This window comes from Suncus etruscus, chromosome 8, assembly GCF_024139225.1.
Source record: "Suncus etruscus isolate mSunEtr1 chromosome 8, mSunEtr1.pri.cur, whole genome shotgun sequence".
NCBI classification, from domain to species: Eukaryota; Metazoa; Chordata; class Mammalia; order Eulipotyphla; family Soricidae; genus Suncus; species Suncus etruscus.
The window spans coordinates 39,680,306-39,752,394 of NC_064855.1; the positions used below are offsets into that span (position 1 = coordinate 39,680,306).

Genomic DNA, 72,089 nt, shown 5'->3' on the forward strand with positions numbered 1-72,089 from the left:
AGACCCTCTATATTTAAAATATTAATTATACAAAAAGAGCCAATACATTAGTCTTCTTAGACTGCCTATAAATAAAATACCACCGACAAGAGGCTTAAACCAGGCTGAGAAGTCCAAGGTCAAGGAGGTCTTGAAGGCACTTGGGATTCAGTGTCCACTGGATCTCTTCCTGATCTTGATGACACTTGGGATCCAGTGTCCACAGGATCTCTTCCAGACTGCTGAAAGCTCTTTGTGCTATGATTGTAATTAGGGGGAGCCAGTTCAGTTGCCTGGGTAACGATTCCCAGCAAGAAGGCCTGATTTGGTAAGTCAATCCATTTATTATCTGGGTTAGAATATCATCACATAGGAGTTGGGTTCGGAGGCGAGTTTCCAATGACTGAACTGGGAAGAGGGCCAGTGGGTTTCTAAATCCAGGCTAAATGGACTGTGCCTAAGATACTGCATTCCAGAGAACTGCTGTTCGAGCTCAATCTAGTCAGAAGACACAGGGAACCCCAGGTCAGAACCATTGTACCTTTGATCAAGGTGCTGAGAACTGAGTTCTGGAAGAACAGATCTGAACCATGCTAACAAAGCAGCTTACTGAAAAACAAATAAGCAAGCAAAGAAAAACAACACAAGACATCCAATCAGAAAAATGCAAGAAAGAAGCCAGTATTCAGGAATAATGTACTAATGCAGGATGTGAAAACCAGGAGCTTTTTTGGACTGGCTCGAATGCACCTTCACCGGAAAGTTGCTCGGAGCCTTCCCCCGTTGCTTCCTCGAAGCCCGATTTTTTCGTTTACTTGAGGGCTGCTCTGGTGGGCCCCTAACACTATTTTCACTGGTATCTGCAACGTTTCTTCTCTCTTCCATTGCAAATCCTCCACGGAAAGCACAAGGGCATTGTTTACTACACGGATGGAGCAAACTCTTAGGCTCTACGCTCAGAAATCGCTCCTGGCAGGCTCGGGAGCTCATATGGGATGCCGGGATTCGAACCACAGGCCCTTGCATGCAAGGCAAAAGCGTGTGTGCGAGTCTGTGAGTGCTTGAGTGTGTGTGTTCCGCTTTTCAAGCTCCACCCCTCGGAGAGCCCCACCCACTTCCCGTCCCAGACTCCCTTGCGCGGCGCACGGGCTCTCGCAGGGTTATGACGTCCGCAGACGACGGGATCCCGAGCGAGCTCTCGCGAGATCGGCCCGCCCCCTGCGGCCGGGTTGCCGCCGCCGCCCCGACGCTTGAAGTTCCCGCTCTCGTCGGGATTTGAGCCCAAAACACCGCCATGCCGCCTGCGTGGCCTCGGCTGTGAGGCGCGAGGAGCGCGCGCGCGGGGCCCGGTTTCTCGCGCTGAACGAGCTGCACCGAGGCAGCCATGTCCACGGGGTTCTCCTTCGGCACCGGCACTCTGGGCTCCGGCACGGTGGCCGCCGGCGGGAGCGCCGCTGGCGGCGGCTTCTCGTTCGGAACCGGGGCGTCGAGGTAACAACTCCCGAAGCCCACTCGCCGGCCCGGGCCTCCGCGCCCCTGGCTTCTTCCCGCGGCGCTTGCTTCGGGGCATTTCGGCTCCGGGCGCCCGACGGCCCGGCCTGGCCCAGCCGTGCCCTCGAGGTGGCCTGGATGGTTCGGGACTCCGCGCCGCAGCTCGCCGCTCGCCGGTGTTTGGGGACGAAATGGAGCCGCCGCGTTGGTCGATCGTGGCCCGTCAGAGCGGAGGGAAGCTCGTTTTCGCGTGGGGAGCCGCCTCTGTGTGCTCACCCCCATGTGGGCCCCGCGTGTCAACCAGGATCTGCTGCCTGCAGCTTGGCAGCCGTATTTCTCCTCGCCCCCCCCCTTAGATCTTCAAAAGGGCCGTTGAAATATCTTCTCAGAAAGTCCAGATTCTGTTGTACAGTTGTGACAGTTTTTAGGGCGTTACGAGTGCTTTCAGGCTGCCACGGTGATTCCAGGCATGAAGTGCTGATTCTTGCTTGCGAGGCTTCAGGCCCCACGCAACCCTTTTCGTTCTTCCATCTTCAGACAGCTTTCCCTTCTTTTAGCGTTGTTGGGCATGTGGACGCACGGGAAGGTTTTGCTGGTCCCTCTCTGAAAGCAGGTCACCAGGGTCTTTTTTCGTGCTTCTTGCTGGACACCGCCATTCCAGCGGGTGGCAGGTCGTGTGCCAGTGGTGTGCCCACGAAAGGCGATCAGAATCAAAGACCCTGTTAAGAGGACAGATGGGGATCTTAGAATGCCATGTTGGGAAGGTAATGGGGTTTTTGAGATAGGGAAAACCTGCGTGCTCGGAATCACACTTTGAGCACTTGAACTGTGCGTCATTTCTTAGAAAAACAAATGCTAGAAGTGTCCTTTGCATTAGCAATAGCTGGGAAACCATGTCACCATGTCGGTGGAGGCAGAAGTATCATTCATTTTTCACTCCTACTTCAGGGGGGCTACTCCTTCATTCATAGCTTCTAAGTTCTAAGATATTGTTACTAAGCCCAGTCTAAGACATTGTTACTGTATGTACATTTTATGTGACTTTGCTGATTTTTTTTTTGGGAGAAACAGAAGCATAGTTACTTTTCTTCCTTTATTGACTTCAAAATGTGCCAGTGGTGTTTTTTAAAATACGTCCTTGGATTCAGTTCACTAATGTGCTTTAATGTGAGACGTGATAGCTACATTCCTGTACTTGATAATGCCCAGGGGCACTCATATGTTTTATTTTTCATTTTGGACCCACGCCTGGTTCTGTTTGTTTTTGTCCCTATGGAGTGTTTGAACCTAGGTCAGCTCTAAGTGCCTTACTCAAGTACTATTGTTCCAGTCTCAAGCACAACTGTTGCCGGGGATCGAACCGCGGTCCGTCTAGGCTAGCGCAGGCAAGGCAGGCACCTTACCTCTAGCGCCACCGCCCGGCCCCCCCCTTTTTTTTTTAAACAGAATCCTTCATTTTGAATTTCAGATAGACAATGAATTTAAAGGGAATTCTAAGAATCAGTTGTAAATTTGGGCCAGGGATACAACCCAGTTGTTGGAATATACGCCTTCTATGAATGAAATTCCTGGTTTGATGCCCAGTACTTCATGCCCCTGAGCACTGCCTCAGTAACATCTCTTTCTAACATTTTGAATAACACCTTTCATTTACTATCATCTGTTGATTTCAAAGCGTTCCTGTTAAGAGTGGTATTGTGTGAAATTGATTTACCCTGTGCAGTCTCTTAATCTTTATCTAAGATCTTTTTTTGTTTTTGTTTTTGTTTTTGGTCCACACCCAGCATTGCTCAGGGGTTACTCCTGGCTGTCTGCTCAGAAATAGCTCCTGGCAGGCACGGGGGGGGGGGGGGGGGGGGGCATATGGGACACCGGAATTCGAACCAACCACCTTTGGTCCTGGATCGGCTGCTACAAGGCGAATGCCACTGTTCTAAGATCTTGTTCATTAGTACTGTTACTCCATTTTGCAAGTGAAGCAAAAGAGGCTCAAAATTCTTTGGTAGTAGCAAATTGAGGAAGATACTGGCATCCAGCAGCAATATATGGTATCTTTCCTTTAAATTTAAGTGCTAAGCTGCAAACTTTTCCAAACATAATGAAAGGTCATGGACAAAAGTAAAGTAATAAAGATAAAATGAGGTGAAAAAGTTTTCTATTGTTAACATCTCTACAAGCATAGTTTCTGAAGTCACATATTGTCAATATTTTTATTTTTATTTTCATCATGCACCAATGTGTAGATAAGTTTCTTGAAGCTTGACAATTTGAAATGTTGCTTATATGTGGATGGATATGGAGAGTATTATACTGAGTTAGGAAGAGACTCTGACATAGAATGACTGCATTTATTTGTGGGATATAGAAAAAAAGATAGTATAGTAATAAAATTCATAGACAATAGAGACAAGAGCTAGGAGGACCAGTCCTTGGTATGAAGCTTGCTATTCAAATAGCGGGAGAGGCAGTTAGGGCAGAGAAGGGACCACTATGACAATGATGGCCGGAAATGATCACTCTGGACAAGAACTGGGGAGATAAAATGATATGCAAGATTCCCCTTCAGTAACTATTGCAAACCACAGTGACTAAGAGAAAGGAAGAGGGAGATAGAGAGTGAAAGAGCATGGGCGCTAGAAGAAAAATGTCTGCTACATTGGTAGGCAGGGGGAAGGGCGGGAAGAAAACTGGGGACATTGGTGGCAGAGTATGTGTGCTGGTGAATATGGGTGCTGTGCATTGTATGACTGAAACTCGATCATGAACAGCTTTGCAGCTACCTCATGGTGATTTGATTAAAGAATTAATTAAAAATAATTTGAAATGTCCTGAATTTAGTTATGCTTTAATTTTGTTTGTTTTGGTCCATACCCCATGGTGCTTAGGGGTTACTCCTAGCTCTGCACTCAGTAATTACTCCCGATGAGCAAGGGCACCATCTGGGATGTTGGGTATTGAATCCAGGTCAGTGGTGTGCAAGGCAAGTGCCATTCCCACTGTGCTCTCTCTCTAAGCCAACGACTTACTGTCTTCTTTTTTTAAAAGCTAAGTCCACCAGAGTAATTACTAAGCCCAGACCAGGAGTAAACCCTGAGTACCTGGGGGTGTGATTTCCCCAAACCAAAAATAAACAACATACTTAGAAGAACATTTCTGGGGCCGGAGAGATAGCATGGAGGTAAGGCATTTGCCTTTCATGCAGGAGGTCATTGGTTCGAATCCCGGTCTCTCATGAGGTCCCCCATGCCTGCCAGGAGCGATTTCTGAGTCTGGAGCGAGAAATAACCTCTGAGCACTGCTGGGTGTGACCCAAAAACCACAAAAAAGAAAAAAAAAAAAAAAGAACATTTCTGCTGATAAACACCCATTCATTAAAAAAAATTACATTTCTTATTTGGGTATCACACCTGGCAGTGCTTGGAGAAACATGGTGTATCCATGTGGTGCTAGGATTGATCCTAGGAGTTCTAACACTTGTCCTTGAGCTTTCTCCACAGCTTTGAACACATAATCTTTTGCTTTGTTCTGTTTATGGCCACACTTGACAGTGCTCTGGAGCTACTATTGGCTCATGACCTAGATAGAGTTATGAGTCTCTCAGAGTCAAAACTTGAGCTCAGCCAGTCGAACTATCTTTATGGTCCCTGCACACATATTCTTGGCAGAGAGTAATTTTGGTTTGCATTTTACTTGTGCAAAAATTTTGTTCCAGTTTTTCTCCCCCTCTTCATTCTGATTATTTTGATGGCAAGTTATCTAATATCCTTTTATCTTCATTAACTTGACAATACAGCAATAGAGAGTTGGTGAAGACAACGTAGAGTATCTTTTCTATTTTTAGGTTGTCTTTCTATTTAGGTTGTCTATTCTATTGTAGTTGAGGAACAAATAAATCCAGAAATATTAATTATACATAAATAGTTCAAAGGGAAAGTGATCTACATACCAAGGATTTCCTTGTTTCCATTTTAAAATGAGCTTAGTTTTCAAATAAAGGGAAAAAGCAGAATATGTGGGACATTTTTCTGAGGATGTGTTTGATTACCTGGGATCTGAAATCCTAATTTCTGTATATTACACCTTGAAGATAGGGACTTTGTTTTTAATGTTTTTATATGTTGGATAATTTTTAGAGAAAACAAATACTTGAATTTAGTAAAAGGTATCCAATGGCAAATTTGACATGTTAAATAAAAAAAATTACAGTAGTTTTTATTGTTCGTAAGTGAATGTAAGCTTGAATATACTGAAATTTTCTTTATGTGTGTTTTATTTTCATAAACAAGCACCCCTTCCTTGGGACTCAACTTTGGAAATCTTGGGAACTCTGCAACTCCAGCAACTACATCTGCAGCCTCAGGGTTTGGAAATGTGCTCTTTGGATCTAAACCTACCACTGGGTTCACTCTTGGAACAAATACAGGTAAGGAGAATAGCCACAATTACAGGGAAGAGGTCTGGAGTAGTTATTCTTTGGCAGATTTTGTTCTATATTTCTACTTCTTATGTAAAGATTTTTTTGGTAGTTGACCTAAATGTTATTAATGCTACAGTAAGGAGTGAAAATATACATAATTTATTTTGAGCATCTGTTTTTAACTATAATGGTTTGATAGAATCAAAAATTTAATATTTGACTATAATTTATTGTTGTACCTTAGTGCAGATTTAGTCAAGTCTACCAATTTGGACATTGATATGGAGATAGCAGCTTGGTTACACTGTTACATAATTTAGAAGATTTAGGTTAATTTCCTTTTTTGTTATTGGAAATCAGAAAAGGGTGATCTATTTATTTAATTATTTATTTATTTATTATTTTATATTTTGAACCAAACTAGGCAATGCTTGGGGCTTTTACTCCAGGCTCTGCACTCAGGGATCACTCCTTGTAGGGCTCTGAGGACCATATTTGGTGCCAGGATGTAACTAATTTGGTTGAGTTCAAGGCAAGTGCTTTACCTGCTGTATCATCTCTCTGTCCCCTATAGTGTATATTTTATTTTTATTTATTTCTTAGCTTTTGGGGTGTGACACTGAGGTAACTCAGGGGTTACTCCTGGCTCTATACTCAAGAATCACTCCTACTGGGCTTGGGTGCTTGGCACTGGAGCTAGGTTGGCCAAATGCAAGGCAAGCGCCCTACCTGCTGTATCTCGTCATGGTGTATATTAAAAAACTTCCTTTTACTTGGTATTTTGTTCTAAGCTAAATAAGTTACGCTGGAGTATGTTTTCTTATTTATCCTGTATTCTTAGAGCCTTTTGTTTTCTGTTCTCGCCTTTTACCTTACCTTGTCAACTTTTTTTTTTTTTTTTTTTTTTTTGGTTTTTGGGCCACATCCAGCGGCACTCAGGGGTTACTACTGGCTCTCTGCTCAGAAATCGCATCGCTCCTGGTAGGCACGGGGGACCATATGGGACGCCAGGATTTGAACCACCATTGGTCCTGGTTGGCCTCTTGCAAGGCAAATGCCCTACTGCTGTGCTCTCTCTCCAGCCCCAACTTTGGGAAATTCATTTGACAGCTGAACATGGAAAGTGAAAGGACTATGAGAATATGGGAGCCTGATACTAGCCAGAATGTATCTTGAATCAGTTCTGAGTTTTGCTTTTTTTCTCTTTATCAGAATTCATTATCAATAATAGTTCTTAGAATTTTACAAATATTTCCCCTATTTATCAAGTTTTAAACCTCCTATATTATGAAAACCTGTGCTAATTAAAAAGTGTATTCTTAGTTATGGTGAAAGATACTGTGGCACACGTCTTAATTATATTACCACTTTTCCCTTAGGGTGAGTCCAATCTTGCCCTTATGAAAAGTAATCCAAAGATGATGATTACATATTTTTCTTTTTTTTCTCCAGGAATAGCAACAACTATATCTTCAGGATTAACACTGGGTAAGAATTTTTAGGAAAGATCCCAGATCTATGATTTTTTTACTCTTCTTTTTTCCAGTGATAGCTGAGAAATAGAAGAAAGCATCTAAAGAAACTGAATTTAGAGCATATGCAGACAAAGAGGTTCCAGTGTTTTTTAAAAATCAGTGACATATTTATATACTTTACTATAAGCCAGCCCTCTAATTTTACTCTAAAAAACTGGGAAAATTTAGTGACTTGAGTATAAGCTGAGTAAAAAATATAGCAGCTACTGGTAAATTTCAAAATAAAAATACATACCTAAAACAATCACAGCAATTGAGGAATCAGAATGTTAAATGTGTTTCAATATTTATTGGTGAAGAAAAACTGTAAACTAGCAACAATAACTTTAAAACTTTAAATAAAGGGCAGAAAATTGTAGCTTAACAGTCAAGCTAAATCACAAAGGTTAGTCCTTCAAAACTGGATTCCTCCTCATTTGTATGTCCAAACAGAGCTTCAGCTGTAACTGATGTGAGAGGGTATCAGCATAGACATTGTCATCATCACTGTGTTCGCAGATATCATCACTGCTGTTGGTCTCATACAAAGAGTAGAATACTGTAGGTTAAATAGTTCAGTGGCATATACTTCAGTTCAGCCACCTCCTTCTCCAGCTCCTCTCGACTTGTGGACTGAGCTGAAGCACCGCCCCCTCCAGCATATGGCAGGAGATGACTGGAGACTATGTGAATTTGATTAAGTGTGCATGCCGCACTGAATGACCCAAGTCATTCATGACCTATTCATGAATTAGTCATTCATGACCTATATGACGTAGTATAAGCCGAGTTCTGCACAAAATATTTGCCGGAAAAACTCGGCTTATACTCGAGTATATACGGTATACTACTTTTTGATTCAGAAAAAAATTTAATATAGAATTAATTTCTTAGTCATTTTAATCATTTTATTGGGGAAAAAAATCCACCAAACTGGACGCTGGATTTGGGATTCAACTCTGATTGTGCCTCTAAAGAGTAATCTCTGTATCTATAAAACGAAGATCTTGACTAAAAATTGTTGGTTTTATGGTTTGGGGAATTTTTGTTTTGGGCCACAGAATAGTGTTGACATCTGAGTAGGGTTGGGGTTCATTCCTGGTGTTGCTTGATGCATTGTGTGATGTAGAAATAAAATCTGGTGCTTTTTTATGCATGCACTCCAACCATTTAAGTCATCTCCCTGGTATGACCAAAAAGTTTTTTTTTTCAGATTCCCTCATAAGCATCATGCAAATAATTCAGATTATAACTTAACTTTAATTTTAAAGATAGTAAATAATGTGAAAGGAAATAAACAATTGAAAGGACTTGAAATTAATTTAAATTTAAATTTGAAAGTTTAGATAAATTGAAATTAATATAGACTTAAAAATAAAGGTTGACTGACCTGACCTTCAGTTGAAAGTTACTTGCCGGTTATCAATAGACAGCATATCTATTTTGGATAGGCTTGCTTATAAGGACATTTAAATTTAATTTTTTACATGTTGATTTCTAAGTGCTCTATACTCTGGTACAACTTCCAGTTTAATAAGGATAATCCAGGCATAATTTTTGACTTCTTTTATGTGCTATTTTCAGGAGAAACCAAAGTTAAGTCCTCCATACTATATTTCCTTGTTAATGATTTTTCAGTAGTTGCTCTTAGCTCTGTAGAATGTTGGTCATTCCAAGTGCTTTGACCTTTACTGTCAGTCATTGTTGTGACTGTTGTACTTACTAGTGGTAGGTAGTTCTGATGTGCTGCTGGGTGCTTGAGCAAGGCTTCTACCTGTTGTGAGGAATGGGGGCTGGTAAGCATAGTGATATATTAGCTCTCATATAATCTGATAGATGCTCTGATAGGTTTCAAAAGATGTCAGAAGATACCAAGGAAGGCAGGGAAAGTAGGGACTAAGAATTTCATTTGGGGGATGGAAACATTCTAGACAGAATAGTGGGTATGTCTTATATTATTTGGGGACTAATCCAATGATGCTTGGGGGACTCCTAGTATCAAACCCCAGACTTCAACATTCAAAGCTTGCACTCTAGCCCTTTGTGTTCTCTTCTTGGCCCAAATGATGTTTTAAATGTAGTGGTAGAACAGAAATTGGGATTCAGTGTTGACAGAACTTTCTTTTGTTTTCTTTCTTTTTTTTTAATGTGTTTGTTTATACTTCTCTTTTGGGGGTTATTGGGCCACACCTGGTGTCACTCAGGGGTTACTTCTGACTCTGCACTCAGAAATCATTCCTGCCAGCCATATCCATATGGAGACTGGGATCGAACCTGGGTCGTTTCTGGGTTGGCTGCATGGAAGGCATGCACTACGCTTACCACTGTGCATCACTCCAGCTCTCTTTTGTTTTTCTTACCTCACTGAGTTATCATTTTAGCAGTTACCATGAATTACTCCCTTTCCATATTTTCCATATTTTTCTTTGTCTATATACAAAAGTAAGATCAAAGACTTATAGGGATCTGACTGAAAATTGTACAAAAGATGTATAGTATTAGAATTAATGGAATTTTTTTTTTTTAATACAGGAACTCCAGCCACTACATCTGCCAATCTTACTGGTTTCAGTTTAGGTTTCAACAAGCCTGCAGCATCTGCAACACCATTTCCTCTACCTATTACTTCTACCTCAGCTGGCGGTCTTAGTCTTTCATCTTCTCTGACATCTACTCCAGCAGGTAAGGGTGGGGAAAGTCACATTTAAAATGTTAATTTTATTTGGTTAATGAACATAATGCTTTATTTAGTATAATTTAATATATTTCTATTATGTAAGTTGTCAATATATTACTTTTAATATAATTTTAGTTAGTATATGTGAAAAGTTCTATTTCAGTATTCAGATTTTAGGACTAACATTTTGACTAGTAAAGATAACATTGCACATCAATGAATAGTTGAAAACTTTTATTACTATCTGTAATAAGATACCTGTTACTATTTCAGTATTATACAAAGTGTTTCTGCTACTGAATTTTGCTTTGAATGTATTACTTTTATTCTTACATATATATAATATCTTTAGTAGGTTTTTCCAAAACCAGTATTTTTACATACATGTTTTGTTTGCTTTATCTTTTATTGAGGATTTATAATTTACGTTAGCATTAATAATGTTTTGGACCTCACCACCAATGTGCCATAGGCTTTCCACCACTGCCACAGGATATCTTTTGTTTTTGTTTTTGTGTCACACCCATTGAAGCTCAGGGGTTACCCGTGGCTATGCTCTCAGAAATTGCTTCTGGCTTGGGGGGACCATATGGGACACCAGGGGATTGAACCTTGGTCCATCCTAGGCTAGCACTTGCAAGGCAGACACCTGACCTCTAGTGCCACTGCTCCCGGCCCCAGGACATCTTTTCTGAAGTATTTTCTATAGAGTTTGAAATAATGATTCCTGTTGAAGACTTACAATGTCACTTTGTAGCATCCACAGGATTTACTCTAAATAACTTGGGTGGACCAGTGGCTACGACTACTACTGCATCAACAGGCCTTTCTTTAGGGGTTGCCTTACCTGGTTTGGGAAGTTCACTTTTCCAGAATCCAAATACAGCAACATCGGGTATGACACTTTTTCTCATTTATATTTAAATTTGTTTTTATTTTAGTCTTTTGAGAAGATCACTTTTTCCTTTTAACTTGTATGTCTTCCTTTTTATAAATTATAAAATAATGTGCTATATATATCCAACTTTTTAGACATTAAAAATTAAATTTTCTGTTTCAGGTTATTGACAAATAAAATAACGAAACCTCTGTGTGTTAGGGTCACTAAACTATGATAGAGAAACTTATCCTCCTAAATAGCACCTTCCTGAATAGTCAAGTGTAATTGTCTAAATTTTTCATAAGGTAATTTGACTAAACCCTAGTTGTAGGAGTGGCATTCTAGACCATATACAAGGAAAGCATATTAATTAGCATGCTCTGAAAGCAAGCTTTTAAAGCTGTACCTGGCTTTGTGCTAAGGGTGATCCCTGGTGTGCTCAGAGGGACATAGGTGGTGCTGAGGATTTGAACCAGAATCATAACTATATGTAAAAAATATGCCTTATCTTTCTAGCCCGGTACATGTTGACTGTAGCCAGTTCCGGTATGAGTATTTATGAGTATACTGCTTTTTTGAAGAAATTGTACAGCTACCTCCCATAGCATTGTAACATCACAAATTTCCATTTAACAGTTTACGGGTTAGAAAATATTGACACAGAAGTCAAAGAATTTCTAATAATATTTAGACTAATTTATCATGACTATTTAACTTTTTTTTTTTTTTTTTGTAGTTTTTGGGTCACACCCGGCAATGCTCAGGGGTTATTTCTGGCTCCAGGCTCAGAAATTGCTCCTGGCAGGCACGGGAGACCATATGGGGCACCGGGATGTGAACTGATGACCTCCTGCATGAAAGGCAAACGCCTTACCTCCATGCTATCTCTCCGGCCCATGACTATTTAACTTTTAGGCTCAGAGCACCTATAGTGTTTCTAGTGCTTTACTTGGTTTGCGGCAGAGATTAATATGCTGCTTTCTATTAAGCTATCATTTTATTCTTTTCACATTAAACTAAAATATTATATATAATTAGATCCAGATATTAAAAAGAGAACATCCAAGTCTTGCAACTTGGAAAGAGAATAAAAGCTGCTTGAGATAGCCTGCAGATAGTCAGTTTCCAAATTTGCATTATCTTTACAATAATCTTTCTGTCACTAAATTGCTAATTTTGTAGGTATTCAAAATGTCTTCTAATAACATTATGAGATAGCTATGTCATTTATTGCAGAATAAATAAGCATCTACCTCAGAGATTTGTATGAAAGTGAAAAATCAAAAATAACTGGAAGGGAAAGAGATTTTGTTTGAGTCCATACCTTGTACTACTCAGGGTCTGTTCCCAACTAGATGTTGGGTTGAAGGTGGGTCTTTAGGATTTGGACCTGCCCTCTGGCTTTCAGAGCATATGCTCCATTCTGATTGACTTCATGGCCCAATATAACTAATTTTTTACATTAAAGTAAAATCTTATAAATCCATGATTTATTACTTAATGTTACTTAATGTTCCCTGGCTATGCTGAAATAAAGTGACATATAAAATTGTATCTTTCTACATATACATTATAGAATGATTCCTCATTAGTAATGCATCTAGTGTTAGTTATTATTTTTGTTTTGCTTTGGGGCTCAGGGATTACTTCTGGCTCTATGCTCAGAAATCGCTCCTGGGTAGTTCAGGGGATCATGTGGGATGCTGGGAATCGAACATGGGTTCGTCTCGAGTCAGCTGCATGCAAGACAAATGCCCTACTTGCTACGCTATCTCTCTGGCCCTAATACTAGTTATTTTGAAAGTATGCAACCCTGAAGCATGATTGGAAGGCCCAGTGTATTCACCTGAAAAATATACAAAATAAAGCTGCTTTTGGAGGGAGTGTTTAAAAAATAAGACTTCATATACCATTAAATCCAAGACTGTGTTTGACCACAACATGCTCTATATTTGTTTTCTGTTTATACGCAGCAGATAAAAATCTTGGGTTCAACTGGAAGTATTTGGGTGCTTTGGTCAGGAAGGGGAAATAATTACGAAGGCTTTTGATGAATTTTGTAAATGATGTTTGGCTTATTTGTAGGACTTGAACAGAATGCATTAGGCTTGACTTTGGGAACTACAGCAGCTACTTCAGCTGCAGGCAATGAAGGTCTTGGTGGCATAGATTTTAGTAGCTCATCAGATAAAAAGAGTAAGTAATGTTACTATAATTTTATATATCCTAGTAGTTCTGTTGAGGTAACTTAAATTCCTCATGTCTGAAACATCATCAGTTGCATATTTAAGTAGTAAATTTTGATTTTTCAAAACAAATTTAATATGTTGGTACTGGTGTCCACCATGTGGCTCACAGTGAGTCTGGTTTAAATAACATAATTTGCAGCAGTGCCAATGTCACCAAGTTTTATTTCACAAATGTGTATTTGCTTTTGTATTTGTTATATAAAGCTACCTTTGGTGCCAAGGATATAATCTGGATTCTAATGTGTATTGGAGGTGCATCTTCTAACCATTGAACAATTAAGAAACATTTTAACATTATAATGTGCATATTAATTTGACTTGAAAGTAGGAGATGGATATGGTCTACTCCTGGCTCTATGCACTCCTGGTAGTATGTAGAAGAACCTTATAATATCTCGGGTCAGATTATGGTCACACATATGCTATGCAAATACTTAAACCACCAATCTAATTTTTAAGTCATATTTTCAGATTGGAAGCATTACAGTAATACTGCTTTTTGCTTGTTTTGGTGCTTTGAAGTGATTCTCAGGAGTTCTGGATTCCTCACTGGTCATTCTTTATTTCTTAGACTTTAAGCACTGTGGCTACTGTGTTAAAACTAGTGTTTGGAATAAGTTGTTCAATATCTTTACATGAAGTTTCTTAAATTTTTCAGGTGATAAGACAGGAACAAGACCAGAGTAAGTTTACATCTTAATTTTTTAAAATAAGTTTGAATTTTATTTATTAAGTTATAGGCATATGGTATGGTTAAAAGTAATTGAAGCCATATAAACATTTAGGTAAATTTTTTTTCACTAATATGGTGAAAATAAAAGTATTAACATGCTTTGAAAAGAGGTCAGTTTCCACTTTAGTCTCATGTTCTGCAAAGAGGTCAGATCTTCCAATTTTATCTCATTTTCTGGAAAGAGGTCAGATCTTTCCATTTTATCACTGATGACATTTTTTTCTAGAGGGTGGTTGATTTTCTTATAAATGTTACAAATATTTTCATTTGCAAATTTTTAAACTTAATAAACATTAACTTATTTAAGGTTTTGGAGCACTTTTTCTGTTTGTATGGGGGGAAGATACACCTTTAACAGATACAAATTACTATGTCCATAACATTTTGTTTCCTGATGATTAAGAAGGATGAAAGGTATTATTTACAATCTATATTTTGAAGATAATTGGTTTAGTTATAAAGTACATTTCATCACCTGATTTGCTTATGTTAAAGCACTTATAGATATATAAGTGATATATATATGTAGTGATCTCAAAACCATCTTCTTTGTATGTTAGCCATATTACAAGAAAGGAGTTTCTGAAGGGGGGATTAGATTTTTTTGAGTAATACCAACAAAGTAGTGCAGATCTGTCTGGACTGGAAACTGACTTGTTATTTAGTTACAGCATAGCACGTTTCACTTGTCTTTATTGGGTGTGTATGGCTTCTTAAAGCCATTCCAGGTCTTAATTGGAATAAATTCAAATTTTAAAACAATAATAGTAGAAAATTTGCACAATTTTTTAGGAGAATTGTTATTGTTATTGTTTTAGTATATTTCTGAGCTTAATGTCAGAGTTTTTGAGCCAGGGAATTTCATTTTCTTACCCAATTTATAATATTCAATTTATTTTCTTTTAAAACATTTAGTCATGAGAGGTGTTTCTCTCTCTCTCTCTCTCTCTCTCTCTCTCTCTCTCTGTCCCTCCCTCCCTCCCTCCCACCCTCCCTCCCTCCCTCCCCCCTCTCCCTCCCTCCCTCCCTCCCTCCCTCCGTCCCTCTCCCCTCTCCCTCCCCTTCCCCTCTCCTGCCCTCTCCTCCCCTCCCTTCCCCTCCCCTCCCCTCTCCTCCCCTCCTCCTCTCCTCCCCTCCCCTTCTCCTCCCCTCCCCTCTCCTCCCCTCCCCTCTCCTCCCCTCCCCTCTCCTCCCCTCCCCTCCCCTCCCCTCCCTCTCATCCTCTCTCCCTCCCCTGTCTCCTCTCCTCTCTCCCCTCTCTTCTCTCTTCTCTCTCCTCTCCTCCCTCCTTTCCCCTCTCCCATCCTCTCCCCTCTCCCCTCTCTCCTCTCCTCTCTCCCCTCTCCCCTCTCTCCTCTCCTCTCTCCCCTCTCCCCTCTCTCCTCTTCTCTCTTCCTTCTCTTCTCTCCTCTCCCCCTCCCCTTTTCTCTCTCCTCCCCTCTCCCCTCTCTCCTCTCCCCTCTCCTTTCTCCCCTCTCCCATCCTCTCTCTCCCTTTCCCCCCTCTCCTTTCCCCTCTCCTTTCTCCTCTTTCCTCTCTCCTCTTCCCTCTTTCCTCTCTCCTCTCCCCTCTCTACTCTCCCTCACCTCACCCCCCTCTCCCATCCTCTCTCCTTTCCCCTTCTCTCCCCTTCCCCATCCTCTCTCTTCTCCCCTTCTGTCCCCTTCCCCCCTCCTCTCTCCTCTTCCCTCTCTTCTCCTCTTCTCTCCCCTCCCCCTTCTCCATCCTCTTCCCTTCTTCCATCCTCTCTCCTCTCCCCTAAAAAAAAACAAACAAAAAAAAAGCACATTTAGTCATAATGCAGGTAAGCATACCTAGAATTGATTTTGATCATTTTAGAAAAGTATTTCCCATAATAGATGAATTGCTAATTACCAATCGAAGAAAACTGTAAATGGGGAATTTGGGCTATATATTCTTGTATCCTAACATTCTAATAAGCCACTGCTTTTAAATAATGTCAGTGATTTTAATAAAAAATGGCATTTTTCTTTAGGGATAGTAAAGCACTGAAGGATGAAAATCTGCCTCAACTTATCTGCCAGGATGTTGAAAATCTCCAGTAAGTATGTTCCATATAATTAGATAAATCATACTTAAATAATGCTAGAATACATTTTAGAGACAATATTTCTACTTCCTACTAAGCATTTTATGCTGTTAGAGATTATTGAGAAAACAGAACAATAGGAATTAAAATTCTGTAACACTGTTCAGTGAAACATTTAAATTGTAGATAAATTTTAGTGTGTGCTTCTTTAAGCATTTGGATTCTCTCCAGCTTGTGTAACTGAACCTTTTTCTGTAGAAACTAAAAGTGTATACTTCTTTTGATTTTTATTAAAACACAATCATTTAAACAGTTATTCAGAATAGAGTTGCTTCAGGCACAACAATTCTACCACCAGTTTTTCCCACTGTCCTTAGGTTTCCTCCTATGCACCAGCCTAACATCTTGGCAGTCATCTATCAAATTTATTTCATATTACTTACTCCAACCAAATTTAAAGGAATAGCAAATGGAATATCAGAAAATAATTAGTCAATTTGTGATGATTTCTTTTTCTTTTTTCTTTTTTCTTTTTTGTTTTGGGGTCACACCGAGTGGCACTAAGGAGTTTCTCTTGGTTCTGAGCTCAGATATCACTCCTAGAAGCCTCAGGGGACCATATGGGATGCCAGGGATCAAACCCGGGTCCAACCTGGGTTGGCCACATGCAAGGCCTTACCACTATGCTATTGCTCCGGCCCCATTGTGATGACTAATCAGTATAAATAGTTGGTTAAAATGAATTCAATACTAAAAATATATAAAATTTTTAGTAAAGTAGGAGTAAGCATAACTTCTTTGATCTAGTAGAGGACACTTGTGTGCACCATCACTGGGTGCCATGCTCAATGCCACATGTTTTGGAATTCTGTTTTATAAAGTTCTTTTGACCAGTCTTACGAAACTGAATTCAAGACTATGAATTCCCTAATTGTTGCTTGTCTCTGAAGTTCTGTATTGATCCTTCAAATTTGAAGGATAGAGTATTCTTGATAGAATACTGGATAGAGTATTCTTGATAAGGTGTTAATTTTGTTGGATTTTTTGTATGTTATACTTTTTTGGCTCACCAAGTTTCATTTAATAGCTCTCCTGTACATCTTAAGAGCTTTCCTGTGTGTAAGTTTCTTTTTTTGTTTTGTTTTGTTTTGTTTTTTTTTTGGGTCACACCTGGTAGCGCTCAGGAGGTATTCCTGGCTCTATGCTCAGAAATCGCTCCTGGCAGTCTCAGGGGACCATATGGGATGCGGGAATTTGAACCACCGACCTTCTGCATGAGAGGCAAATGCCTTACCTCCATGCTATCTCTCCGGCCCCAAGTTTCTTTTTTGATCTTGTAACTTTTAGTATTCTGTCTCTTATCATTGGATTTTGTCATTTTTAGTACTATGTGTCTTTGAGTTTTCCTAGTTGAGTCTTTTCCCTGTGACTTATTGAGTCTTTTCCCCGTGACTTATTGAGCCTTTTCCCCGTGACTTATTGAGCCTTTTGGTTATAGGTGCCAATATTCTTCAACTCTGGGAAATTCTTATAAATGATTTCTTGAACTGATTTTCATCATACTTGCTTTCTTCAGAGACCTGGTGATTTTTATATTGTTCCTCTTGAACTCTATACTGTCTTTTTTTATTGTTTTTTAGTTTTGGAGGCTTCTGATTATGCTCAGTGCTTAATCCTGTTTCTGCATTCAAGGATCACATCTCGTGAGCTCAGGGTACCATGTGGGGTGTCAGGGTGTTAGGGATTAAACCTAGGTAGACTTTGTTCAAGGCAAGTGCTCTACCTGCTGTACTGTTACTCTGGTCCTAGATACTGTTAATTTCTTTTCAGACTATTTTTCACCTTATTTCCTAGTGGTTTCCTCCTTTTCATCTTGGAGCTTATCTTCAGTTATTTTGCTATTCAGTGATTCTGTTGACTTTTTTTTTGTTTTTGTTTTTGAGTCCACGCCCAGAGGCCACACCTAGAGGCACTCACTCTTAGCTCTGCGCCCAGAAATTATTCCTGGCTGGCTGGGGAGACCATATATGATGCTGGGGATGAACCCAGGTTGGCCACATGCAAGGCAAATGCTCTAACCATTGTGCAATCACACTGGTCCTCTATTGACTTTTATATCACCTAACATTTCTGTCATTTCTAACTGTAATAATTTTTCCTTTTATTTAGACCCTTATATTTTCTTATGCTTGGCTGAGTATCCGTCCTGTTGTTTCTTTGAACTACTTGAACATCCTCATCATAGTGTCAATAAAGACATTGCCTGAGAATTTACTGGTGTTAATGTTTTTGGTGATAATACTTTTGCTCATTGAGCTTGGTGGGCTTCTATCCCCATTGGTTTTCTAGAGTTCTTACTGTGCTGGGGGTGAGTCTTTGTAGTTACATTCCTTGGAAGTTGCTGAGAAGGCCTGTTGCTTCAGGAGCTGTGATATGGGCTCCTTAATATGGCACAGATTGGGTATAGAGACTTTTGAGACCTAGCTGGTAGGGAGGAGAGGCTCTGCTTTCTACTCTGGTAAGCCTCACCTGGAATGATAAAACAACAAGCAGAAGGACCTTTTATTATTACTTTCTAATATAGTCCTATTTAATTTTTAGGAAATTTGTGAAGGAACAAAAACAAGTACAAGAAGAAATTAGTAGAATGTCTTCAAAAGCAATGCTTAAAGTACAAGAAGATATTAAAGCTCTGAAACAGCTTTTGTCATTGGCTGCCAGTGGATTACAGAGAAATACTCTCAATATCGACAAATTAAAAATAGAAACTGCTCAGGTAAAATTAGCCATTTTACTACAGAATTATACCTGCAGTTTTTTGATTAGATGTTAATGAAATGTTCTTTATGTTTAATACTCTTCCCTATTTACTTTCTATTCTTAATCAGATAGGTGGTACTTGCTAAGAAAAAGAAAATGCTAATTATGCTCTTAGTCTGGAGAGGATGTTTAAATTCTGAATACACATTTGGTGAATTGTCTTTTTTATATGGGAAATTATTCTTAAATTGATAGAGTAGGCAAGCTTGAGAAAAAGATAATTCACTATAATGTGATAATTACATTCACAGATTTATTTGTGATGTATGTTATATACCAGATTTGGTGTTAGAAAACTTCTTTTATATATAAAAAGATACCTGCAAAGGTAAATGAGATAATAAAATATTGGATAGACTATAATGGTGGCAGTTCTAGAGGATATGAGTCCAAAAATGTTTTCTTTTTTTTTTCTTTTTTTTTTTTTTTTTTTAGTTTTTGGGTCACACCCGGCAGTGCTCAGGGGTTACTCCTGGCTGTCTGCTCAGAAATAGCTCCTGGCAGGCACGGGGGACCATATGGGACACCGGGATTCGAACCAACCACCTTTGGTCCTGGATCGGCTACTTGCAAGGCAAACACCGCTGTGCTATCTCTCCGGGCCCCAAAAATGTTTTCTTAAGGAAAAAAATTGTGGGATCCCTATTCCAGCTTGTATAGAAGTGATGGCTCTCAGTATCATTGTGCCTGAGTATTTAACTGTATGGCCTAGTTAGACTTTTGCAGAGTGACCTCTGGGCCCTTTAGTACTTTTTGTGGAGACCCTAAGGGAAAAATCATGATTGTAGTAGGTAGGAGATAGCAAAAAAGTTTAATCTACTTTTAAAATTACTGTATTTGTTATTGTATTTTTGGGCCATACCTGGCAGGATTCAGGGACTATACCTGATTCACTGACTGGGATCACTCCTGGTGGTGTTCAAGGTACCACATGGTGTTTTAGACCCAACACAGGCCTCCTATGTGTAAATTATGTATTCTGTCCTATTGAGATGTTTCTCTAGCCTTTTATTTTTATTATATTGAAACTAGAGCTTTAATGACAGGCCAGTGGATTAACAATGCAAAAATTTTACACTCCTTTAGAGAAAAATACACTTAATTCTTCGAAGAAAACTTTTCTGGGAAATGTAAGCATTTCTAAGGTTTGGAATGTTAAAATTTTGTAGATCAATTTGGAAGGAAAATATTTATACACATGATATATATTTTTGGCTCCTTAATCCAAGAATTTAAATAAGATGATTACATTTTTGTTTGGGTTAGGGTGTAGCATGATTTTTGAAGGATAATTCTGAGTTCAGCTTTCTAGTGCCTCTCATGAATATTTTTAAGTGTATGTTGCACGTAAAGAGGCAAAATTTGGGACCATTTTTGTTTTTTTGGGGGGCCCACACCTGGTGACATTCAGAGGTTACTCCTGTCTATGCACTCAGTAACCGCTCCTGGCTTGGGGACCATATGGGACGCTGGGGCTCGAACCACGTTCTGTCATGAGTGAGTCAGCTGCCTGCAAGGCAAACACCCTACTGCTCTGCTATCGCTCTGGCCCCCAAATTTGGGACTTTTATATAGTGTTGAATTAACTAATGAGATACTATCGGTGGCTCTTTCAGCAGGCACTTATGAAGTCTGTCCAGAATGTCTTTTTGTTAAATCATGTATGAATGATTCTAGGCTTGGTGGGAAAGAAGGAGGAAACAAAAGCCTTAGAGACATGCTATAAGCCTCTAAATGGTTTATGAGCACATTACAAGTAAAGAAGCACTGCATATAAGCCTAAACCTGGCAAGGAGCTTTAAGAAAGCCAAACATGTGTTGGAATGATAGCACAGTAGGTAGGTCATTTGCCTTGTAAGCAGATGACCAGGGTTTGATCCCATGCATTCCAATGATCCCCCAAGTTTGCCAGGAGTAACGCCTGAACTCTCCAAATGTGTGTGTCTCCTGCCCCCCCCCCCCGTAAAAAGCCGAACTCAAAGTTGGAAAAGTCCAGATCTCTCTAGAGTCATTTATATTATAGTTAAGATATAAGCCTTAGTTGAAAAATAGTAAAAGGGAAATGGAAAACATGGAGATCCAATAACTTGGTAGTAAAATGAAGGTGAGACGTGTGGCCCCCCAAAAAAAAGCATTAAAAAAAAACAAAAAATATCAATTGTGAAAATTCATTGACTAGTATATAGAAATGATGACAAGTCACAGAATGCAGCATAAAGAGATGTATCAAAAGAAAAAGGGTTGCCTAGATTTTCAGATATTTTACTTAAAATACAGCTTCTTAATTAGCTTCCCTTAAAGCTTATTAAAAATATTTTTTCTGGAAAGAAAATGTAATTAGTTTTTAAATCAGGTACATTTGTGTCATGTTCTCTTAACTTGAATTTTAAGGATGGAAGGTATAGATACTTTGTAAGTTTTAGTTTGGAAGTGGGTATTACTGACCTTTCACACCTCCTTTTTTTTTTTTTTTTTTAATAAAATCCCTTGATATATTAGGAGTTAAAGAATGCTGAAATAGCTTTAAGAACCCAGAAAACACCACCTGGACTTCAACATGAAAACACAGCCCCAGCTGAGTAAGTTACCAAATCCATTTTTATTTATTAATGGTTTTATGAGGGATGACACCTAGCAGGGCATAATCCTGGCTCTGTGCAAAAGAGATCATTCCTGGAGGCACTTGAGACCATACAAATCAAATACTTTGTTGCTATTGCCCCATTCTTGGATTACTTTTTAAACAAATATTTCTCACTTTTTTTTTTTTTTTTGGTTTTTGGGCCACACCTGGCGGTGCTCAGGGTTTACTCTTGGCTATCTGCTCAGAAATAGCTCCTGGCAGGCTTGGGGGACCATATGGCACGCTGGGATTCGAACCAGCCACCTTACGTCTTGGATCGGCTATTTGCAAGGCAAACAACGCTGTGCTATCTCTCCAGCTCCAATATTTCTCACTTTTTAAACAATACACAATTAAGTCTACTTACCACAACAGTAGTTACCCCGGCACACTGTATCAAGCACTTGGCAGGAATTTTACATTTTAATTTATAATACCATTAAGGAGGTATAATTTATTACACCCCCCCATCCCCTTTTTGATCATAATCGGCAGTGCTCAGGAGTTACTTCTGGCAGGCTCGGGACCATTTGGGATACCGGGGATCAAACCGGGTTGGCTGCCTGCAAGAATGATGCCCTATGCTGTGCTGTTTGCCTTGTGTGTGTGGCCACACCCGGTAGTATTTAGGGCTTAATTCTGGACCTGAACTTGAGGATCTTTCCCAGTGATACTCAGGGATCATACAGGATACTTGGTAAACTGTGCAAGGTAAACATTCTACCTGCTGTACTATTACTCTGGTACCATACTTCTATTTTCTTGAAACATTAGGCATATGGTTTTTGAACTTTCAGTTTGCTTTTAGGCACTTACGCATTTACACTCTATTCTTCTATTAAATTTTTCACATAGGGCCTGGAGAGATAGTACAGGAGTTAAGGCACTTGCTCTGTATCCTGCCAATCCTGGGTCAAATCCCTGACACCACACACTTTCAGGGTCATTACTGAGCACAGGCAGCCGGGAATAGCTCCTGAGCACCATTAGGTATAGCTCTAGAACCATGCAGGAGGTAGACTTAGGTTTTGTTTTGGTTTTTATTTGGTCTTTGGGCCAAACTCGATGGCACTTGGATTACTCGTGGCTCTGCACTCAGGAATTACTCCTGACAGGATCGAGAGACCATATGAGATACCGAGGATGGAGCCCTGGTTGCAGAATGTAAGGCAAGCACCCTGCCCACTGTGCTATTGCTGCAGCTCGAGACTTATATTTTCAACCAGCGGTTCTCAGGTTCTCTTGGCTTTGTCCAGTAGTGGACCCTTAGCAATTCAGAGGAGCATATGTGATGCCAGGGATTCAAACTGGGGTAAACTAAATGTCAAAAAAATTATTTGTGATGGTGTCTTTATTAAATTGATTATGCATAGATAGTATTTGTAAACAAAGTTTTTTTGTTGGAATACTTGGTGGTTATACCTGCTCACCTAGCAGTGCTCAGTGATCTTTGCTTAGGGATCATATTCGGCAGGGCTCAGGGGACTATATGTGGTGCTGGGGATCAAACACTGGTTTCTGCTTGCAAGGCAAGGCTATACCCTCTGTACTCTTTGGCCTAGGAAGACAAATTTTAAAATAGAATTAACTAAATGAAATCATTACCTTATTTTCTCATCACTCAGTTTATATATGCATCTAGTTTTATGTTATCTATACATATTCTTAATATATTCCATGTTGCTAGAGATAAAAAATATTTTTCAAATGCTCACTATATGGCAAGCAGTGTACTTTGCTTTCTGCATATCTCCTTTCATAGCTCCTTTTTTGATAGAATTGTATTTGAGATAGCTTTGCATGTCATTCAGAATCCCTAGCATTGAGTAGTCAGAATAGTAGCAGTAGTTATTTATTTACATGTACTTTAATGTTTTCAGATTATATTATTTTGAAGTATAATGTCACTATAAATGAAAGCAAAAGGTTGGTTGTAAGTTCTAATTGATAATAGATTTAGATAAAACTTGAAATCATGCAAAGAATTTCCTTATATCCTTTCTTTATTTTACTTAATGTCAACATATTTTTTTTGTATCATTCCAATTTTAGTATATGTGCTGCCGAAGCGAGCACTTAATGTCAACATATTTTAACCATAATGTTACTGTGAAGAACAGGAAGTTAACAATTTCATAGTATTAACTAAATTACAGGACTTGAATGCTGCTCTTTCCCTAATGAATTGCTATTGGAGAATTTTGTTTCCCATGTATATACTTTTTTGTTCCAAGATCTGTTCCATGTCGCATTTAGTTGGTAGGTTTTTCTTCTTAATCTTAGCATCTCTTCCAATCTTTGATAATTGTGTTTGATTTTCTTCCTTGTTTTTGATTATCTTGAGACTTTTAGTGATTACTGTTGCTGTTTGTTTTTGAGGGTCAGCAGACAGATGATGCTCAGGATTCACTTTTGGCTCTGCTCTAGGATGACTCTTGACAGAGCTCGAGGGAGCAGTGGGATGCCAGAGATTATACTTAGACTAACCACATGCAAGGAGAGTGTCCCCTTGCTATACCATCACTCTAGCTCAAAATTATTTTGCATATTATCCTTCACTTAGGTTTTTCATGGTGGGAGTAAATTTATGATATCATGATAATATGAATTTGAGTTTTTGTTTCAATGATAGTGTCTGTACCACTTAAGACAATTTATGCCACTAGACATTCAAAGACTATTCAAGGGGGTGCAAATTAATTTTATTTTAACCTTTTTAATATAAAGAAATAAACATTTAAACAATTGATTCTGACTTTGTAAATGTTTCAACATAGCTACTTCAGAGTTTTGGTTCAGCAGTTTGAAGTACAGCTTCAACAGTATAGACAGCAGATTGAAGAACTAGAAAACCATCTGGCCATTCAAGCTAATAATTCACATATAACCCCTCCAGGTAACATTCTTTACATAGCTTATTTTCATTTTTGTTTTTTTCCCTTGGGTTTCTTTTTGTTGCATTCTTCCTCCCTCTACCCCAACCCAACTCTAGTGTGGTACCAAAGTTTGACCCCATGGTTCCATACCTCACACATGTAAGGCAAGGTCTCTGCCAATGATGGACGATCCTGAAACCTGATAGTTGTCTTTTCTTTAAAGCACTTATTTGGTAAGCGTGGAGTTAAACTGTTATATAGTAGATATTCTAGATTTATTGGTAGTTGCCTTTTGCTGTAATGATAAAGTTTCCTAAAAAGTCCTTGGTTAGATTTTTATTGTCTGTAATATAGATTTTTTTAATTACATAATAGCATAATTACTACAGTGCTCAAGGCAAAAGTCTTAAACTTCTCCCATATTGTTGCTAAAGTTATTGTTAGTTTTTCTGTTCTCTTTTTTCTATATGTTAACTGTACCAGAAAATGGAGTAAAGTAATAGAAAAATAAAATTGTATGTTATATTTGTGTGATACTCTAATTTTCTTTTATAGATTTGTCAATGGCTATGCAGAAAATATATCAAACATTTGTAGCTTTAGCAGCACAACTTCAGTCTATTCATGAAAATGTGAAGGTAAGTTTTCTTTGCATGTTCAGCTACTTGGATGTCTAGACCAGGACTTCTCATTTGTGAATCCTTTTTTTCTTAGAAATTTTTATATGCCTGAGTATATAAAATAGGCATTTAAATCAAACATTTACTTATAATCAAATTTATTTTAAAACAAAAATAATACATGATACCTACATTTAGTTGTAGGACTCAGCCCCCACAACTTCTAGTTAGATCTAGACTTTGGGGCTGGAACAATAGCACAGTGGTAAGGCATTTGCCTTGAGCGTGAACAGTACACGATGGACCCCGGTTTGAATCCCGGCATCCCGTATGGTCCCTCGAGCCTGCCAGGAGTGACTTTCGAGTGTAGAGCCAGGAGTAACCCCTGTGCAGAACTGGGTGTGTAACCCCTGAGCAGCACTGGGTGTGACCCAAAAAACAAAACAAAAAGAAACAAAAATAGGATCTAGACTTTGAAATCTTCATTTGCAGAATAAAAGTATCCTTATTTAAAAAAAATAGCTAAAATAACATGTTAGTGAAAGGTTAAAATTTCTCATTTGTAATCATACCCAGAACAGTGATGGGTAATAATGATTATTTTTTATTTGTTTTGGCTTTTGGGCTACACTAAGTGTTGCTTAGGGATTACTTGGCTTTATGATCAGGAGTGTTCTTGGTGATGCACTGAAGATCACATATGTGATATCAGGTATCCAAACCACGGTCATGACCTCTGCATATGGCTATGAACTCAGGAATCATTCCTGTCAGTGTTCAGAGAATGTTGAAGATTGAACCCAGGTTGGCTGCAGGCAAGGCAAGTGCCCTATTCACTGCTATTTCTCTGGCCCATCCCTAATTAGTTTTTTTTTTGTTTTGTTTTTTGTTTTTTGTTTTTGGGCCACACCCTGTGATGCTCAGGGGTTACTTCTGGCTATGCGCTCAGAAGTTGCTCCTGGCTTCTTGGGGGACCATATGGGACACCGGGGGATCGAACCACGGTCCGTCCTAGGCTAGCGCAGGCAAGGCAGGCACCTTACCTCCAGCGCCACCGCCCGGCCCCATCCTAATTAGTTTTTATTTTTATTTTTTATAAATATATTTATTTAAGCATTATGATTACAATAATATTTGTAGTTGGATTTTAGTTATTAAAAAATAAACACCCCCTTCACCAGTGCAACTTTCCCACCACCTATGCCCTCCATCTTCCTCCTCCCCCACTGTTGCCTGTCTTAGCATTCTATTTCACTCACTCAGTACCATTGTCATGGTAATTGTCAGTGTAATTGTTTAACTGAACTCACCGTTCTTTGTGGTATGTTTCATATCATGGGCTGGACCTACTAGCCCTCATCTCTATTGTCTCTGCATATTATTACAGTAATGTCTTTTATTTTTCTTAAATCCCATAGATGAATGAGATTATTCTGTATCTCTCCCTCTGACTTACTTGACTCAGCATAATAGTTTTCATGTTCATCCATGTATAGGAAAATTTCATGACTTCCATTTTTTTCCTGACAGCTGCATAGTATTCCACTGTGTATATATATATACACCACAGTTTCTTTTGCCATTCATCTGTTGTCAGGCATCGGGGTTGTTTCCAGATTCTGTCTATGGTAAATAGTGCTGCAATGAATATAGGTGTGCGGAAAGCATTTTTGTGTTGTGTTTTAGTATTCCTATGATATTGCTCGATTATATGGAAGCTCAATTTCCAGTTTCTTGGGGAATCTCTCTATTGTTTTCCGTAAAGGCTGAACTAGCAGTGAATGAGAGTTTCTTTCTCCCTACATTCCCGCCAGCACTGATTAAACAATTCTTTGTGATGTGTGCCAATCTCTGTGGCGTGAAATGGTATCTCATTGTTATTTTGATTTGCATCTTCCTGATGATTAATGATATGGAGCATTTTTCATGTGACTTTTGGTCATTTGTATTTCTTCTTTGAGGAATTGTCTGTTCAGTTCTTCTCCCCATTTTTGATGGGGTTAGGTATTTTTTTCTTGTTAAGTTCTGTCAATACCTTGTGTATCTTAGATCTTATATCTTGGGTATCTTATTTGATTAGTATTGGGTGAATAATTTCTCTCATTCTATAGGTGGCCCCTAATTAGTTTTTTTTTTTTTTTTTTTTTTGGTTTGTTTTGTTTTTGGGTCACACCTGGCAGCGCTCAGGAGTTGCTCCTGGTAGGCATGGGAGACCATGTGGATGTCAGGATTCAAACTGGAGTCCATCCTGTCTTGATCACACTGCTGTGCTCTTGCTCTGCCCCCCCCCCATTAGTTTTTAAAGATTCAGATGTTCTATACAATCTATTACTTAAATTATTTATCAATATATTGTGAACAACGCAATTCACCCACTTTTCTTTGGTAATACTTTGGAGTTGTGTTATTTGGGCATTGTTTAATACTTCTATATGTAGAGGAATCATAATGCATCACTAAAACAAATGCCACCAAAACAAACCCTTTTGTTTCTTTGACTATCCCTCTTTCTGCTAATAACCAGTTTTCATGGTTTAGTGCCTCCACTCATTTTTTCTTTTGCTTTGTTCATAAGTTATAATTATACATGACTCAGAAAGATGACTATCACTGTTTCCTATTTTACTTAACATAATGATCTTAAATTTTATCAGCCATGAGTTCTAACTTGTACAACTATCAGTTTTAATGGCAGAGCAATATTCCACTGAGTATTTGTATACTATAGCTTCTTTATCCAACCACATATTGATAGGAATTTGGTTGGTTCTGTTGGTTCTGTTTGTTGACTGTTGAGAACAATGCTGCTATGAGCACAGAGGTGCAAATTTCATCTGGAATTCAAGTTTTTTCATTTATTTTAGAGACTAAAATATTATTTTTAACAGATAAAGATTCTCTACTGAAATTCTGAGTTTTTTATTGGGTAGTTGGTATTTTCCTTAATTTTTATTTTGAAAGTTTTGAAATATTACAGACATAGAGCACCATTGTAATGAATGCACAGCTACCCACCATCTAGTTTCAGCCATTGTCAGGGTACTGCTGGTGTTCTTTGATCAGTTCTCAATATTAAAGTACTATTTTTCCACTAAATATTTTAAAGCAAATACTAGACTGTCTTTGTAAAGATAATGCTTTTTCCTATGATTTTTTTTTCCTCTCTCTGTTTCGAAAACTGGTACCTTTTTCAGTAATATGCCTGTAAAATAATTAACAATTCATAGAAAACAACACTGGACAAACTTTACATGAAAGTTTTACCTTTTTTTTTCCCCCCGGTTTTTGGGTCACTCCAGCAGTGCTCAGGGGCTACTTCTGGCTACACACTCAGAAATCGCTCCTGGCAGGCTCGGGTTTAAAAATCTACATTACTGAGTCAAAGAATATTTATGAGCTTTGCTATGTTGCCTTTTTTTTTTGTTTTGTTTTTTTGTTTTTGCATCACACCCAGCAGTGATTAGGAGTTATTCTTGGCTCTGTGCTCAGAAATCGCACTGGGTAGGCTCAGGGGACCATATGTGATACTGGGATTTGAACCACCATCCATCTGCATGCAAGGCAAATACCCTACCACTGTGCTATCTCTCCAGCCTCTGCCTTTTATTTCTTAATTGCATTTAGTGAGCAAACTATAACTTCTAATTATACATATTTCTTCAGAACTTTTTAGAGAAGTGTATTTTTGTTTTTCATGAGATAATTTGTTAAAACAGGCTGAGACTCTTACTTAGCCAGGCCTCTAGAGCAGAATCAAATTTCGAAGTAATCATTTCATTATATAAATTATGACTGGTATCTAAATTGTGTGTGTGTGTGTGTGTGTGTGTGTGTGTCTATTTTACTTTTTCCAAGTGTTAATTTTCAGTGTCTGAACTAGAACTAAAATTTATAATATTAATGTGGATTTTGTGTGATATTTTACTTCTACTTATAAAAAAGGGGAGGATGATTCAGAATTGAAATGAATTATAATAAGATATATTTTTATTTTACTTTTTTTTTAAATTTAAACACTGTGGTTACAAGGTTGTTCATAATACAGTTTTTATGTCCAAAGTTGTCTTGATTGAAGTCATACAATGTACAACTTTCACCAGTGCACATTTCCTGCTTACTATTGTTCCCAGTTTTCCTCCCTCTACCCCTGCTATTAAAACTCTGATCTGGCAGTAAAACTGCATCTGGGCAGGCATTTTATCTTTTATGACACTGTGATTTGCACTACTGTTAATGAAATGGGTGCCATCCATATTACTTAATCCCTTTCAGCACCCAGTTCTTGTCCAGAGGGATTAGTTCCAACGATCACTTTTATAGTAGACCGCGCTTTATTCTTTGTGGCAAGCTTCCTCCCATGAACTGGTCCTCTTATCCTCATCTCTGTTATCTCTGGATATCATCTCCACATTGTCCCTTATTTTCCTTCTATTCCACAGATGAGTGAAACTATTGTACATCTATCCCTCTCCCTATGACTCATTTCACTCAGCATAATAATCTCCAGGTCCATCCATGTATAATTTTATGACTTTATTTCTCCTAACAGCTGCATAGTATTCCATTATATAGATGTATAGTTTCTTTAGCCATTCACGTGTTGCCAGGCACCTGTGTTGTTTCCAGATTCTGGCTATTGTATATTTTACTGTGGTGAACATAGGAGTGCAAAGGGCATTTTTGTATTACGGTTTTGTGTTTCTAGGTATAAATATCCCTAGAGTGGTATTGCTGGATCAGATTTTCAGTTTTTGGGTTTTTTTTTTTTTTTTGAGGAATATCAGTATTGTTTTCCTAGTCCACAAAGGCTGGACTAGAGGACATTTCTGTCAGCAGTAAATGAGAGTTTCTTTGTCCCCACATCCACCCCAGCACTGGTTCTTGTTCTTTGTGATCTGTGACAGCGCTAAGTCGTTTGCTTTAGACACAGAAGGATGGTGGTTCGAATCTCGAATCCTGGCATTCCATATGGTCCCCGAGCCTGCCAGGAGTGATTTCTGAGCATAGAGCCAGGAGTAACCCCTTAGCGCTGCTGGGTGTGACCCAAAAACAAAAACAAAACAAAACAAAAAGATGTTACATCAGAGTTGCTTTAATTTGTATGGAAGATTTTTTTCATGTGCCTTTTGGCCATCTGTATTTCTTTGAGAAAATGTCTGTTCATTTCTTCCCATTTTTTGATAAGATTAGATATTTATTTCTTGTTACGTTTTGCCAGTACTTTGTATATATTTGATATTAAATCTTTATCAGATGGTTAATTGGGTGAGCAGTTTCTCCCACGATGTGGTAGCCTTTGTATCCTAGTCACTCTTTCCTTTGAAGTGCAGAAGCTTCTCAGTTTAACGTAGTTATAGTCCCATTTGTTTAGCTCTGCTTCCGCTTCTTAGACAGTGGTGTTTCCTCTTTGAAAATGCCTTTAGTCTCAATGGCATGGAGTGTTTTGTATACATTTTCTTCTTTGTACCTATGGTTTCAAGACTGATATCAAGGTCTTTAATCTATTTTGATTTGACCTTTGTGCACAGTGTTAAAGAGATATCTGAGTTTACTTTTTGTGTGTAGTTGACAAGTTTTCCCAGCACTGCTTATTGAAGAGGCTTTTCTTGCTCCACCTTATTGTATACTTGGGGTTCAGTCTCAGAATTCTCAAGTCTATTCCATTGACTTGAGGGCCTATCTTCTAGTAACATGCTGTTTTAATGACTATTGCCTAACAGAATAATTTAAAGTTGGGGAAAGTGATGTCTCCCATCTTTTTTAAGAATTGCTATAGCTTGGGCCAGGGGAGATAGCACAGCGGTGTTTGCCTTGCAAGCAGCCGATCCAGGACCAAAGGTGGTTGGTTCGAATCCTGGTATCCCATGTGGTCCCCAGTGCCTGCCAGAAGCTATTTCTGAGCAAATAGCCAGGAGTAACCCCTGAGCATAGCCAGGTGTGGCCCAAAAACCACAAAAAAAAAAAAAAAAAAAAAAGAATTGCTATAGCTATTCATGGGTGTTTATTGTTCCAAATGAATTTCAGGAGTGTTTGATCCACTTTGAAAACTGTCATGGTTATCTTTAAAGGAACTTGCATTAAATCTGTATAGTGCTTGGGAAGTATTGCCATCTATCTAGTCATGTTAATTAGTCCTCCCAATCTATGAGCAGGGTATATGTTTCCATTTCCTTGTGTCCTCTTTTATTTCTTGAAGCCATATTTTATAGTCTTCTTTGCATAGATTTTTCACCTTTAGTTAATTTGACTCCAAGATACTTGATTTTCTGAGGAACAGTTGTGAATAAGATTGTATTTTTTGGTTTGTTTTTGTTTTTTTGGCCACACCCAGTGATGCTCAGGGGTTACTCCTGGCTATGCTCTCAGAAATCGTTCTTGGCTTGGGGGACCATATGAGACACCAGGGGATCAAACCATAGTCCATCGTATGCTAGCGCGCGCAAGGCAGAACGCCTTACCGCTTGCTCCACCTCTGGCCCCAAAATTGTATTTTTAATATCTCTTTATTCCTTTTTATTTATTTTTATTTTTTGGCTTTTGGGTCACACCCAGCAGCGCTCAGGGATTACTCCTGGCTCTGTGCTCAGAAATCGCTCCTGGCAGGCTCGGGGGACCATATGGGATGCCAGGATTCGAACCACCGTCCTTCTGCATGCAAGGCAAATGCTCTACCTCCATGCTATTTCTCCGGCTCCTATTCCTTTTTATTTTTCTATTTAAAAGCACCATGGACTTTTTGAGTGTTAATTTTGTAGCCTGCCATTTTACTATACTATACTTTACTATTGTCTTTAGAAGCTTTTTGGTAGAGTTGTTAGGATTTTCTATATAGTATCAGTCTACAGTATAGTCATCTGCAAACAGTGAGAGCTTGACTTCTTCCTTTCCTGTATAGATGCCCTTGATAATTTTTTTTTTTTTGCCTGATTGTAATGGCACATACTTCCAGTATTATGTTGAGTAGAAGTAACAAGAGGGGGCAACCTTGCCTTGTAATAGGTCTTAGAGGACAAGCCTTTAGTTTTTCCCCATTGAGTATAATAATATTTGCCATGGGCTTGTGGTAAATGGCTTTGACTATATTGAGAAAAGTTCCTCCCATTCCCATCTTGTTGAGAGGTTTGTTTGTTTTTTTTTTTTTAGAATGAATTTTTATTGAACCTTGTCAAATGCTTTTTCTTCATCTATTGATATGATCATATGAGTTTTACTTTTCCTTTAGTTGATATGGCGTAGTATGTTGAGTGACTTGTATATGTTAAACCATACTTGCATATCTGGAATAAATCTGACTTGATCATGGTTATGACCTTCTTGATGAGTCGTTGGATCCTACTTGCTAGAATTTTGTTAAGTGTCTTTGCATCTGTGTTCATTAAGGATATGGGCCTGTATACTTTCTGTGGCATTTCTGTCTGCTTTTGGTATCAAAGTTGTTCACATACCCCACTTCTTACTATACAGTTTTCCTAGTTTTCTTTTTTAAAATAGTTTTTTTCTGGGGCAGGAGTGGTGGCGCAGCGATAGGGTGTTTGCCTTGTGTGCGGCTGACCCAACATGGACCGCATTTTGATCCCCCAGCATCCCATATGGTCCCCAAGCCAGGAGCAATTTTTGAGCACAGAGCCAGAAGGTAACCCCTGAGTGTCACTAGGTGTGGCCCAAACCCCCCCCCCCCAAAAAAAAGAAAGGTTTTTTTTTGTCTAGAAAAGAATTAAAAGTTTGTATATTCTTTAATACATTATTTAAATAAGCAAAGGAAATTAAACACAAAATACTGATACCTTCACAAAAGCTTTTAATTATTATAAATAACATTTCTTAGTCTGCTATTTGTTTTAACCATGGTGCCTGTTTTTGCCATTGAAATATTTTAATAGAATTTTTCTTTATGAACAACTTATACACAACTTAACAGAATAAATAATTTACAGAACTCTTGTGTGCTCATGGGCCAATTTTAGCAGTTATCCTGATTTAAACATTATAACTGTACCACCATACTATATTATTTAGAAGTAAACCCCAGATATATAATTTAATTCTTTTTTTTTTTTTTTTTTCGGTCACACCCGGCAGCGCTCAGGGGTTCTTCCTGGCTCTATGCTCAGAAATCTCTCCTGGCAGGCTCGGGGGACCATATGGGATGCCGGGATTCGAACCACCGACCTTCTGATTGCAAGGCAAACGCCTTACTTCCATGCTATCTTTCTGGCCCCTTAATTCTTAAATAGTATGCCATGTGTCAATAAATCTTAGTACAGAAATCCTCAGTTTAAATCTGTAGGTACTGTTCACTTTTCCTAAATAATCTAATAATCTTGTGTATTTTTTGGATGGTGGTGGTACAACAACAGTGCACAGTGGCTATTCTTGTATTTCTTCACAAATGTCCCTTGGGATTTTTCAAGATATACTGGGATCAGACACATACAAGACAAATGCATAACCTCCAGTACTATTTGTCTGGTCAGGGGTTACTCCTGGCTCTATGCTCAGAAATCGCTCTTGGAAGGCTTGGGGGACCATATGGGATGCTGGAATTCCAGCCACCGTCCTTCTGCATGCAAGGCAAATGCCTAACCTCCCTGCTATCTCTCTGACCCTATCTAGTTCTATTTGAGTCTGTATCCCAAAAGGTTTACACATGATAATTGGTTTCTATGTCTCTGAATCCTTAGGGCAGGGTGACGAACAAGCGAGCCGTATGTGGCTCCCAGCCAAAATGAATGCGGCTCTTTGCCTCTTGTGTGTTTAATATATTATTGTTAAAATTATGTGCTTTTGTGTGAGTGTTTGTCTGTTTTGGCAAGTCACTGTGTGGTGTGGCTCTTTGACTCTCAGAGTTTAAAATTTTGGCTCTTTGTGTGTCGAACATGTTCGCCACCCCTGCTTTAGGGTTTTTCATGTCTCCCTTTTTCCTTTGTGTTTTCATTTTCCCTTGCAGGTTTGTTTGTTTGCTGAAGAAATGTGTATTTTGTCCATTAGCTTTCCACTGCCTTTTTTCTGCTGTTATTTACTCTGTACTTTTTTTTCCCCTTTAGCTTTTATTTACTTTTTTCTCCCTGCCCCCCAGCTTTTATTTTTAAAGAAGGCCTCAGAAAAGCAAAATTTGTTAAGGATTTAATTATAGAACTGACAAAAATGAGAAAAAAAATATTTAAAGACTTGATACAACTCTCAAACTTCTAGTTTCAAACACTAGCCCTTTTTTTCACTTACACCTTAGGTGGACTATTTTGCTAATGAAACTGTCTTTAATCTGTCTTTGGTAATCTATTTTGTTCTGTGTGTACATATATCACCAAAGTCAACACAAGTTTTTTTTTTTTTTTTTTTTTTTTAATTCCTTTAGGTACTCAAAGACCAGTACCTTGGCTACAGGAAAACGCTTTTGGGAGATGCTGTAGATGTGTTTGAAGCCAGGCGAGCAGAAACAAAGAAGTGGCAGAATGCACCCAGAGTCACTACTGGTCCCACCCCTTTCAGCAACATGCCAAATGCAGCAGCCGTTGCCATGGCTGCGACACTTACACAGCAGCAACAGCCTGCTCCAGGTCTGAATGCATTCAAGTTATAGCTTCTTACTGTGCAAATGCAGAACGTTTATTGTGTATTTTATAAGTCTTCCTTTTGTGTTAGCACTGAAGAAATTTCTCAAATAACTATTTCAATACAATCAAAATTGTGATGGACACAATTCTAAACCTATACCTGATATAAAATGCAGGGTAGTCTTAGCAATAATTATACATCAGTTAGATATGGAATATTGTGAATTTACTAAATGTCACTGGCTGTGTTGCTATTATTGCCCTTTAGTACATGGTGTTTCACTACTGAATTACATTTAAGAATGGCATCCTAAAATCCTGACTGTATTATTTAGAGTCAGCCATATGTTGCATTTTTCCTATATGGTTCTGAAAGATGGTGCATTCTTGTTTCCTCTTACTAGTGATTTCATACTACGAATATTTAGGATGAAGTACATTTTTATTGACTGAGGTGTTGAAAATTAGTAAGTCGGTTGTTTGTATTTATATTGCCTGGGAAGAGTACAGGCTTTTTAAACCAAATTTGAAAGAAAGTACATACTAGAATTAAATACTAACATTTATTAGAGTTAGTATCTTTTCAAAATGAACAGAACAATAGTAGGATAAGGAAAAAGACGTTTAGATGCTATGGATTGCATGTTAAGCTGTTTGGAAATTGGGCAGATGAAAATGATTGGATTGGCAAGACACTGGAAAGCAGATAGTTAATTTAATCTTTGGTTTAATTCCTCATCTATGAATGTGAGAAACCTTTTTGTGGTTCTTGTCTAGTATTTGGTTTGGTCTTTCAGAAATTAATGTTTTATTGCTGCAATTCTTTTTTTTGTCAAATTTGAAATTTTACATAGAAAAATTAATTCTTAATAGGTAGTGATTTTTTCCTTTATGTGTTTGAAGAAATTTGACTTTTTGTTTTTGTTTTTTTATTTTCTTTTTGGCCACACCCGGTGACACTCAGGGGTTATGCCTGGTTATGCTCTCAGCAATTGCTTCTGGCTTGGGGGACCATATGGGATGCAAGGGATCCAACTGCGGTCCATCCTAGGTCAGCTTTGTGCAGGGCAATTGCCCTACCACTGCGCCACTGCTCCAGTCCCACCCAAAAAATTTTCATTTTTGAAAAATTCTAAGGATTCTTTAAATTACAGTACAAAAAGTGAACATCACACATACCTAGATTATATCCAGAATGCCTCAAATTAGGGAAGACTTCTTGGTTTTCACTAATGGCCACTTGAAATTATTTTCTGTGGGCTTAGGGAAATGGCTCCAGAGTCAGAAATGTGCATGCCTTGCCTGCACGCCAGGGACCACAGTTCAATTTCTGGTGCCACATGGTCCCCCCTAAAGCACTTTCAGATCAGCTTTGAACTGTCTGGCCTGGTTAGTCAAGGATTGCCAGGTGTAGCCCTGGAGCACTGCTTAGGAGACGCCCTCTACTTCCCACCTCCACCAAGAAAAAATTGTTCTTCACATTTGGAATTGATGGACTCAGCTCATCATCAGTTAGAGGTTGGTGATGGATTTATACCAAATCCTTCACATTCCGTGACTGGGCCCATGTAAATGGGAGCTCACATAAGATTATAGAAGTCATTATATCTTCAGTGATCATTATTAACGAGCTGATTATAAAATGAGAAAATTCCATTGTTTATCAATTATATCTGTCGTGCAGCTAAATTAGAAAAAACCCACCTGTTAGAGTTATTTGCACTTTTTTTTTTTAAAAAACTTCCGAGGGTCATCTAGAGAGATTTGTAGGTTTTCACTCATATTTTGGACTTACTGACTTATATATTTTCATTCTATTAATTGCCTACTATGTGCTAGCTTTGAAAGATAGAGAAGTATTCATAGAAAGAAGAGATTTATTTTCTGGTGATGGTGAAGAGTATTCACTTAATTTAGTATAGTCATCTTGAGCTTTTTGTGCTCATGTACTTTAATTTTGTCTGAGACTCTTGCCAGTCTTTGGAGAAACTCCTTTCTATGTTCTGTGCTATTTTAAAGACATTATAAGGGCTTCCTTTTTGTTGTTTTTATTTTTGTTTTTGTTTTGTTTGGGGGCCACACCTTGCAGTGCTCAGAGGTTACTCCTGGCAGGCTCGGGGGACCATATAGGATGCTGGGAATCAAACCCAGGTCATCCACTTGCTCGGCAAACACCCTACCCTCTGTGCTAGCACTCTGGCCCTGTATAAGGGCTTTCTTATTAGGTGACAGAAGTTATAATTTCTACAGTATTTTCATTTTAAGTGGTATAAATTTTTAGAACTGAAAGTTCGATAGTTTTCATTTTTCCTTTTCTCTTTTGTTTCCTTAAATAAAAGACATACCTTACTTCCAGGCACATTAGGTCATTATGCTTTTATAATGCAGAATGTTCAGTTAGTCACATCTCATCCCAGGATGAAAATACATGTGCTTTGGTAGAGACAGGTGTAGTAATTTTATGAGTTAGAACCCATTTAAAAGTGTCCCTACTTATTACATTGTGCTTTGTATTTAGCAGCTGGTTCTTATGTCCTGTAACTTTGTGATCTTGTTTTAGTACCAGTTTTTGTAAATGAAATTTTGGGATGAAATACTTTTAAGTGCTGGTTTGGTTTTTTTTCCCCAAGATGATCTTAAAGGCCATCAACATGAAAGTAATTAGTTTGTGCTCTGTTTTTTTGTCAGTTTGGCCCTTGTAAGATTTGAGTTGATAGGTTCTCTGCTTTTATTTGCATGTAATTCCTGACTTAATTAACGAAAACAAAAACACATTTTTCTGTTACATTCAAAGGTGGTTCATTTGCTTATTTGGGTTGGGTTTGGGGGCCACACCAAGCTGTGCTCAGGGCTTAATCCTGGCTCTGTGCTCAGGGATCACTCCTGGTAGTGCTCAGGGGGGACCATATAGGGTGCCAGGGATCGAATTCAGGTTCACCATGTGCAAGGCAAGCACCCTACCTTATGTATTATGTACCATTGTTCCAGCCTAAAGGTGGTTCCTTTGTAGTCTTGGAAATAGGGAAGTATGGTCTTAATGATTTCCTGGTCATAAAAAATATATATGATTTTTTTTAGACCTTTGTGATACATGCTTATTGGTTCTAAAAAGCTAAAAAGAATTGAAGAACCAGCAAGCTATTTAATATGTGAAATGAGCATCAGTTCATATCAGTAGATCTTGAATACTTGTCCACCAGTGTTTCTTGAAGCCTTTTAGAAAGTTGAAGACATTTTTATTCGGCTTTCAAGTATAATTTTGATTTAGTATGCTTTGAAGTTAAACATACTGGGATTTTAGTTTTGTTGCATTTTGACTGTTAAAAGTTATTGATGTTTACATAGTCAAACTTTTCTCTTATGATTCAGGCTGCTGTTTTTAAGAAGAACTAAGACATTTTGTTAGGAATTGCTATTTTCTAACTTCTAGTATAGGTTTGGAGAATTAAAGTGTTATTAAATAGGCAATTTTCAGTGTTTAACTTTACTTTCTTGTGGGTTTGTGATTTCATTGTATTTAATAACCAAAGGAACATCCCCCATTAAATCAGTAAAAAATTTCAAATTGGGGAAAAGGAGTTTTTTTTGTCTTCGAAGCAAAATTATTTTAAAAATAGGACCTAGAAATAGTCATATTAATTATATTAAATATTTTGAGTGGCCATTGTAAATTATTAAAATTTAGCACTTTATTCCTTTTCCTGTGATTGCAGTTTTACTTTTAAGAAAGTGGAATTTACTCTGAAAAAATGAGTTATAGTGCTAATCTCAATTTTGTTGTGTGTGGGTATATTAAGTATATTATTTGGTAACTTGTACAATGTTACTCTACATGAAGATTTCACTTTGGGCAATCATTAGAATATATTACTACAAAAACTTGGTTTTACTTATTAAATTGAGAGCCTTTCATTGAATGAAATATTCAGAATTTGGAACACGTTTTGAGTTGTTTACTTAACTTCCAGAAAGGTTTAGATTCTGTGTTCTAATAGTGAAATTATATGGTGGCCAAAGTATAATATAATGCTAATACTTTGGCATGAGATATATTTATCATGAGTTTTTACTATTAAAAATGTTCTACATTTTACCTACTAGTTTTATAAAGAATGCTGCCTTCAGAATTTGTGTGAAGGTACAAAGCTCAAAATATGTACCTATTGTGCAATGGAAAGTCTTGTCATTGTTAGAATTCTTGATTAAATGTGTCCTAAATATTGATGATTGGAGTTGCTCTTAAAAACAGATCCAGACAACAATCAGTATGTTGTTTGAGTAACACAGATAGAGCTGAGGGCTGTGGTGTGCATATTCTTTAAGGTCTTCCACCAGCAGTGCCTCTTGTTATCATGTGACACTTTAGTCTCTCAGTGTGAAAGAAACTAGACATGTGTTTTTTACATATTTTTGTTAGAAGTAAGAAAGCTTTTCATTCCCCCCCCCCAAATCTGGTTAAATTTTCAAATGGCTGCTAAGCTGTAATTTTATTCTTAATTGGATCAGACTGGATATAAAGTCTATTATTTTTTTTTGGGGGGGGATCACATTTGGCTGTGCTCAGAGGTAACTCCTGTCTCTGCACTCAGGAATTATTCCTGGCAGGTTTGGGAGACCCTCTGGGATGGCAGGGATTGAATTTGGATTGGCCATGTGCAAGACAAGTGTATGCTACCCATTGTACTATCTCTCTGGCCCTGATAAAGGTTGAAGTCTTTTTAAAATTCATTTTTTAGTAGTAGTTTAGGAACTTTGGCTGCTGTTAGTTTTTATTCTTTATTTTCTGGATTGAAGTTATTTCAATAGACTAGTTTCTGTCCTAGTGTAGCAAAATGTGGTTCTACAGTATTCTTTTTTTTCACACTATCTTTTCAATATACAAACCTCATTCTTTATTGAATAACTTGAAATGCTTTTTTTTGGAAAAGTTTAAATTTCAGTCTGTATCACTTTGACAGTTTCCTCATGAGATGCACTGATCATTGTGCTTAAAAAAGACAAGACTGAAGATTGTACTATGAAATTAGTGAATAATTTTCATAAATTATTGAGAGATTTTTAGATTTTTGTATTCTTACTTTTTAAAAGCATAGTCTAAAAGAGAGGCTAGAAGTTTGATGCTATTCTTGCCAAACAAACTCAGCCACGTTCTGTAAGGTGATAAATGGGAAAGAGAATGGTGATTGATCTTTTCGCATCCGAGTACATTTTTCCAAAGTGTTGGAAATAAACTTCTGAATTGAAATCTTGAATGTATTGAAGCTGTCAAGGTCCACAGTGGTGCCTTTGTAAATGTTCATTATCGTATTTAATCAGGTGGTAAGTGGTGTAATGTAGCACAGCTTAGTAGAACTCAGTTACCACTTCTTGTGAACAAGTTGGAATTGTCATGTTACGATGTAATTGATTTGCTTTAAAATGACCAATAAATTTAATAAAATAAAACATTGTCTTGTTTTTTATCTACATATTTTATAGATGATCCTTCTTAAAAGAAACCTTGCCTAGTTTTTTTTCGTTACTTATAAGTAACATGATAGTTTGATAATGTTAGAGTCAAGTCTCTTGATCTGTTGAGACTTTACTCTAATGGTGATGAGCTTGTTCTTTTAAAAAAGTTAAATTTTTTATTGATTATACCAATATTTTTGCTAGAAAACAAGTGGGGAGATCTAAAATCATTTTAGAAGCAAAACAAGAAGCACTATAACTTACAAATACAATAAAGATTTCAAATTTATTTTAAATTTGAGGGTAAAACTTAAAGTTTTCAGTGAAATGAACCTTTTTTAATTATCCAGAACTGAAGAAGTAAAAAAAAAATTTTTTTTTTATAGTTAAATCAGTTGCAACAGATAAATTAGACTTGGGAGAAACCCTGAAAACAAAGTTTTAACAATTAAGAGTTTGTAAAAGTAATCACTGTTTATCTTTAAAATAATTTCATAAAAAACTTTAATCTTGAAAGAGTAAGGCAAATTTGTTTTTTCCCCCATTTTCCCCCTTCTATACCAGGGCCACAGCCATCTCTGGGAGTTAGTTTTGGAACGCCTTTCGGCTCAGGTATTGGCACTGGCTTGCAATCAAGTGGCTTAGGTTCTTCGAACCTTGGAGGTACACTTTAATTTTTCTAATATTGCATTGGTCTCTTATACATTTAATTTGACACAAGCCTGTAACAAATTTCTAAGAAGTTCCTGCTGTTTTGGAAGTTAAGGTTCCAGCTTGCCTAAAGGATTCTCCAAACAAGTTTTCTTAGATTTAGAACTTGAAATCATTTTATTTATTTTTTAACAGTAAATCTTAAAGTTAAATGGTAGGGATGTTTCTATTTATAAAACTATATGCTAAAATATGAGCTTGAAAGTTCCTTAGCGTAATATAACATTTTAAAATTAGTAGTGTTAATAGCACTTTTGAGGCCATGCTAATTCTGAATATACCTTTTCAATCATCTTTTTAAAAATAAACACTTTAAATGGGGGCCTTAATTTCATTATAAATAGCTTGACTTAGTTCATTCTGAGTCTGTTTGCATTATGCGTAGATGTATATATAAGCAATCTATTTTAATAGTTTCCTAAATTAATACTAATAAGCAAGGGAAGTCTTCTACAAAAACATCCTAAATACAAAGGCATGCACAATTCTATAGAAGTTGCTTGTATTGTGACAAGTGCACTGTCAAATAATGAATGTGGGTCCCCTATTAAATTATCTTAATCATTGTAAGAAGGGAAGCCTCTGTATTATTTTACTTCATAGACTAGACTTGATTAATTTGAAATAGGGTAGACAATATAATTCCTATCACCTATAATTCAGCTTCCATCCTCTTAAGAGTTTATTATTTCTTATGTAAATACAATAAAAATCTTAATAACCAAAATTTCCTTATATATTTCATATGCTTTAAAAAAAAAACTGTGACAGTACTGTTACAAAGAAAAAAGTATGTTTCTACCCCAGAAACAACAAAAATACTGTTGCATTTGGTTAGTACTACTAAAGGTGTTTAGCGCATTGAGTAAAGTGATCCATAATGATGTAGTTAGGCCATTTTTCATTGGTAAAAAGCAGAGTTAAATTAACTTGTACTTGATGTTTAAATTGTGCATTTATTTAATAAATAATATTTAAATATGCTTATTATGAATTTAGCACGCCTCCCCCTGTTGTGTATGCCTATTTAGCTAAAATTGTAATCCAGTGGTTGCCAAATTTTAGTCTCATTTGGGAGGGTTGTTATGGCCTTGTTCCTTAAAACTTACTAATGGGTCATAAACACCATCCAACTAGATAAAAATATCTTCAGATTTAATTGGTCTTCAGAAAGGCTAGAATTTCCATAAGGCCATGTTTCTCAGTTCTATATTGTGAAACTTAAAATGATTTTAGTTGTCAGTGTCCTTTACCTTGTTTTACATACCATTGTATATTTCTCTATCACCCTCCACTAGGATTTGGAACTAGCTCTGGTTTTGGATGCAGCACCACAGGGGCCTCTACATTTGGATTTGGAACAACAAATAAATCCTCAGGAAGTCTTAGTGCAGGTTTGTGTATTTCTGCCTGGATTTCAGGCAAATTTAAAGGTGCAAATTAATTTATTTCCACTTTTTAAAAAGGATCCCTGAAGCAGTGTTTATTCCTGAATGAAGCATGCAAGCTGAACTAATTATATAGCTTTACCTCCCTTAAATGTTAAATTTAAAGGTCAGGTATGTAAAACATTTCTAACATAACATTAGTTTGGTAAACTAAATTAATATATGCAGTATTCACTAAGTAGTAGAAATTCTTTTGAACCCAAAGACTAGTTTCATAATTAAACATTTCTGTTACTATAAAAACTAGTAAGTCCATCGTCATAAAATTTAACCCAGTTTTTATTCTTTTATCTAGAATACACTTAAGAGAAATGTATTCATTTGTTTGGTTTTAAGACCACTAGTCTATTAAATGATTGACATCTTTATTCATTTTTGAGTCTTTTTGCATTTTATCTATATTTGAAAATGCTTGTTTTAGTGTGCAGTGCTTTAGTGAGAAATAACTGTGTCTGAATTACTGACAGTTACTGATTTTTTTTTTTAAGTTTTATCTTTTGATTCACACCCGGTGGACCTCAGGGGTTACGCCTGGTTCTGTGCTCAGAAATCGCTCCTAGCAGGCTCTGGGGACCATATGGGATGCCAGGAACCGAATCAGGGTCCATCTCTAGCCCTCTTGATTAGATTGTATTTTAAGTGAGAGCAGAGCATTGAAGGAAATTTTACTTAAGATTAAGCAGTGTTTGATATTAAATAGTGTTTAAGATTAGTAGTTCCATCAGTAGCGTTTGCCTTGCAAGCAGCCGATCCAGACCAAAGGTGGTTGGTTCGAAGACTGGTGTCCCATATGGTCCCCATGCCTGCCAGGAGCTATTTCTGAGCAGACAGCCAGAAGTAACCCCTGAACACTGCTGGGTGTGGCCCAAAAACCAAAAACCAAAAAAAAAAAGAAAATCAAAACAGCAGGCATTATTCTTTGTTTTCATTGTATTGAAAATGATGGGTAGAGGCTGTAATGGGGAGGACTTACAATTGCCAACATGGGTCTGAAGGTTGTAAAAGTTTCTTAAATGTTGATAGATTTGAGGAATTAAGAGAACCGCCACCACAGCAGATTTAATTAATAGTCTTCAGCAGTTTGAAGTTCTGATTGTTATTCAGATTTAACCTATCTCTTTTGTCCTGTTATCACTGAACTTCTATTTCTAAAGGTGCCATTGAGTTGTTCAGCTAGATTATTGTCCTTATTAAGTTCAGGGCTTTATGTTATTTGCTATTTATTATAGATTATATATTAGAGTTAAAAACTTAGGTTCATATTTTTTATATGTTTTGGGTTCTTTGTTGGTTGGGTTTTTTGTTTGTTTTGTTGTTGTTGATTTAACTTCTGATATGAATATTTTCTTCCCAAACATAAGGCTTTGGCAGCTCAAGTACATCTGGGTTTAACTTCAGCAATCCTGGCATCACGGCATCTGCTGGTTTGACATTTGGGGTGTCCAATCCTGCCTCTGCAGGTTTTGGAACAGGAGGAACACCCATTCAATTGAAGAAACCTCCAGCTGGAAACAAAAGAGGAAAAAGATAGACATATGGGTTGATATTCAGAAAATCCATAGCAGCATGTCATTCTGAGTCTATTTTTCTAAAATTGATGCAATAGTGAAATTGCGTTCCAGGCAAAGTTTTGATATTGTCCCCTACTCTGGAATCTGAGCTTTATTGTTTGCCACGCTAAACATCTTTTTGTGTGTGTGTGAATTTAAAACCTAGTTGTGTACTATTTGTTATTTTCCATTGTAAAAAATGTTACATTACTGATTGATAAAATTGTTTAATCTAACTGTTAATAATTGTTTTGTTGAAAAAGTTTACATTATGTGAATATATGCACATGTTTCGTATACCGATGGTGTGAACTCTAGGGCCTATACTAGAATCATTTTTTTCCTTGTAAAGGCCTTTTGAACTACACTGCAGGGCATCTTGTGAATGAATATGTAAGTCTATAAAATGTTCTGCACACAATTGTGTGCGTATAGAATATATATTTACAAATCTACAATTGTTGCCTCAAGACTGTTTCCCTTTTCTAAGGGTATTCCATTTTTCACCTTTTGAGCTTCGAATCCTCAGTGCTTGTAATATAATGAGCTAGAGGTACCAGGTCATTGCAGTTGACTTTGCTGCTAGAGTAAAGTATTTGACCAACTGAACTTCATTACCACTAGATTTCCCCTTTTTTATTTCCACCTCAATCTTCGCAGCTACTCCAAATGATAAATGCTGCAAAACTCAATAGATTTATAACAACTTTTTATTCTGTATATCCTCATATTATGTATATGAGATGTTTTTGCATATTAGAGATGGACCTTTAAGAGCATATTTGAACTCCAGACTAATGTTCTGGGGGCAAAGAGCTATTAAGCCAAATTGATTCTATGCAGGTAAAGGATGCACTATTAATTCAGTGGAAACTTTTCTAACTGTTCCAATACAGAGTTCTTTCTTATAGGGCTATTAATAGTGACACCAAATGGAGTGGCTTATTAGCCTCTTAATGCTTAAGTAAGTGCTTAATTTGGAATAGAGAAACAATATATTTTAAGAAAAAGTAGTATTCTTTGTAGCAACTATAACCTATCCCATTTCACACAGAACAGAGCTCCAGGTAATAACACATAGGCATGCCAGATTATATCTGTGTGGTATTTGTCTGTATTACTGTTAGTGACATAGAGTGGGTGGGAAAATGAGCCTTTGGACAGAGAGCTGCCTTAGCCATGGTTTGGGACAGAAACTTTAAACAGGTAGACCTATTTATCTGAAAAAGTACAGTTTTCAGATGAGATTGTGAGCATGGAATTTCATTGAAAATAGTTAAAACATTTTATATAAAGTTTTGTACATGATGTGCATCAAGTAGATATTTTTCACCAAGGCACCCTTTCTTCTAAAATAGATGTTATATTTATTTGCACACACATATTTTAGTATAATGTTAATTGGGTTTGATTATAAAAGTGTCATCAAATTACTATATTTACCTATGATTGGCTTTTTGGAGTTGAAACTTTTGCATCCCGATGATGCATTAAAATGAGGAAAATGCTTTGTTTCTGAGCACTAAACCTTTTTAATTTTTGCATATTTCAATACTGTAATCCCCACATGCAGATTTCAAGGGAGGATAGGAAGATGTGTGCTTTCTGTTGTGAGCGTGTTTACGTGCCAGAATGAAATACTCAATGACCATAAACTCTTTTTAAAAAATGTAATTGCTTTGTGCCACAGAAATGAGTATTTTTGTTTTTCTTTATATATTTTACATTCACTATGCTAAAACACTGAAAGTCTGTAATAGCAGTTTGTGATAGGAGTGTAAGTGTTTTGTCATTGTCTGTTGTCTTCACTTTGTTCAGGGTGTATCATTATGTAAACAATAAATTGTGACTGTTGAATTGTTATAGGTGTCAGCTATTTTTGATATGAAATCTTCCAATTATTACTCTTATTCTTGTTGGTTAGTGTTTTAATTTCAATTCTTATTTACATCTTCCTTTGTCTTAAAACCACAGAAACATTTTCAGTTCTATGGAATAAAAGTATCCCCTTGGACCCCTAGTTTAGTATTAGTTTCTTTGCCAGTTTCACTTTTGTGAATCTTTAAAATGCACTTTTTAGGGACTAGAGTGGTGGCACAAGCAGTAGGTTGTTTGCCTTGCACATGGCTAACCTAGGATGGACCTACGTTCATCCCATATGGTCCCCCAAGCCAGCAGCGATTTCTGAGCACGTAGCCAGGAGAAAACCCTGAGTGTCACCGAGTGTGGCTCAAAAAAAAAAGCCCTTTTTGATATGTGTACAGATGTTTGTTTTTTTGTTTTGTTTTCACTTTTATTATATTTGATTTTGGGTTGATGCCACAGTCCAGCAGTGCTCAGGGCTTACTCCTAGCTCTATTTATAGTAGAGCTCAGATACCACTAGGTTTGTATAGGACCAGTGAGATCATGTACAGTACCAGGGATTAAACGTGGACATGGAAATTAAATACCTTATTCATTGTACTTTGGTGCCTGATTTTTTTTTTCTTAAATGTTTTGAAAATCTATTCTGTGAGTTTAATTTTTTTTTCATTCCCCTAATTAGGTCAATTCACTTGATTTACTTTTTATATATAGTTGCACCAGATAGGTGTAGGTGTTCAGTGATTTGTTGCAACTACTTCATGTTGGACAGTTTCTTTATAGTGTTTCAGGTTTACAGGAACAACTGCAATGAGTATGCTTTTTAGATATTTCATATTTGCTTCTTTGGGATTCTAGAAAAGGAATTGGTAAAATGATACAGATAAAAATTTCTTCCAAAGATGCTACGCAGATATATAACATAGTAGCTTATGAGTACCCATTTCCTCACTTTGTAACCCCAGATGTTATAATATCTGAGAGGCTTTACTTTTGAATATATTAGTTATTTATATATCATTGTAAATATTCTTTTTCCTATTTTCATCCAGTTATTTAGGAGGATTTTTTCCTTATGATTCACAGGAGCTCTATACATTAAGACTATTAAAATTTTTTTTGGTCTGTTGTTAAAATAGATTAGATTAGATTTTTTTTCATGAACTTATGTGGTTGTTTTGATTTTGGGGGGCCACACTCAGTGATGCTCAGGGGTTAGGGTTACTAGTTCTACCCTCAGGAATTACTCTTGGTGGTACTTTACTCTTGGGGACTATATGGGATGCTGGGATAGAACTTGGGTGTTGGCAATGAGTGAGGCAAGTGCCTTGCCCCTACCTGTTGTACTCTCTCCAGCCCCAAACTTGTGCAGTCTTGAGCAAGTTACTTTTCTTGATTTCAACTTCATCATCTAAGCAGTGGATGGGGACTAATACAGATTGGAGGTTGTATTCAATCTATCTGAGGGCAGGCACGAAAATGGCATAAACTGCAATCATTTTCCATTCCTACCCCTACCTAACTTTTTGTTTACAGGCATTTTCTTCTTTTTCTTTCTCTCTCTCTTTTTTTTTTTTTTTTTTTGTGTGTGTGTGTAAATTTTTTATTTAAGCACCATGATTACAAACATGATTATAGTTGGGTTTTAGTCACAAACAGAACACCCCCCTTCACCAGTGCCACATTCCCACCCCTAATTCCCCCCTTCCTTCCATTGACAGGCACTCTACTACAGTTATTATTTTTTTAAGTTCATTAACCTTTTTTTTCTTTCTTAAAGGATATGTGTTAAAAAAAATAAAGTAGTAATGGTGTGGAAGTGGCAATCACCGTTGTTTGCATAGGCCCAGCAAAATGTCAGGAAAACGGGGAAAAAAAAATTCTTGGCCTGATTATAAGAAGGCCAAGTTTATTGGCATAAGACCGACTCTGGGCTCCAGGAATACCAGTCTGTTCAACCCCTGAGTCATTCTCCATGGTCTTGGTGAAGCTTTTTCCGCACTTTAGCTGTTGTTGGTGTCAGGTTCCTGTATTTAAAGATTCTGGATTCTGTGCATTTCTTTCATTGACGTGGAGTATCCTCTGTTTTCACCTCACCAGTAGATATGGAGAGACCTGCCCTGCAAGCAGGTGTTGAAAACATTCTTTGGAGTAAATCAATGTCAGAGCAGTGGTAGGGTCTTCCCTGGTAGAGGTTTGTGTCCTGGTAATGTTATAATCAACTGTGGTTGTTTCTATAGATGGTATCCATTGTTCAGGGGTGTATGGGCAATGCCCATTCTTCAGAGGCCTGAGCCAAGTTCAGGGTATAAGGCCTAACTGCATTACAAAATTTGTGTTCCCATCTCTCTCTCTCTTCCTTCTCTCTCTCTTCCTTCTCTCTCTCTCTCTCTCTCTCTCTCTCTCTCTCTCTCTCTCTCTCTCTCTCTCTCTCTCTCTCTCTCCTCTCTCTCTCTCCTCTCTCTCGTTTCCCCCCCTCCTTTCCCTTCCCCATTTCTCCCCTCCTCTCCTCTCCTCCCTCCCCCTCTCTCCTCACTGTAAGTACCTAACTTGTTTGGTCACAAATAGTTGAATGCATTATTTCTGTATTTGATACAAAACCACCTTACCTGTTATTTTTTGTTTGGGGTATGGGTGTGTGGCACTTGTAAGACAATTTTAAGATAAGCTTGCTACTGATTATGTCAGGATTTTATTTTATTTTTTTATTATGGGGATTTGTTAGAGGTGTAGCTTAGGTCCTAGGTGTGATCCACCAATAATGCTAGGTATGACTTACACTTAATTTTATTTTATTTTTATTTTTTGGTTTTTGGGTCACACCTAGCAGTGCTCAGGGTCTACTCCTGGCTCTACGCTCAGAAATCACTCATGACAGGCTCAGGGAACCATATGGGACGCCAGGATTCGAAGCACTGTCCTTCTGCATGCAAAGCAAATGCCCTACCTCCATGCTATCTCTCCAGCCCCTCAATTTTATTCTTAAATCAGGGTTTGATTATATTTTTATGAGATGTATTATGACATGATAGTAGTACAGCATGGCATCTGCATCTGAAGTAAGGTTTTATCACATGTATTTGATTTTTGGATTCTCATTTTTTCCCCTAATTTGTGTGGGTTTTTAACTTGTTTTGGAAGACCATTGCATTATTAAAAAATGAAGAGTAGGGTCTGGTGAGAGAGTTTAGCAAATGGGTACTTGGCACACAACCAACCTGGGTTGACTCCTGGCAACCTGAATACTGTCTGAATACTGAATACTGCCTGAAGTAATTACTAAGCATAGAGTCAAGGAGTATGTCCTGAGCATCACTGTCTGAATACTGAATACTGCCTGAAGTAATTACTAAGCATAGAGTCAAGGAGTATGTCCTGAGCATCACCAAGTGTAGCCCCCAACCCCACCCCCAAAATACAAAAAAACCCCAAAGCAGATAGTTACAATAAGTATGAGTTTATAGTCTTAATGTGGTAGTTTAAAATAGTATGCTTAGGGCTGAAGAGAGTACAGGGTGCTTTGCCTTATATGAGGCTGACCCAAATTTGATCGCTTAATCCCCTGACTGATCATGAGTGCAAAGTCAGGAGTAAGCTCTGAGCATCACCAGATGTGACCCAATGTAAATGAAAAAAATAAAATTTAAAATAGCATGCTTTGCACCAAAAGTTTGTTAATTTTGCCTTCTAAACTATTGTAATGGAATTGTGTGTATGTGTGAACTATTTGTCTTTGAATATTTTACCACAGGATATTGTACTTCAGCATTTCTCTTTCTACATGTTTTACTCCAGTTTCTACCTGTTAATAAATTAGACTGTGTTGGCCTTTGTGAAGCACAAAAATCAGTTAGTGGACAAAATACTGGGTCTCTCTCATATGGGACCAGTGTCCTGGAAAATATGAGTCAGGTTGGGGTCCTAAACTATCTTGTTCACAGGGTCATCCTTTGTTTTAATTGAATCACCATGAGATACATGGTACAAGTTGTTGATAATTGAGTTTCAGTCATACAATGTCCAATATCCCTCCCTTCATCTTGACCTGTGAAGTATTTCCCATTCATTGAATATTCTCTTCTGAGTAGTGCACTCAAGACTATATACATGCCCTGGTGAAATCTCAGTAGTATTCTATGATAAATTTCCAGTTTATAGATGAAGGAAGTAATAAGGAAGTCTTAGGGTAAATAACTTATCGGAGGTTTCATAGCTGTTGAATCATAGAGCTGGGTTTTCACCAGTCCTGCATATTTCCAAATACAGATTACACTATGCTACAAGAATAGCATTTGCTGTTCATGTGTAACCCATGTGATTACATAATGTTGGGAAATTTTTTTTTTTTTTTGGTTTTTGGGCCACACCCTGTGACGCTCAGGGGTTACTCCTGGCTATGCGCTCAGAAGTTGCTCCTGGCTTCTTGGGGGACCATATGGGACGCCGGGGGATCGAACCGCGGTCCGTCCTAGGCTAGCGCAGGCAGGCAAGGCAGGCACCTTAACTCCAGCGCCACCGCCCAGCCCAATGTTGGGAAATTTTAAGAGTACTATAGACTATAGATCATGGCTACAGTTTGAGAATGACCCATTTAGGATGTAAGGAGGGCTTTGGAGAAATGGCAAGAATCTAAATTTTTAAAAATTTTTATTTAAACACCATGGTTATAAACATGTTTGTAATTGGATTTCAGTCAAAATACACACACCCCTCCACATTCCCCATTTCTCTTCCCACTTGCTCTGCCTGTATTTGAGATAGTCATTGTATTTCTCTATCATTGTCATGGTAGTCTTTAGTGTAGTTATTTCTCTAACCGCTTAACAACTCTTTGTGGTCAACTTCATATCATGAGCTGATCCTTCTGTCCCTCATTTCTATTATCTCTGGGTAGTATTACTATACTGTCTTTTTTTTTTTTTTAAGTAAGACCTTTATGTTTATCTTTCTCCCTATGACTTCACTCAGCATAATAGTCTCTATATCTATCCAGGTATAAGCAAAGTTTATGACTTCTTTTTTTCTAATAGATGTATACTGTTCTATTGTATAGATGTACCACAGTTTCTTGAGCCACTCATCTGTTGTCAGGCATCTGGGATCTTTCCAGATTCTTGCTATTGTAAATAGTGCTACAGTGAACATAGAAATGCAAAAGACATTATTATATAGTGTTTTTGTGGTGTAGGGTATATCATGGGAGTTCAGTTTTCAGTTTTTAAAAGGAATATCCATATTATTTTCAGAAAGGCTGGACTAGAGGGCATTCCCATCAGCAGCGAATGAAAGTTTTTTTCTCCCCATATCCATTGTTAGCAGTGTGGTCTTGTTCTTTGTGATGTGTGCCAGTTTCTGTGGTGTGAGATGATATCTAGTTTTGATTTGCATTTCCCTGATGATTAGTGATGTGGAACATTTTTTCATGTGCCTTTTGGTCATCGATTTTTTCTTTGAGGAAATGTCTGTTCATTTCTTCTCCCCTCCTTTTTTTTTGATGGAGTAAGATTTTTTTTCTTGTTAAGTTCTGTCAGTACTTTGTCCATCTTAGATATTAGCCCTTATCTGATGGGTATTGGATTAATAGTTTCTTCCTTTGGGTCTTCTATGTCTTCCAAGTCTTCCATGGGTGACTTTTTACCCTAGTCTCTGTTTCCTTTGAATTGCAGAAGTTTCTCAGTTTAATGTCCCATTTACTTCTGTTTCCACTTGTTTGGACAGTGGTATTTCCTCCTTGAAATGTCTTTCATCTCAGTGTCATGGAATGTTTTGCCTACGTTTTCTTTTATATACCTTATAGTTGCAGGTCTTTAATCCATTTTGAGTTGACCTTTATGCATGGTGAGAGATAGAGGTCTGAGTTTCCTTTTTTGCATCTGGTTGACCAGTTATCTCAACACCACTTGTTGAAGAGGCTTTCCTTGCTCCATTTTGCATTTCTTTCCCCATTGTCAAAGATTGATTGATTGTATATTTGGTAGTTATTCTCTGAATACTCAATTGATCTGAGGGTCTGTATTTCAATACAATGCTGTTTTAATGATTATTGCATTATAGTACAATTTAAAATTGGGAAAGTGATGCCTCCCATCTTCTTTACCTTAGGGTTTCTTTAGTTATTCATGGATGTTTTATTGTTCCAAATGAATTTCAGGAGTGTTTAATCTACTTCTTTGAAGAATGTCATGGGTATCCTTAGAGAGATTACATTAAATCTGTACAATGCTTTGGGGAGTATTGCCATTTTAATGATGTTAATCCTCTTAATCCATGAACAGGGTATGTCTTCAATTTTTTGTATCCTCTTTTATTTCTTGAAGTGTTTCTTTTTTTTTTTTTTTTTCTTTTTTGGTATAGGTCTTTCACTTCTTTAGTTAAGTTGACTCCAAACTATTTTACTAATTTTTTGTGGTGCTGTAAATGGGACTTTTTTTTTTAACTTTTTTAATTTATTGATTGACTGATTTCTGGGCCAGACCCAGCAGCACTCAAGGGTTACTCCTGGCTCTGCACTCAGAAATTGCCCTTAGCAGGCTGGGGGACCATATGGGATGCTGGGAATTGAACCAGGTCCCTCCCCCAATCTGCAGCATGCAAGGCAAACACCCTATAGCACTTATGCTATCATTCTGGCCCCCGGAATTTCTATTATTTGAGATTCTCCATACTCCTATCATAGGGCTGCACCAGTTTATATTTCAACAATACTTAAGTGCTTTTTCTCCATGTCATCTCCAACAGTTACTTGTCTTTAAATAATTACTACTTGAACAAGTGTAATATTTCTTTTTAATTTCTAATAAGTTGATGAACATCTTATGTGTGTTGATCACTGATACATCTTTGGTCACCTACATGCAAAAAAATGAACTCTGGCCTCATTTTAATACCACGCATAAAAGTGAAATTAAATTATATTAAAGACCTTGATATCAGACCTGAAACCATAAGGTATATAGAGGAACATAGGTAAGAACTCTCATTGACATTGAAGCTAAAGGTTATCTTTTTTAAGGATGAAATACCACTGACCAAGCAACTGGAAGCAAAGGTAAACAAATCGGACTATATAAAACTAAGAATTTGCTGAATCTTGAAACAGTGACAGGCATACACAGATTACCTACAGAATGGGAGAAACTATTCACCCAATACACATCTGATGAGGGGTTAGCCTCTAAGATATATAAGGCATTGGTGGCGCTTAACAAGAAATAAAAAAATACAACCTCATCCAAAAATGGGAAGAAGAGATTAATAAAAATTTCCTCAAAGGAAAAAAATACAGATGGCCAAAAGTCACATGAAAAATCACCCTATCATTAATCATCATGGAAATGCAATCCACAACAATGAGATACCACAGTATTGACACATATTCAAAAAGAACAAGAATAATCAGTGCTGGTAGGGATGCAGGGAGAAAGGAACTCTAGTTCATTTCTGGTGAGAATGTTGACTGGTCCAGCTGTTTTGGAAAACAATATGGATATTCCTTAAGAAAACTAGAAGTTGAGTTCCTAGGTGACCTAGCACTACTGCTTCTGGGAATATACTCTAGGAACCGAAAAATACAATCATAAAAGGCAACTGAACTCCTTTTTTCGTTGTAGCCTTATTCACTATACCAGAATGCTATACCCAGGTGCTCTAGGTGGATAAAGAAAATTGAACTTAGACCCTCAGTTAACATCATGTACGAAGGTAAAATCCAAATGGATGAAAGACCTCAATATCAGACTCGAAACCATAAGATACATAGGCAAAACACTCCAGGATATTGAGACTACAGGCATCTTCAAGGAGGAAACTGCACTCTCCAAGCAAGTGAAAGCAGAGATTAACAGATGGGAATATATTAAGCTCAGAAGCTTCTGCACCTCAAAGGAAATAGTGCCCAGGATACAAGAGCCACCCACTGAGTGGGAGAAACTATTCAACAAATACCCATCAGATAAGGGGGTAATATCTAAAATATACAGGGCATTGACAGAACTCTACAAGAAAAAAACATCTAATCCCATCAAAAAATGGGGAGAAATGGACAGTCACCTTGATAAAGAAGAAATACAAATGGCCAAAAGGCACATGAAAAAATGCTCCACATCACTAATGAGGGAGATTCAAATCAAAACAACTATGAGGTACCACCTCACACCCCAGAGATTGGCACACATCACAAAGATTGAGAACAAGCAGTGTTGGCGGGGATGTGGCGAGAAAGGAACTCTTATCCACTGCTGGTGGGAATGCTGTCTAGTTCAACCTTTATGGAAAGCAATATGGAGATTCCTCCAAAAACTGGAAATCGAGCTCCCATACGCTCCAGCTATACCACTCCTAGGAATATACCCTAGGAACACAAAAATACATACAAAAATCCCTTCCTTACACCTACATTCATTGCAGCACTATTTACCATAGCAAGACTGTGGAAACAACCAAAATGCCCTTCAACAAACGAATGGCTAAAGACACTGTGGTACATATACACAATGGAATATTATGCAGCTGTCAGGAGAGATGAAGTCATGAAATTTTCCTATACATGGATGTACATGGAATCTACTATGCTGTGTGAAATAAGTCAGAGAGAAAAACGCAGCATGGTCTCACTCATCTATGGGTTTTAAGAAAAATGAAAGACATTCTTGCAATAATAATTTTCAGACAAAAGAGAGAAGGGCTGGAAGTTCCAGCTCACCTCATGAAGCTCACCAAAAACAGGGATGAGTTTAGTTAGAGAAATAACTACATTTTGAACTATCCTAATAATGAGAATGTATGAGGGAAATAGAAAGCCTGTCTAGAGTACAGGCGGGGGTTGGGTGGGGAGGAGGGAGATTTGGGACATTGGTGATGGGAATGTTGCACTGGTGATGGGTGGTGTTCTTTACATTACTGAAACCCAAACACAATCATGTATGTAATCAAGGTGTTTAAAGATTTATATAAAAGAAGAAACTGCTACATCTACACAATGTAGAGAAGAGAGCTGTTTGGAAAAATGAAGTCATGAAATTTGCTTATATATGAATGAATATGGAGAATCAAATGAGTCAGAGGGAGAAGGATAGAGAAAGAATGATCACACTCATTTGTAGGATTAAAAAAAACATAGTATGGTAATAGCCAGAAACAACAGAGATGAGGGCCAGGAGGAAACTTGCTCAGAGAGTGAGGGAGTGCAGTTAGGGCAGAGTAGGGATCACTATGACAATGATAATTGGAAATGATCACTGTAGACAAGAACTGGGTGCTGAAAGGAGGTAAAATGATATGCATAATACCCCTGCAGTAACAACATTGCAGCTTCTAAAAGGGAGAGAGAAAAATAGAGGAAAGATGTCTGCCATATGGGCAGGCGGGGGGGGGGGGGGGGGGGGGGGGAGGGGAGATTGTGAGGGCAAAAAAAACTGAAGACATTGGTGGCAGGAAATGTGTACTAGTGAAGGGGTGGGTGTTAGAACATTGTAGTGTATGACTGAAACTCAATCATGAACAACTTTGTATCTCATCGTGACTCAATAAAAATTATTAGTTAAAAGTAATTTAAGGGGTCGGAGAGATAGCACAGCGATAAGGCATTTGCCTTGCATGCAGAAGGACGGTGGTTTGAATCCCGGCATCCCATATGGTCTGCCAGGAGTAATTTCTGAGCATAGAGCCAGGAGTAACCCCTGAGCGCTGCTGGGTGTGACCCAAAAACCAAAACAAAACAAAAGTTAATTTAAAAATTTAAATGGCTGGGGCCCGGAGAGATAGCTCAGCGGCGTTTGCCTTGCAAGCAGCCGATCCAGGACCAAAGGTGGTTGGTTCGAATCCCGGTGTCCCATATGGTCCCCCGTGCCTGCCAGGAGCTATTTCTGAGCAGACAGCCAGGAGTAACCCCTGAGCACCGCCGGGTGTGGCTCAAAAACCAAAAAAAAAAAAAAAAAAAATTTAAATGGCTGAAATTTTTGCTTTTTACTATTTCTTTATTCTTGCTATGTTTTTCATATTAATCCCCTTATTGGGCTGGTGTTATGCAAATATTATGTTTTTCCATTAAGTAATTTTTGTTTTTGTTTTTTTTGGGGGGCCACACCCATTTGACGCTCAGGGGTTACTCCCGGCTATGTGCTCAGAAATCGCCCCTGGTTGGGGCCGGAGAGATAGCATGGAGGTAAGGCGTTTGCCTTTCATGCAGGAGGTCATCGGTTCAAATCCCGGCATCCCATATGGTCCCCCGTGCCTGCCAGGAGCAATTTCTGAGCCTGGAGCCAGAAATAACCCCTGAGCACTGCTGGGTGTGACCCAAAAACCACAAAAAAAAAAAAAAAAAAGAAATCGCCCCTGGCTTGGGGGACCATATGGGACGCCGGGGGGGATAGAACAGCCATCCATCCTAGGCTAGCGCTTGCAAGGCAGACGCCTTACCTCTAGCGCCTCCTCTCCAGCCCCTAAGTAAATGTTTTTTGATGTTTCTTTTCATTCTAGAATCTTTGAGGCAGTCCCTTTTGTCTATATATGCTTTGTTTGCCTTGCTGTTTGAATTGAATCTCTAAACACATCTCAAAGTTTGTTTTCTCTAAGGAACCTATTACCTACCTATGCCTTCTCTTTATTTTGTTTTTAGGTCTTTCATCCAAATCTTTAATATTTTTTATTTCCTTATGTGCACGGTATTAGTTATCTAATTTTATTCCTTTGTATGTGTATCCAGGTCTATTGAAAATAATTTCTTTTTCCATTGTAAATGTGTGACTCCTTAATCATAAAATAATTATCCATGTTTGTATTTGGTTCTGCTATCTCAGTTCTGTTACATGGATTAGTATGCCTTTTTAATTATGATCATTTTGTCACATAGTTTGAAGTTGAGGAGTTTGATACATTATCTTTTCTCCACTAGAGCATTTTTGTTGTTGGGATATTTTGTATAAAATGTTATAATTTTTGTTTTTTTTTTTTTTTTTTTTTTTGGTTTTTGGGCCACACCCGGCGGTGCTCAGGGGTTACTCCTGGCTGTCTGCTCAGAAATAGCTCCTGGCAGGCACGGGGGACCATATGGGACACCGGGATTCGAACCAACCACCTTTGGTCCTGGATCGGCTGCTTGCAAGGCAAACGCCGCTGAGCTATCTCTCCGGGCCCAATTTTTGTTTTATTTATGTGAATATTGACACTGGGGTTTCTATAGAGATTGTATTCTGTATGTTGCTCTGCTTAACCACTATAACTACTTTTTCCAATCCCTGAGCACATAATATTCATCTTGTGTTTCTACTTCTTTCAGTAATGCCTATAGTTTCCAATATACACATCTTTTGCATCTTTGGTTAAGCATATTTACAATTCTTTTAAATGCAATTGTAAAATAAACTAACAAAAATATTTGGGGGGGGGCAGAGAGATAGCACGGCATTAGGGCATTTGCCTTGAAAGCGGCCGATCCAGGACCGACAGTGGTTTGAATCTTGGCATACCATATGCCTGTTCCTGCCAGGAGCGATTTCTTAGTGCAGAGTCAGGAATAACCCTTGGATGCCGCCAGGTATGACCCCCCCCCCCCAAAAAAAAAAGGATTTCTTTTTTGGACAAACCCACCATGGCTCAGGGACTGTGCCCAACTCTGTGCATAGGACTCACTTCTAGAAGTGTTCAAGCCATGCAGTGCTGGGGATTGAAATCGGGGAGACCAAAAGTAGACCACTTGCCTTAACTGAAAATCTGTCCCTATAAATAAAATTTTAATTATCTTTATGCTAGATTTGCTTATAGAAATACAACAGAATTTTTATAGGATTTCTATTTTTGTGATTTTTATGGACACTTGTGGTCTTTGAAAAGTGTTCCATGTATGTGAGAAGAATGCATATTTGATCTTTAGGGTGGGGAGTGGTACAGAACCCCATGCATGTCTGTTAAGTTTAGCTCTTTACCTGTTCATTTAGGCTTGTTGTTTTGTTTTAGGACCACACCTGACAATGCTCAAGAGTTACTCCTGGCTCTGCACTCAGGAATTACTCAATTGGCTCAGGTATTGAACCCAGGCTGGTCATGTGCAAGGCAAATGCTGTACCCAAAGTACTATCATTCCAACCTCTCCTAAATGATTTTTTGTCTAAGTTATCTGTCCAAGAGAGTGGGTTTTTAGAGTTTCAAACTACTGTTGTGTTATTGTCAATTTATCTCCTCTGATCTATCAGTTACTTTAAAAACTTTGCTCATCTTTATTTGGTGTGACAGTACAGCGTGGTTCAAAACCAAGCCAAAACAAAACAGCTGGAACAAAAGTACAGCACACAAGAAAGACACTTGCTTTGTACCAAACTAATCTGGGTTCAATCTCCTGCACACTATATGGTGCCCTGAATCCTACCAGGAGTGATTTCTGAGCATAGAACTAGCACACCATGGGACAGGAGTGGTTGCGCAGTGGCAGGGCCTTTGCCTTGCACGTGGCTGACCTAGAATGAACCGCGGTTCAATCCCCAGGCGTTCTATGGTTCCCCAAGCCAGGAGCAATTTCTGAGCACATATCCAGGAGTAACTGCTACAGCATACATAAACTTTTAGGGGAGCTCAGCCCACCAGATGTATCCTCAGATTTTTCTGGTGGGGAGAACTGAAATAACCCCCACGGGGTTCCCTAAAAGGCCCGCTGTGGACAGAGAATATGCTGGTATTACATTTTCTGTCATTATTTGGCTATCTCTCCTTTGTAAAATCTCATGCAAAATTATGACCTCTATCAAATAATTTGGCTCAGAAATTCCAGCACCAAAGATTACTATGAGAACCTCTTTTTCAAATATGTCCTTGCAGCTTCAGTTTCAGGTAATCAAGGGCATAGCCAGAATACAGATTCTGGGCTATTGACTCTTCTCAAAAAAAGGGAACCACACTTTAGGGAATTTGGCTCCTTCCTTTATTTGACCTCTAAAACAATAGAGCCCAGCTCAGCAAAGATCATGTTCTTAGATTTTTTTCTACTTCTAATAATCACTTATTTTGCATTTGAAGTAAGCTTGCAAAGAGTTGCCTTGACTTATAACCTTCACGTTTGTAACTCAGAATTCTTATGGCTCACACCCATAGCTCAAGTACTGTTTACTGTTAAACTTTGCTTTGTGATTGTAAACATTCTTCTCTATATCTATGACTGGTTTTTCCCCTTATAAAGCCCCCTGTTTAAAGATTAAATTTGTCGCACTCCTGCCTGAAGATGTGTTGACCCCACATACTCTGTGTGGTTTCATTATTTCATATTTTATATTTGGCTGCTCGTGTTACCCATTTTTCTCTCGTGAAGGATTTGCTCCCCACTAGAGATGCTGAGACACAAGATGCCTGCAGCAAGTAACCCCTGAGCATCACCAAGTGTGGCCCAAAAACAAAAACAAAAACAAACAAACAAAAAAGCCTGCACACCATCAGGTGTAACTCCCAAAACAAGACAAAATAATTGATCTTTTTTTGCTAGATGAGCTATAAATTTTTTCCTTTTATTTTTTATTAAGGCACCATAATTTACAGAGTTGTTGTTTATAATAGAATTTTTTTGTTTTGGTTTTTTGGGCCACACCCATTTGACGTTCAGGGGTTACTCCTGGCTATGCGCTCAGAAATCGCCCCTGGCTTGGGGGGACCATATGGGACACCGGAGGATCGAACCGCTGTCCATCCTACGCTAGCGCTTGCAAGGCAGACACCTTACCTCTAGCGCCACCTCCCCGACCCCTATAATAGAATTTTTTAGGCATACAATATTCTATTGCCAATCTCATCATCAATGTCCCCTTCTCTACACCAGTGTCCCCAGGTTTTTTTCCAGCCCCCAACTGACCCCCTTGGCAGGCATATAACAAATTTGTTTCATATTACTTGCTGCAACAAAATTTAAATGGATAACAAATGGAAATATTAGAAAATTAATAAAAGTCAATTTGTGATTATTGATTGCTATTATTTTAATCTATGTAAATAAAGATTCAGATCAATATAAGACAGTATTCTCATTTACATAAATAGGTTTTCAAACAATTTTTGCTGTAAAATGTAGGAAATTCCAGGTGCTTAACTGTAGCTATTTCCCCAGCAGAAAATTTAATCAATAATGTGCTACCAGTTAAGTCCTGATAGTCAAGAATGGCAGCATAATTGTATATCATTTCTATCCTATCAGAACATACGACTAGCATGCAGATATATTGATCTCACATGCCAATGACTTCCCTGTTCTTTAAAGGAACTTAATACTTCTTGCCAGACTTGTTTCAAGGCTGAGTTCCCTAAGCTGTTGCCTGACCATGATACACTATTGTTCCTTCCAATCTGAATGATAATTCAACTGGATGGAGTATTCTTGGTGGAGGTGTCCATTTCATTGAGTTTTTGTACTATTTCTCCCCATTCTCTTCTGGCTTGTAGAATATAATTTGATAGATCTGCTGTGAATATGATGGACTTTCCTTTGTACACAGTTCTATATTTTTGTTTTTGTTTTTGTTTTTGGGCCACACCCTGTGACACTCAGGGGTTACTCCTGGCTATGCGCTCAGAAGTTGCTCCTGGCTTCTTGGGGGACCATATGGGACGCCGGGGGATCGAACCGAGATCCGTCCTAGGCTAGCACAGGCAAGGCAGGCACCTTACCTCCAGCGCCACCGCCCGGCCCACAGTTCTATATTTTTATCTTGCTGCTTTCATATTCTCTATCTTTGAATTTTGTCATCTTGAGTACAATGTGTCATGGAATTTCCTCATTGACTCTATTTTAACTGGGACACTTTGAGCCTCTTGGGTCTCAGTGCCCATATTCCTCAACTCTGGGAATTTCTTACTGATTTATTTAATTATTGTTGTTGTTGTTGTTGTTTTTATCAGATCTGCTTTCCTGTTTTTCAGGGACTTCAGGATAATTTTTATATTTTTCCCTTGAGTTCATCGCTTAGTTCTCTGTATGTTGTTTATTTCTTTTCCGATTATTTCCCATCTTTTCCACCTATTGTTTCCTAGTTATTTCCTCTTTCTGTTATTCTGCTGTTCAGAGCTTCTGTTAAGTTTTTCATATATTCTTTATTTCTCTCATTTCTGATGGTAGTTTTACAGTGCTTGGACTTTCTTGTGCTTTGTTGACTACCCATGCCATTATTTCTTTGAGCTCACTAAGCATCCTCATTGTGTGTCGCTAAAGTCATTCTCGATTTACTGAACTACCGTATTTTCTGGCGTATAAGATGACTTTTGAAACAAAAGAAGTCAACCGAAAATCGGGGGTCGTCTTATATACACCGAGTATATCTCGAAAAATGTTTCAATATGCCACTAAACGAAACAAACAAACAAAAAAAATCAGGCCACAGAGTTTCCACATCTCTTTCTTGGGGGCTCCCAAACAGTACTCAGGAGATCTGGGGGCCACTTCTGGCAAAACCCAGCTAACCGTGTTGGTGGTTCAGTGCTAGGGTCCGAGGATGGGGTGGTGTTTGGTTCATGTAGTGGGGGAGATTAACTGACACCACCAGGGAATTGCCAGAAAAGGTGCCTATGATAAGGGACCAATCACTGCAAGGCTGCTCGGAAGGCCTCTAACTCAGCCAATCCAAGCAGGCTTTTTATGCATGCAAATTAGACAGTGTTCTGGACCCAAATCTACACTGTAAAAAGCCAGCTGCTCAGATTGGCCAGAGTCAGAGAGGAAGTCTATTACAGTATAACCTTTGAACCTTTGCTTGTTGTGATTGGCTCACTGTGGTACATACAGTTGCAGCACAGGAACGTTCTGTCTGATACAGCGAATATAGGCCTAAACCTATGTTTTAACTGCAAAATTAGGGGGTTGTCTTATATGCCCAGTTGTCTTATACGCCGGAAAATACAGTAGTAGGTATTGTGTCTCCAGTGATTTGTTTGTTCATTGAACGTGAGGGGTTTCTATGTCTTTTCCCTATTGGCTTTTTAGTCTTCCTGCTGACCTGGGATGAATCTTTGTATTTATACTTCCTGAATGATGTTGAAGGATTGGGCTGAGAGTTAGTCTCTTCCTTCTCTGCCCAACTTCAGCAAGTGACAAGAACTATAAATGTGGACAGCATGTAATTAGAATAAATCTGTTGGGTGGCCTATAGTATGCTGTTTAATCAGATGGGCTGATTAATATAGTATAGGTTGGGCATGGAGGCTGCTGGGACCTATCTTGAGGGGATAGACCCAGTGATGTTAGCTGGAGACTAGCCTCATCTGGGATGGCAGAGCAGTAAGCCGAAGTTCAGGAGCTGTGGTGTGAGCCCATGAATATGGCACAGGTGTAAGGGGTAGCCACGGAGGGGAAACCAATCCACATAACACCTGCCTCTGTTCTTCATGACCCACAAGAAGTGAGAGTTACTGTAATCAGTCAGCTCAGACACCTTATGAAGGAAAACTGTTCTCTTTGTGCTTCTGGTTTGTGCCCTCATCACTGTCATGAATCTAGAGTGGCTCCCTGCAGTGCAAGGCAGTTGCCAGCAGAGGGCGTGAGTAATCACTTCTCTCCTGTCTGGATCCTTACAATCCTTACTCCGTTATTAAGAAAGAACACTGGATATGTGTTCTAACCTGTTGTGTGACTCACAGCACTGTGCTGGAATTGAGGAAAGGTGTACATTTAATGCTTGGGTGGTCATTCGCAGGACACATGGGCCCAGGAATTGAACCTGTGGCTCTTGCATGTGCTTCAGCTCTGAGCATCTACCTGCCTCTACAATGAAATTTCTGTGTGTTTCACTCTTTTGAAGGTACTTTTATATTAACAATTTCAATCATGATTTATATATTTCCTTGGTGGGGGATTACTCTTGCTCAGGAACTTCCCAATTAGGTTATCAGGCATTGCTCCTGGTGGTGTTCAGGGACCATGAAGTGCTGGAGATGAAACCCAGGCCTCCTGCATGCAAAGCATACATATATACTTATATATGTAGAAGTATATGTATACTTATAATATGCTTTTGTGTACATATATCTATGTATAATCTAAGCACATTGAGCTCTCTCTGGGTCCTACATCTGTATTACTGAACAAAGAATTAATCTAAAGAATTATGATATGAAGCTTACCACAAAGAGTGGTGTTAGAGAAATAACTACACAAACAACTATCATGACAATGGTAGTGAGAGAGAGAGAAATAGAATGCCTGTCAGACAAGGAGTGGAAATTAGGGAGATGGAGGGCGTGGTGGTGGAAACGTTGCACTGTTGAAGGGGGCCTGTTTTTTATAATAACTAAAATCCAACTACAAACATGCTTGTAATCATGGTGCTTAAATAATCATGAAATTTTCCTATACATGGATGTACATGGAATCTATTATGCTGAGTGACATAAGTCAGAGGGAGAGAGAAAGATGCAGAATAGTTTCACTCATCTATGGGTTTTAAGAAAAATGAAAGACATTTTTAGCAGTATCTCAGAGACAAGAGAGATGAGGGCTGGTAGGTGCAGCTCATGACATGAAGCTCACCACATAGAGTGATGAGAAATAACTACACTGAGAAATAACTACAGTTAGAGAAATAACTACACTGAGAACTATCATAACAATGTGAATGAATGGGGGAAGTAGAAAACCTGTCTCGAGTACAGGTGTGGGTGGGGTGGGGAGGAGGGAGATCTGGGAAATTGGTGGTGGGAATCGTGCACAGGTGAAGGGGGGTGTTCTTTACGTGACTGTAATCATACAGCTGCAATCATGTTTGTAATCATGGTGTTTAAATAAAGAGAATTAAAAAATAATATTAAATAAAAAGAACAAAAATATATTTTAAACATAAATGCTTTGATGTGCACAAGTTGTATATCTTAAAAATGAAACTATTAAATAAATTAGTCAAGTTAATGTTAACTCCTATTTGTAGGTTGTCTATATGCTTTATTTGTAACTAGTTAAGATTTAGTGATTCTCTACTTTTGAAATCTTTTTGTTTGTTTGTTATTTTTGGGTCACACTTGGCAGCGCTCAGGGGTTACTCTGGGCTCCATGCTCAGCAGGCTCGGAGGACCATATGGGATGCCTGGATTTGAACCAATGACCTTCTGCATGAAAGGCAAATGCCTTATCTCCATGCTATCTCTCCGGTCCCTACTTTTGACATCTTTTACTCTCTAATAATAAACTTTTTGTGTCTGGGGACCATTTGCAGTGCCAAGGAGAAAACCACGGTCATTTGTATGCATTAACCCCTGTACCACCTCTCTGCCCAATAATACACATGGTGAATACATAAGGCATACTTGGTAATCATACCCTTTTGATTTAGAATTAACCTATACTGTCCAAAATTGTAGCATCTAGCCAAATGTGGCTACTGATCAATTGAAAAGGGGCTTGTATGAAAGTTTTATTTGCTTTTTGTTTGTTGGTTGGTTTTCATTTTGTTTTGTTTTTTGGGCCACACCCAGTGATGCTCAGAGTTTACTCTTGGCTATGTGCTCAGAAATCGCTTCTGGTTTGGGGGACCATATGGGACGCCAGGGAAAGAACCCAGGTTCGACCTGGGTCAGCCACATGCAAGGCAAATACTCTACTGCTGCGCTATAGCTTCAGCCCCCCTGAGCAACAAAGTTTTAATTGGATTCTATTTAAATTTAAAAACTCACATTAGGTCCAGAGAGATAATACAGTAGGTAGGGTGCTTCTCTTGCATATGGCTGACCTAGGTTTGATTCCCAGGATTCTATATGATCCCCTGAGCACTGCCAGGAGTAATTCCTGAGATCAGAGCCAGAAATAGCTCCTGAGCATCACCGGGTGTGACCCAAAAGCCAAAAAGAAAACAAAAACAAAATAAAACAAAAACAATCTTTACATGAAGGGTGAGCACAATAGCGCTTTAGCTTTTGGGGGAGTATGTTCTTTGCACATAAGAGCCCCAGAATCAGTCTATACATGGTTCTCAAATACTGATAAAAAGCTTTCTTGATCACTGCTAGGTATAGCACAGAACCTAAAAATAAAACTTACCTGACATAAATTCAAATATTGGACAATGTTTATATGTGAGGAAGAACTTGGATAAAAGAGTACCTTTTTGGGGCCTGGAGAGATAGCACAGCGGCATTTGCCTTGCAAGCAGCCGATCTAGGACCAAAGGTGGTTGGTTCAAATCCCGGTGTCCCATATGGTCCCCCGTGCCTGCCAGGAGCTATTTCTGAGCAGACAGCCAGGAGTAACCCCTGAGCAATGCCGGGTGTGGCCTAAAAACCAAAAAAAAAAAAAAAAAAAAAAAGAGTACCTTTTTATGGCAAATGCTATAGCATCAAAGTGTAATCAAGTAGTTCTGAGATGAATTTTGGAATCACCATTGAGTAGAATTTGTGAAAATCATGGTGAATTTTGAAGACTTTGTATAAAAAATAATGGAAAATGTCAGTATGTAAATTTTATGTTGAAATTGTAGTATGTTGAGCTAAATAAAAATTATTAAATTAATTTCATGTATTTCTTTTACTTGATTTTATATGGCTGGTCTATAATTTGAAACCACATGTATGATTCATATTAAATTTCTTCTACAGTGCTGCTTTGAATGATTCTAATAAAAGTTCTGGGGCCATGTGGCTACCCAAAAGAGATAAATAGCATATCTCTATAAATTGTAACAGACTCCTCCCTGGCACTTTTGCTTTCATGATTTCTACTGTTGTTCATCAGAATCTCAGAAATGCAATGAGATTGTGTAAAGCTCATACTTTATTGCTCTTAATTCAATATAGCTAAAATATTTAAAAATGTAAATTTACCCCCTCATACCCAGTCTCCACTTTTCTTAATCCCTCCTTTGACTTTTCACACCAAAGTTATCTGAGAACATCATGATCTCCTACTCTACTTTGTTTCTTCACTTGCTCTTTCATTTGTCTGCAGTAAAAAATTAGCCTTTGAGCACCTTCTTTCTTCTTCCTGCCCCAGTTCTACCTACAAGTATATACCTCTTCAGTGTGGTAAGCTCTCAGACCTGGGATGCAGCTGTCTTATATTGTACCTTCTTTGTTTCCTATGTCTGTCTTCTACATTAGCCTGTATAATACCAGAACATGAGCCCTATCTCATTATTTTGTTGTTTTTTTGTTTTGGTTTTTGGGTCACACCCAGCATTGCTCAGGGGTTACTCCTGGCTCTGCACTCAGAAGTTACTCCTGGCAGGCCCAGGGGACCATATAGGATGCCGGGATTCGAACCATGTCCTCCTGCATGCAAAGCTACCTCCATGCTATCTCTCCAGTCCTCTTTTTTGTTTTCATTTATATCCTTAATATTAAAAACTGACTAATAAATGAAATGGGGAAAGGACTAATTCAATGACCCATTGCTGACATTTTTCTGTTTATTTACAATACCATGTTTTTAGGGTTAATTTATATTGACCTTCAGTTAATATAGGACTAGAATCTATAACATTAGCCAACTTGTTTAATGTTTTATGCTTATTTGTGAAATGGGGATAATATCTCTCTTTTTATGCTGGATGTGAAGAGACTTAAAGGGGTAAATATATACATAGTTCTTAAATGATCTACTTGGTACACACTAACCATTCAATACATATTAACTATGAACATTGTCAGAATATATCTAAACTATTTTTCTTTTTCTCTCAGGAAACAAATCACAGGTTATAACTCTATTTCGAAAACCCAGTGTCACAGAAACCAATGAAGTAGGAAGAAAAATTCAGTTCTGAGCAGTCAATGACTCAATAAATACCTTCTGTGCAAGGAACTACTAGTTAGCATTTTGTGAATCTTGTTTAAGAATTGAACTATAAGACTTAGAATGAACTGTTTAAAATTCTGGAAGAAAACTTATTATTGATTTTTAGGACAATCCAATGAATCTTATGTTGTATATTGAGAGTGCAAAGGAGTTAGAAAGTAGCTACTCATTCAACTATATATAATGAACTGTGGAAAAAACCAAAAAGATGTAGGAAACATTGAATCAAAACATGACTAAGTATAACGGGTTAAATATTGTTGACTTATATATGTAACTTATTTTAAGAAATTAATAATGAGTTTTATGTAACTGATGTTTGTTCGCAACTCATTCATATCAAATTTCAGGTATATAAAACTTATTCCCCCAAAAAACTTGCTGAGACATAATAAATATACCCTGTTGTATATCACTTGGAACTATATCACCTTTCTATATTTTGAATGTTAACCCCTTTTCAGACATGATGTGCACATATCTTCTCTTAGTTGTTAGATTGCTTTTTTGTTTTGTGGTAGTTTTCTTTTGCTGTGAAGAAGCTCTTTGTTTCTCTTTCCAATGGAGTTGAGTTTCCAAATACATCTATGATGTTGAGATACTTGAGTGTATCTGTGCTGTAGTGTTTCTTTAAAAAATCTTGGTAAAATATTGAGAGAGGAGTCTTTTTAAAACTGTTAAAACACTGTGATTTACCAAGTTGTTCATAGTACAGTCATGTAAGGCATTAAATGATCAAACACCAATCCCACCACCAGTATGACTTTCCCTTCACCAAAGTCCCCAATTTGTCATTCAGCACCCTAGTCTGCCCCCTTGTAGGCACAGACAGATATACTCCATATTGTTTGTTAACAACAGAAAGGCAAATGGAATTATCAAAATTTAGATCAACAAGAGTCAATTTGAAATAATTGTCATATCTCTCTATGGTATTACTAAAATCACTAAGTGTTTACTGGGCTATGGTTTATGCTAGTTCAGTTTTGGTGTTACTATTTAGGCTTCTTCAGCTTACTAGATTTCTATGCAACTTTTCCATCAGATTTCCTGTGATATTACTGGACTGACACTACTATAAAATTTTGAGGTTCTACTCTGTCTGGACCTATATACAGCTGAAACAAATTTGGTGACTTGGCAGCTTGAAAAGGTTAAGTTGTGGAGTGGGCTGTTTCTATCTAAGTGGGCTGCTGTGGCTTATGCAGAAAGGGGAATCTGCCCTTATCCATTCTGGGACTATTATAGAGGGATGAGCCCAGACCAGACTACCTAGGAAGAGTCCAATTTTCTACTGAAGGTTGGTAGAGGAGCTGGGCTGTTTTAATAAAAAAGTCTTTATACATGAGATATCCCCTCACTCATAGCCTCAAATATTTTAAATTTATAGTTAATTTTGATCATTCAATAATGTGTCTTGATTGAAGTCATTTTGAATAACAAACAAAACAAGTTGGGGTTTCTCTTTTAGTTGCTTGGACATATAAGGTTAATTCTTAGGTTTGAGTTCTCAGCTATTATTTTTTGAATATGGACTGTGTTACATTTTCTCTTTTCACCCTCTGAATGCGAACACTTTACATTTCTAATGGAATCTGGTATATCTTATAGTTTCTTCATTTTTCTTCTAAAGCTGATTTTCCTATCATTTATTTAACTAATTACTGTTTATCTTCAAATTTGGTATTTTTTTCTCTATGAGATTAAGTCTTGTGCTTTTCTTATTAGCTTGAATCTCCTTCTTTGTGCTCATTATATGTATTTATCTCTGATAATTTTAATATCTTAATTTCTTTTTTAATCTTTATTTAAACTAAACCTTTGTTACAAATATGATTGTAGTTGGGTTTCAGTCATATAAAGAACACGCCCCTTCACCGGTGCAGCATGCCCACCACCAATGTCCCTAATCTTTCTCCTCCCCACCCCACCCCCACCTGCACTCTAGATAGGCTTTCCACTCCCTACCTTTTATTATATCAATTCTTTGTTATAGCCTCCAACTTGTGTCTTCGTGGTTGCCCTCTGTAGTTTTCTTGAAGAAAGTCTTTAAAGAATGCCATTTTACTTTTCAAAGATTGTCTAATAAATTTTTTTAGTACTCGTCTGGATGAGGTTCCTTCCTCTTTCTACAAGTGGCACTGTGTATAGTGTAGAGTTCTTTGTTCCTGGCCTCTCGGGGGAGATTATAAATGATAAAGGTGATTGAGAAAAAAACATTAAACTAGTGTTGTTAGTACAGACATGGTTACGTTTTCAGTGGGTGGGGCATGCCAGAAGAAGAGGTCATGATGCCCTTCAGCATGGTTACCTCCAATTGTTCTCCATGCCCAAAGTATGCATTATATTCTCCTCTGAAGTGCAACAGAGCTCTGCCCCCATTCAGTTGTCTTTCTGGAAGAGACCTGGGGAGGAACTTTCAGGCCCAATGGCCAGTAATCAAAACTGCATTCTTCATCCACAGATCTGTTTTTGTAGAGGGTTGGAAACCACTGATCTATCATGATGGCTATTTACAGGTCCAGGTCCACAGGATTCAAAAGGTTGATGGATGCAGGTGTAAAATACCAGACTATTGCTTATTATTGGCCCTTTACTAGCTTTTTGCTGGTTTGTTTGTTTGATGGTTTGTTTTAGGGCCATAATGCAATGCTCAGAGTTAATTCCTGGGAATTAGGATCTCTCCCGGTGGGCTCAGGGGAACATATGGGATGCTGGGCATCAAATTCAGGTTAAATGTGTGCAAGACAAATGCCCAGTTTACTGTACTATCAGGTCCTTGCTTTTCTTTTTTTTTTTTTTTTTTTTTTTGTTTGTGTTTTTTTTTTGGGGGGGAGGGCTCAGGGGTTACTCCTGGCTCTATACTCAGAAATCGCTCCTGGCAAGCTCGGGGGACTATATGGGATGCCGGGATTTGAACCGATGACCTTCTGCATGAAAGGCAAATGCTTTACCTCCATGCTATCTCTTCGCCCCTCCCCTTGCTTTTCTTTTTAAGTTGAGAATCTGCTTTTTTTTATTTCATGAACTTCTATTGAAAATTTGTTTCCAATTCTACTAAATTTATAGGTTAATCTGTGGCAACAAGCAGAGGTTTAGAGTTGTGGATCAGGCCAAGTGAAAATCTCATTCCTGATTTAAAGAAAATACTATTAGTACTTTACCATTCAAACGAAAGGTTTCTTTGTTGATGGTGATGGTTTTTTGAGCTTTGCCTGGTAGTGCTTAGGGGCTTCTTCCAGTCAGGTGCTTAGGGGATTATGTGGTCCCAAGAATCAAACCTGGGTCTCATTCAAGACAAGTGTTCTAACATACCCATATCCTGGCTAACATCTTTGCTTTTGGCCACACCCAAAGTTGCTCAAAGCTTACTCCAGTGCTCAGGGATCATTCCTAAATAGTTTCTGGACCATACAGGGTACCAGGGATCAAACTTGTGTTGACTGCATGCAAAACAAACACCCTACCTGCTGTACTATCACACTGACCTCAAAGTTGTTTTTGTTATTGTTGTTGTTGTTGTTGTTATTGTTGAATCTCTCTCTAGAGCCAGAAATTGTTCTGCAAGCTAGAGTGTTCCCTGAGTACCGTTTGGTGTAGCCACCAAACCCAAAGGAGAACTCGGGTCAAGAAGTTTACTTATACGCATTAACATTTTAAATAAATATTAAATTTCTTCCTTTTCCTGCATAAGAAGACAGGTTGTGACATCTGCTTGTTAATTGCATGCGCGTGCACATTTGCCAGAGGATCATAGATTTATTTGCTCTCCTGCTGGGAGAGAAGGTGTCGGGTAATCACTCAACAGTGCCCTGGAAATCCATCTCTTTGAAGCAAAGAAATAGAAAACGACCTCATCAACCATTGTGGGACTTCCTGTGCTCTAAGCAGAGCCTTTTCACAAGTATTTTGCATTCAGATGTGTCAGAAGCAGGGGTGGAAGGGCTTGTTTTCCCTGGGCCATTGTGGTGGAGGTCCCTAGGGAAACCCCAGTAAGAGGGTCTGTATACCTGGACACGAGGCACATCCTGAATTTGGTGCAGTGGTCATGGGTGACAGCAGGACCCCAAAGCATTGGTGTGGGGCCACCCCTCAACCCCACCTGCTAGCCCCCTCGTCTGCACCGAGTGATCCAGCCCAGTCAAGTTCTAGCGTTCTACATTCCACCTAGAGCTGCCCGCTCACCTGGGGGGTTTCAGCCGGCTTAGCTCGAGGGCTCTGAGTTACTCTGGCCAATGCGGGTGGTGCTGGAGCTTCAGGATCTGAGTGAAGGAGCCCAGGAAACAGGGCATCCAGAGCCAGGGACAGATATGGGTGCAGGCGGAAAGAGGGCTCGGAAGCAAGTGCACGACAAGGGCGAGCGCAGGAGTAGCTTGCAAGGAGTGCAGGGTGGATTCTTGGGGATCCTGTGCCCTGCCTGCAGCATTGAGGAGAGGAGGCCTCTCCAAGCAGCCCCGTGCGTAGGCCCAGGCCCAGGCTAATTTGTCCCCCATACATGCCAGCTTAACGATCCTGACTTTTTTTTTTAACAAATATATTATGATCAACGATGCCAACCATGTTAATACATGGTATTTAAATATATAATATTAATAATTTTTTATTTTAGATGCTCTTTTTTTCTTTATTTAAACAAATATGATTGTGATTAGGTTTCAGTCATGTAAAGAATACCCCCCTTCACTAGTGCAACATTCCCACCACCAATGTCCCAAATCTCCCTCCTCCATCCCACCCCACCCCCACACCTGTACTCTACACAGACTTTCCAGTTCCCTCATTCATTTACATGATTATGGTAGTTCTCAGTGTAGTTATCTCTATAACTGCACTCACCACTCTTTGTGGTGAGCTTCATGAAGTGAGCTGGAAGTTCCAGCCCTCCTCCCATTGTCTCTGAGGATTGTTGCAAAAATGACTTTTATTTTTCTTAAAACCCATAGATGAGTGAGACTATTCTGTGTCTCTCTCTCTCCCTCTGACTTATTTCACTCAGCATGATAGATTCCATGTACATCCATGTATAGGAAAATTTCATGACTTCATCTCTCCTGACGGCTGCAACTGTGGTACATATACACAATGATCCTGACTTCTAGGAAACCTGCCTGCAGCCAAAGAACATCCCCTCTCGGCAAGGAGAAGGACACAGTGACATTGTCAGTTGCATTTCCTTTGTAAATAGACCCCCTTTCTCCAGAGTGGGTTTGTTCGTTGCCAGGCACAAGAGCTAGTGTGTGTATGCAGTGCCCCAGGCCGTTAGGGTGGCCTCTGTGAAGAGGGCAGTGGAGCCAACCATGCTCTGGGAGTCTCCCTTCACTCCAGGAGCTGCCTCTAGCTTCCAGTTGCTTTGAGACCCGCATTGGACCAGTAAGTATCTATCACAGAGGGTGGGAGGTCAATTTATGATGCACCCTGCAAGCTGTTCTTTTCTCTGACCTAACGCTTTGGGGTTGTTAAAGGATTCGGGAAGAACTTGATTTGGTTCTTACTGATCCACCTACAAGTCAGACAAGAACATAGAACACAGGAAGAAAAATTATTTAGAAGAGTGAGATGTGGACATGAATGTTTCTAAAATATTTTCAACCCATAGAAGTATCCAGTAAAGAGGAATACAAAGGTTAAAAATGGTCTTTTCAAAAGCACTTCCTTGCAAGTCATTCTGCATTATTCAGTTTACCAAAATAGTGCTTTGGGACTCAATCCCCCTCCAATCCCGTTTATCAAGGTATCATAATTTACAAAACTGTTGAAAATCTTGTTTTATTCTGCACTGCTGCTATGCCATCCCTCCACCAGAGTCAAGATCCCTTGCTCTCTTTCGTCCTCAGTTCCATT

At 38.3% G+C, this 72,089-nt stretch overlaps 1 protein-coding gene and 1 pseudogene across 1 annotated transcript; one reads left to right on the top strand and one right to left on the bottom strand.

Annotated features, from left to right (window-relative positions):
- The first annotated feature begins 1,333 nt into the window (after nt 1–1,333).
- NUP58 (nucleoporin 58) lies at nt 1,334–45,506 on the top strand. Its single transcript, XM_049778349.1, has 16 exons — nt 1,334–1,470; nt 5,757–5,893; nt 7,340–7,375; nt 9,934–10,083; nt 10,836–10,973; nt 13,044–13,154; nt 13,866–13,890; nt 15,937–16,002; nt 18,592–18,766; nt 21,310–21,389; nt 24,211–24,329; nt 24,865–24,947; nt 34,285–34,486; nt 40,499–40,597; nt 41,944–42,039; nt 43,455–45,506. Exons 1-16 carry the CDS (start codon nt 1,364–1,366, stop codon nt 43,622–43,624), a joined length of 1,794 nt encoding a protein of 597 aa, XP_049634306.1. The 5' UTR covers nt 1,334–1,363; the 3' UTR covers nt 43,625–45,506.
- A 14,097-nt stretch (nt 45,507–59,603) lies between these two features.
- Nucleotides 59,604–59,766, bottom strand: LOC126016724 (uncharacterized; annotated as a pseudogene).
- Between the last annotated feature and the right edge of the window lie 12,323 nt (nt 59,767–72,089).

Excerpts from the sequence above, each read along its gene's own strand:
- NUP58 (XM_049778349.1), top strand. The coding sequence starts at position 1,364 with ATGTCCACGGGGTTCTCCTTCGGCACCGGCACTCTGGGCTCCGGCACG. Across the intron at positions 10,974-13,043 it reads TCCAAATACAGCAACATCGG|GACTTGAACAGAATGCATTA; the intron begins GTATGACACTTT and ends GCTTATTTGTAG. Across the intron at positions 42,040-43,454 it reads CTCAGGAAGTCTTAGTGCAG|GCTTTGGCAGCTCAAGTACA; the intron begins GTTTGTGTATTT and ends CCCAAACATAAG.